This window comes from Lathyrus oleraceus, chromosome 5, assembly GCF_024323335.1.
Source record: "Lathyrus oleraceus cultivar Zhongwan6 chromosome 5, CAAS_Psat_ZW6_1.0, whole genome shotgun sequence".
Taxonomy (NCBI): domain Eukaryota; kingdom Viridiplantae; phylum Streptophyta; class Magnoliopsida; order Fabales; family Fabaceae; genus Lathyrus; species Lathyrus oleraceus.
Window position 1 is genome coordinate 59,633,952 of NC_066583.1, and position 72,089 is coordinate 59,706,040.

Consider the following 72,089-nt stretch of genomic DNA (forward strand, 5'->3'; position numbering starts at 1 on the left):
TTGGTCAACATTTATGGATTGGTACATTCCTTTTCATTAGATGCACTTTATTTTCTTTATTTCTATTATCCATATCCTTCATCTTCTTCTTCTTCTTTTCTTTTTTGATCAATGAGTTAAAGGTTGATAAGTTAGCATTAATTAGGGAGGTTTAATCTTCCTTGATTTAAATCTAATTCATCTTGATCAAATGATCAAGTGAATGGCTTTGCATTAAGGATATATTGCTTCTTAAATCATGCAAAGGACTTAAACCAATACAAGATCATTTCTCTTCCTATTTTTGGCATGGCAAGTTGTTGGAACTTGGTTCACTAATCAAGATTTCTAACTTGTGTTGTTGCCTACATTATTATTGACCGGCCTCAGATAGTTGTGACTTCTACATAAGTCCAATTATGATTGCTTAACATAACGCTAAATTTTCCTTATGGCACACTAATTACTAACATTAAGCATTAACAATTAACATTTACTTTTTGCCCTTTACTTTTATGCAATTTATTATTCTTGTACATATTATTCATTTGCTTTTTTCCTTTGCTCACTTGAGCACATGTTTATGTTAATGCAATTTGCCTTTTGCTCACTTGAGCACATATTTGTGTACAGATCATTATGCTTGTGTTTTGTTTTGATTGTTGTGGACCAAATGCAAAGAAATGGACAAAATGGACTTAGACTTTAGGACTTTCCCTATGCAAATATGGAGTCAAAGAGCAACTAGGCATTGAGCCTTTAGAGTGCTATAAAAGTCAAAGAGCAACTAGGCATTGGGCCTTTAGAATGCTATAAATGTTGAAGAGAACTTTGAAAGAACCAATCTCTAAAACCCCTTCTTGTTCATTCTTGATTGTTTGATGGAACTTTTTAATGTGTGTTCTTGTGCTAGGGATTCCAACATTGAGCCTACGTGAGGAACCATTGCCATGAGCTTCTAAGAGAGAGAGAGATCTAAGAGCCATTGAGGAACTTTCCCAGAGCTAAATTGATTGTTGATTGCTTGAACTTACTATTATTTTGCTTGCATATTCCAAAGGATGGGAGCTACTTGGATCATCAATATGATCTCAAGAGAGGAACTCCATTTGTGGTCTTGTTCTCTTATCCCTTATCTCTTGTATGTCTAGGACTTTAGCCATTCTTCTTCTTCCCTCAACTCTAACCCAAGCCAAAACTTTTGTGCAAACATTCAACATTTGTTTTCAAAAATTAGAAACCTAAACCTTATGCTTTTGATTTTCAAACTCCTTTCATAACACTTATTTTGAATTGAATCCTTAAATCAACTTTGACCATATTTTGTACATACTTTTCATTGGTAAATATAACCCATCCAAATGCCTTTTTGTGGTTTCAATGGCCACCTTATTAATAAAATTTTTTATAACCCTTAGCTATTAGGTTTGAGTTATCCTTGAGGTAGATGTAATACTCACCTATATCCTTAGTGATGGACAATGAGTCTTCCATGCCTATTATAGGGTTAACCCCTCACTAGCATGTTGAAGTTATCCTCACATGGTGGATTTGTGGTTTTAGGTTGAGTTTTCTCCCTTGGATAACAAAAGACCTTAAGGGTTTTTGACCAATCAACTCACCCACTCATTTTGAGATTTTTACCCCGAACTACGAGGTTTTGATCCTAATCTTTTTTTTAAGATGGTACGTAGGCAATGGGTTTATCCATCCAAATACAAAATGTAAATAACTTGTATATTCTCTTCTCATCTCTTCAATCATGTTTGCACAAGATAACTTTCACAAAATACCAACCTTACAACAAGTGTGAAAAGGGCTCCCTAGGAGTACCTAGGATGTTTTGGGTCCTTAAAACCTTCCCATTGCATAACCAACCCCCTTACCCAGATCTCTGACATTTTTACTAGTTTTTGATTTGATAAAACTTTTAGGTTTTTGTTCACTCTCTAACCATTCCTTTGGATAAATAGAAGTGCGGTGGCGACTCGACTTGTATGGTTTACCTTGAATTTAATTATATCTCTAATGGTAACGAATACCCTGGTACAGAAAAGTGGCGACTCTGCTGGGGAGGCTTTTCCATGTGGGTTTTGCCTACTTTTCATATTTGTTGTATTGTATTGTATATTGTTTTGTGATATATTTTTGTGCAATTTGGGATTACTGTATTGTATGTAATGATTGAATTACTTGAATATTAATTCTTTGTATGCTTGGTGATCTTTGTGAGATGAATTCTATACCCGAATTCGAGTGCACTTAGGATAGGAGAATGGCATAGTCTTGTTGACTTGTGTGGAGTTATTCCTTAGCAAGTTGACTTGCAAGTCCATTCACTTGGTGGACGTCATATTGGGATCAATAATGTCACACAAGTAGTTGTGGTTAGACATTACTCTTTCCAATATAGACCTTAGAAGCCAAGGACCTTAGTTTACCAAGCTCATCTTGGCCTATTCTTAGGATGTAGTGCGAAAGTCGTTCAAGTGTAAGATTTGATACGATTGTTACGCGATACTACACTCATAAGAGTCTCTCTTGAGAATATTTTTGGAATACGAGTAGCCGTTTATTCGATAATATCCGAAAGATGGGATAATGACTATGGGAACCTCTTGTAGAACATGTTTGGCAGGTTTAAACTCTAGTACACTCTCTTTGGGTGGTTCTTAACCGAGACTCCATGCTCGTGACTTGCAATAAACCCTTGATTCATGGTTGATCCGTTCATGCATCCATAATATCAATGGAACTTGGGTGTTGATAAGGTGTAAACCATAATCCACCAAAATGGATGATTGTTATTAAGGATGACATGATCCATCCCATGACCTTTGTTTGGTGCGCTTTGCTTGATCCTTGAGTGTGATTGTTGCATTCATGCATTCATGCACCCATTTGCATCCATAGCATCAATAATAAGAAAATTTTCAAGGAACTTAAGAGGTCTATTTGCAAATTTTCAGATATGGAAAGACAAAGAAGGAATACAAAGAAGTACAGTTTCAAACAACCCGACTTGAAAGAGCTAAGGAATTTGACATCCTATGTACTAGATCCTTGAGTGTGATTGTTGCATTCATGCATTCATGCACCCATTTGCATCCCGTAGCATCAATAATAAGAAAATTTTCAAGGAACTTAAGAGGTCTATTTGCAAATTTTCAGATATGGAAAGACAAAGAAGGAATACAAAGAAGTACAGTTTCAAACAACCCGACTTGAAAGAGCTAAGGAATTTGACATCCTATGTACTAGATCCCTTGGGTTTCAAGGCTCGTTTTGGGATGCTTCTTTCTCTTCTGACTACTCAAGTGGACGAAGGATTGATGAGTGTATTGGTGCAGTTTTATGATCCCTTGTACCATTGCTTCACTTTTCCGGACTTCCATCTTTTGCCTACACTTGAGGAGTATGCCTACCTTGTCGGTATACCTATTCTATACCAGTTGTCGTTCAGTGGCTTAGAGAGTATTCCTACTTCTCAAGAGATCGCTGATATGTTGCATATAGGTGAATCTCTGGTTGGTGCTCATATGACTACCAAAGGAGGAATTCAAGGTCTCCCTTCTGAGTTCCTCATTGCTCAAGCTACTATGTATGGGAAGACCATGAGTGAGGACGCCTTTGAGGCCATATTTGTACTTCTCATCTATGGGCTAGTGTTATTCCCCAACATCGACAAGTTTGTAGATGTGAATGCTATCAGGATTTTCTCTACTGTTAATATCGTTCCGACTCTGTTGGGTGACACTTACTTTTATTTGCATATGAGGAATGCGAAGGGTGGTGGTACCATTGTGTGTTGTTTGCCTCTGTTGTACAAGTGGTTTATTTCTCACTTGCCGCAGACGGTCGCCTTCAAGGAGAACAAAGGATGTCTACGGTGGTCCACGAGACTTATGTCTCTCACTAATGATGATATCTGCTGGTACAACCGTGTGTATGATGGTGTGCAGATTATTGACTCTTGTGGTGAATTCTCCAATGTGACTCTTCTTCGTACATGTGGTGGGATTAGCTACAACCCTATCTTGGCACGTTGTTAGCTTGGGTTCCCCCTAAAAGATAAACCCAATAACATTCTGTTAGAGGGTGTGTTCTTTCAGGAGGGTAAAGATCCCCAAGGCTTGAAAGGAAGGATGGCTCGCGCTTGGCACAAGATCCATAAGAAAGGAAGAAAGGAGCTAGGTCCGAAGAACTGTATCACCTTGGAGCCTTATACTTCTTGGGTTAGGAGGAGAGCTGCTGAATACCTCATGCCTTACGAGTATCCGAGACCCACGCCTTTGGTTGTGGTTGGGCCTTCAACCCTCCCAGACCAAGGAGTAGAGGAGTTGAGAGATGAAGACGGTTCACGTGCTTCGATACGTGAACGAGAAGAGTTGCTTCAGCAGATCAAGGAGAAGGATGCTTTGGTAGAGTTCCTCGAGCATCAAGTTATTGATGATCCTAATGATGCGTGGACTTCTCTACTTCCTCAGCCTTCCAGGTTTTGGAAGAGGAAGTACGATCGACTCGCCAAGGAGAAGGCAGATATGGAGGTAGCCTACGAGGAAGAGGTGAAGAGGCTTCGTGCATCTTATCTTCCAGTCTCTCGAGCTTTAGATGATTATTTCTAGGGATCCATAGGATGATCATTTGCCTTCTCTCTTGTATTATATTTGGTTACCAAAGCTGTACTTCTTTGATGTAAAAATATTTTCCAGATATTATGTTCCATATGAGATAAATGTTTAATATTTCCCAAAATTTGAAAATAAAACTCTAAGGTTCCTCTGATATAAAAATAAATCATATGCACAAGCATTGCATGCATCATGTGCATAAGCAGGTTTTGCTCCAGGCTTCGTGTCCTATGGTCTAACTCTGTGTTTTTCATTTATTTTGAAGACAAGCTGACTCACCGGTACTACACCAGAGCCAACTCTTCAAGACTGATGGTTCATTTGGAACAAGAAAACCGCGAGCTGAAGGAGGAAGTAGCCAGACTGACTGCCCTGATGGAGTCATTCAAGGCTGCCCAGAGCCAGTCTTCCCCAACACCTAAAACTCTTCCCCAGAAGACGCTCATTTCTGAGATCGTGACTTCTACTGTGCCTGCTGCAACAACCCATTTTGCGCCATCTATGCCGGCCGGGTTCCCGTGGGGAATGCCTGCCAATTTCATGCCAGAGGGTTTAGCTCCTACTCTTGCTTCTTTGCCGGCATCTAGCCTGGTCCTTTCAGTGCCACCTCCCGTTGTGCACACATTACCAAGAGTTGAAGACACCATCTACCATTCTGAACCATCTGAAGGTCCAGATGTTTATGAAAAGATGAATGACATGAAAGATCAATTCCTTGAGCTTCGCAAGGAACTGAAGACTCTGAGGGGGAAGGACCTCTTTGGTAAAAGTGTTGTTGAGTTGTGCCTTGTGCCCAACGTGAAAATCCCTATTAAATTCAAAGCACCTGACTTTGAGAAGTATAAGGGAAACACATTCCCTCTCATCCATCTTGTGATGTATGCTCGCAAGATGTCGACGCAAACTGACAATGACCAATTGCTCATCCACTATTTCCAGGACAGTCTGTCAGGTGCCGCTCTCCAGTGGTACATGGGACTAGAAAGTTCGAACATCCGCTCTTTCAGTGATCTTGGTGAGGCCTTCGTCAAGCAATATAAATATAATGTGGATATGGCTCCTGATAGGGACCAGTTGAGGGCAATGTCCCAGAAAGAGAAAGAATCCTTCAAAGAATACGCCCAGAGGTGGCACGAGTTGGAGCTCAAATAGTACCACCCCTTGAGGAGAAAGAGATGACCAAGATCTTTTTGAAGACCTTGAGTTCATTTTACTATGAGAAAATGATAGCCAGTGCTCCCTCAGACTTCACCGAGATGGTGAATATGTGAATGAGACTGGAAGAGGGGGTCCGTGAAGGACGTTTAACTAGAGATGAAGGCTCTTCAACAAAGAGATGTGAAAGCTTTACAAAGAAGAAGAAGGGAGAGGCACATGCCGTGTCTTCCCATATCAAGAGAAGACCCTCTATGAAGAGGAAGATTGCCCGCCCCAATAACAACCAGCATCAGGTGGCTCACATAGCACCTGTTTTCAGAGAAGCCCAACAATATCAACAACAACAATCTCAGCATTATCAGCAACAACAGGCCTACCAGCCTCAAAATAATAACAACAATACCAGCACCAGCTACGAGAGGAAGAGGGTCACCTTTGATCCAATTCCGATGACTTATGCTGAACTCTATCCATCTTTGATTGATAGAAAGTTAATCACTCTACAAGACCCTCCCGCAGTACTTGCTAACCCCTAGTGGTGGTACAAGCCTGAGCTTCACTACGTATATCATTCCGGTGCTCCCGGACATGACGTGGAAAATTGTTATCCCTTGAAGACCAAGGTGCAAGACCTTGTGAGAAGTGGAATTTTATTTTTCGAGGACGTAGGTCCGAATGTGAAGAAGAACCCATTTCCCGAGCATGGGAAATCTGTCAATATGGTCCAGGGCTGTCCTGGCAAGTACAAGGTCAAATATGTTAGTCATATCCGACAATCGCTGGTTGAGATGCACTGTTTGCTGTGTGACTATAGCCATTATGAGCACGACCACGATAGATGTCGAATCTGTTATGTCAATCAGAGAGGTTGTCGCCAGGTGCGCAAGGATGTTCAGGAAATGCTGGATGAAGGAGTCATTAAGATCCTTCAAAACAAAAATGTTGATGAAGATGATGTCGAAGTCAACGTAATTTCTCCGGTATTCCAGATACCTGAGCCTGTTGTCATCAAGTATGATGGTAGCAAGCAGAAGGTTTCCCCTGCTCTGACTATTAAGTCGGCCGGTCCTATACCATACTCTTCCGAGAAGGCAGTTCCCTATCGCTATAATGTTGTAGCATTGGAAAATGGGAAAGAGGTACCCTTGCCCTCTTCGTCTGTTGTTAATATTGCCGACGTCAGCGGCCTGACCCGCAGCGGTCGTGTTTTCTCGGCTCCGTTGAAGCCGCAAGCTGACGCTCGAAGGAATGACAATGCTGATTATGCTGAAAACCCGATTGGGAATGCTGTGAATGCTCCAAATCCGGCACTTGTTGCTAAATCTACCCCTGCGTTAAGAACTCCTGCTTCTGCTGGCCTGAGTGGCAACGTGAAAGAAGACTGTGATGAGATGCTAAGGCTCGTCAAGAGAAGTGAGTACAACGTAGTAGATCAGCTTCTACAAACGCCATCCAAAATATTTGTACTATCATTGCTAATGAATTCAGAACCACACCAAGAAGCTCTGCAGAAGGTGTTAGATGTGGCGTACGTGGACCACGACGTCACGATGGAGCAATTTGACAGTATTGTTGCAAACATTACCACTTGTAACAATTTGAGTTTTTGTGATGTTGATCTCCCCGATGAGGGAAGAGACCACAACTTGGCATTACACATATCCATGAGCTGCAAAGATGATGCCATGTCCAATGTGCTGATGGACACTGGGTCATGATTGAATGTATTCCCAAAGTCCACTCTTACGAAGTTGTCATATCAAGGGCCTCCCATGAGGCAGAGTGGGGTAGTTGTGAAGGCTTTCGATGGGTCTCGCAAAACTGTGATTGGTGAGGTTGATCTCCTAGTTAAAATCGGACCAAGTGATTTCCAAATTACCTTCCAGGTTATGGACATTCACCCATCATATAGTTGTCTCCTAGGCAGACCATGGATTCACGAGGCTGGCGCCGTGACATCCACCCTACACCAGAAATTGAAATTTGTAAAGAATAAGAAGCTGGTAGTGGTAGGGGGAGAAAAGGCTCTCCTGGTTAGCCATGTGTCTTCCTTCTCTCGTATAGATGCTGAGGATGAAGTTGGAACTCCCTTCCAAGCTTTATCTTTGCTGAACCTATTAAGAAGGGAACTCCTTCATTTGCTTCCTGTAAAGATGCAAAGTTGGCCATTGAGCATGGTGCAATTGCTGGTTTGGGGCAAATGATTAAGTTGGAAGACAATAAATCCCGGGCTGGCATATGCTACTCTTCTAGGGTCTTCAACAAGCAAGAGTGGAGGTTTCATCCATACTAGTCAAGATGAAGAGGCTACAACCATTCTGGAAGAAGACGAAGAGGATTCTGGCAATTTCATCATCCCTGAAGGGATCTGCAATAATTGGGTCGTTGTGGATATTCCGACAGTTATCCACAAGTCAAAGTAATGTTCATTGTGTTTAAAAACCCTTCTCCCATGGCAAAAGGAGAAGTGATGACATTGTTGGCGCATAAATACAATGATATTTCCATTCAATAAATTCATGTTAAATGTTTGTTTTTCCAAATTATTTTCCCTTTTTGCTTTTTGCATGAAAATGGTGATCACATAATACCCTAAAAATAAAAGTAAAATCAATATTTTCATCTGCATAATGATTGGCCTTGTTTGAATTCTAAAATCTTTTCATATCCAAAACCATTATGCAGGTTGATCAAACCCATTGAACATAATGATCCAACACCATCTCCCAACTTTGAATTCCCTGTATTTGAGGCGGAAGAAGATGATGTTAAAGAGATTCCTAACGAGATTACCCGTCTACTTGAGCATGAAGAGAAGATCATTCAGCCGCATCTTGAAAATCTGGAAACGGTCAACTTGGGGTCTGAAGATTGTGTGAGACAAGTGAAGATTGGGGCACTCCTGGAAGAATTTGTTAAGAGGGAGTTGATTGAGTTTTTACGAGAGTATGTTGACGTCTTTGTCTGGTCATATGAAGACATTCCTGGTCTAGATACAGATATTGTGCAACATTTCCTGCCTTTGAAGCCTGAGTGCGTGCCTGTAAAGCAGAAGCTGGGAAGAACTCATCCCGATATGGTAGTTAAAATCAAGGAGGAAGTTCAAAAGCAAATTGATGCGGGGTTTCTGGTGACTTCTACATATCCTCAATGGGTGGCCAATATTGTGCCTGTGCCTAAGAAAGATGGAAAAGTCTGAATGTGTGTGGACTATAGAGACTTGAATAAAGCTAGTCCGAAAGATTATTTCCCTCTACCACATATTGATATGTTGGTAGATAATACAGCTAAATTCAATGTCTTCTCATTTATGGACGGATTTTCCGGATATAACCAGATCAAGATGGCACCCGAGGATATGGAGTAGACAACATTCATCACACCTTGGGGAACATTCTGTTATCAAGTGGTACCCTTCGGTTTGAAGAACGTTGGAGCCACGTACTAACGAGCTATGACTACATTGTTTCATGATATGATGTATAAGGAGATCGAGGTATATGTTGATGATATGATTGCGAAGTCAAAGACGGAAGTTGAGCATGTAGAGCACTTATTGAAGCTTTTTCAGTGTTTAAGGAAGTATAAGCTTCTTCTGAATCCCAACAAGTGTATATTTGGAGTCCGTTCCGGCAAGCTATTAGGCTTCATCGTTAGTGAAAGAGGTATTGAGGTTGATCCTACAAAGGTCAAAGCAATACAAGAGATGCCCGCACCTAAAACTGAGAAGCAAGTCCGAGGTTTTCTTGGCCACTTGAATTATATTTCCAGGTTCATATCCCACATGACGGCCACATGCGCACCAATATTCAAGCTCCTCCGAAAAGATCAATCTCATGATTGGATCGAGGATTGCCAAAAGGCCTTTGATAGCATTAAAGAGTATTTGACTGAGCCTCCGATTTTGTCTCCACGTGTGGAAGGAAGACCATTGATTATGTATCTGACAGTTCTTGAAGACTCAATGGGTTGTGTCCTTGGTCAGCAAGATGAATCAGGGAAGAAAGAATATGCTATCTACTACTTGAACAAGAAGTTTACTGATTGTGAGTCTCGATACTCAATACTTGAGAAGACATGTTGTGCTTTGGCTTGGGATGCTAAGCGGTTACGCAAGTATATGTTGAATCATACGACTTGATTGATATCCAAAATGGATCCAATCAAGTATATCTTTGAGAAGCCTGCTTTAACTGGAAGGATTGCCCATTGGCAGATGTTGTTATCTGAGTACGATACTGAGTATCGAGCTCAGAAGGCGATAAAAGGTAGTATCTTGGCTGACCACTTGGCACATCAACCAATTGAGGATTATCAGTCGGTTCAGTATGACTTTTCAGATGAGGAGATTCTGTATTTGAAAATTAAAGATTGCGATGAGCCTATGCTCGATGAAGGGCCAGAACCTGGTTCCAGATGGAGTATGGTGTTTGATGGCGCTGTAAATCAATATGGAAATGGTATTGGGGCAGTGATTATTACTCCTCAGGGCACACATTTTCCATTCACAACAAGGCTAACTTTCAAATGCACGAATAATATGGCTGAATATGAGGCCTGTATCATGGGATTGGAAGAATGTATTGATCTTAGGATCAAACATCTTGATGTGTATGGTGATTCGACCCCCGTTGTTAATCAGATTAAGGGTGAGTGGGAAATGAATCAGCCTGGCCTCATTCCATACAAAGATTACGCGAGGAGGATTTCGACGTTCTTTACTGAGGTCGAATTCCATCATATTCCTCGAGAAGAGAATCGGATGGCAGACGCTCTCGCTACACTTGCTTCAATGATTGTGGTAAGACTTTGGAATGAAGTTCCCAATATCACTTTGATGCGCTTGGATAGACCAACTCATGTATTTGCAGTAGAGGAGGTGCAAGATGACAAGCCGTGGTATTATGATATCAAGTGTTTCCTACAGAGCCAGATTTACCCGCCTGGGGCATCTGTGAAAGATAGGAGGACTTTGAGGAGATTGTCAAGCAGTTTCTACCTCAATGGCGATGTGCTTTACAAGAGAAATTTTGATATGGTGCTGCTCAGATGTGTGGATAGACACGAAGCAGACCTGTTAATGACTGAGGTCCATGAGGGTTCATTTGGTACTCATTCCAATGGACATGCCATGGCTAGAAAGATGTTGAGAGCAGGCTACTATTGGCTGACAATGAGCACTCAGGATTAAAACAAATCAACTGGATCCTATGGTTGGGAGACGTAACAATGCACCGCCAGTGTTGTAACTCTGATCTTCTTCTCCGGTGGACCTCACCGGACTGGTGCACCCTCAACCATCACCAAAATAAAAAAGGAAGACATGATCTGAAAGAAAAAATTGCGTAGAGCACGAATCTGGCCTCAATTTCAACTAACTCCAAATATATAAAAAGATATGAGGAGTTGGATTTTGAGGTGTGTCAACTGAGTTGCTTCAATTTGACCTCTAAGCAACTCAATCTTCTTGCCTACATTGGTAGGACTTCAGACAACCAAAGATCCAAGAGAATTGAGTAGAATTTAGTAAGAATCAAAGAGATGAAGTTTTCTAAAACTTACCTTCAATGTTATGCAGAATTTGAGACTGCTTGCTTCAAACATGATCTGATCACACTTGAGAAGCTAATATGAAGTGATTGGATAGGTTGCAAGGCTGAGGATCCTGGAGTTCTTGAATCTCCAACAGTTGAGATTCAAACTCAAATCTCAAATTAAAATTTCTCAGGTTTTCCTTTAGAATGAGAGGGTTTGAATTGGGGAGAAAAGCTGACGCGGATGGTGTCATTCAAATGAGCTCATAAGGCTTCTATTTATAGCCAAAGGGAATGATATTTGCACACTTCAAAATCTGCCCAAAATTAGCAATGTGAATGGCACGAGTGCATGGGCATGTACATGCCCATGATACAATGCATTAAGGTCCAAAATGATTTATGTTGAAGTCTGAATGAAGCTTGAGTGGCAAGGCAATGTGAACTGAAGTTTGTAAGTTTGATTCTTTCCAATGATACAACCCTGTTAAAGCCATGCGCATACCTATCAATCTTTTTCCAAAATGCATGAACTTGGGTTCTTTGGAAAGCCTGGATCAAGGGGAACAAGTTTGATGTTCAACACTTTTTCATTTGGAGCTTGGAACATGGATAATTTTAAGGTGGAAGTTTGGAAATCTCAACATGTTGAAAAAATTTCTAAGTGTCAAGCCATATACTTCAATATTTCACCTTACTTAACTTTTTATGTGAGCTTCCAATAAGAAAAGTGTCTTCATAAAAGTTGTATCTCTCTCAAAGACCTTCAAAATGGTCACCAGTTTTATGTCCTTTGGATTTAGAATGATAGAGTTATGCATTTTTGAAGTTTGGAAAAATCACTTGTTCAATGGTATAGGTCAAAAATGACCTGTAATGTATCCTCATATCACATGCTCATAAAATTTGAATTAGCTCTCACTCCAAACATAAACATTGAAGTAGATATCTTGAATTTTATTGTGCAACTTGGAAATCTTTCATCACATAAAAATTGAGGAAGTTATGGCCTTGGGAAGTTGACTTTCAAATTAGGGTTTAGACAAAATGACCTAGAATGTTTCTACATAGAAAATGATTTTCCAAGGAAAACTAGATCTAGGTCTCAAAATGAAAGTTGTTTGGAATGTAATTTAGAGTAACTTTGGTCTTGGAATCATTTTCATATGGTGAAAATTGTAGGAGATAGGGTCTAGGGAGACCCAGTTTTGATTAGATGAATTCATCTGGCCAACCACCATCAACCAACTTGCTAACCTTCAATTCTCTTGACTTTCTTAGCTCATGGTAGATCATATATGCATAATATTATTAATTTTGAAGTGTCCCTTTGTAAGACCATAATTTTGACCCTAAGATCCCTCATGGCATCATGTTATTGCACAAGTGCATTGCCTCAAGGATCATAACATGTTTGGCTCCTTAACCCTAGGGATGAGACTTGTTTGGGTGTTTTGAGATCACCAAGCATGCTTGTATTGTATATTATTGCTTTTCTTATTTGATTATTAACCAAAAGCACAAAAATATGTCACTAATTCGTTTTGTTTTGAAGCTAAAGTGATCATATGCTCCACAATGCTCCTAGGAAGCTCCTAAGCCCAATGAAATGGTCAGATGAAGATGAGGAAAAGCATGAAAATGGTCCACAAAGTTCCTAATCATCATATAGGTCTCCCAAGTATCTCAATTTGCCAATTTGATCAAGAGAACCCAAGGGGCTTGAGGATTATTTCCCAAGGAAACCCTAATTCAACTATGCTTTGAGATTTCTACTTCAAATTTTATGTTGGACAAAATTTCATAGTCCTAAAAGAAATACATGTGATAATACAAAATATTATAGGTCATATTGGACCTAGTTCATTGAATTTGAAAAAGCACCCAACTTCAAATGCCCATAACTTTGTTATAGAAAATCCAAATGATGCAAATTTTGAGTCTAAATTGATAAACATGAAAAGATATATAACTTTGATGTTGAAGGTTTTTCCATTTGAATCTTGCATCATGAAATCAGAGGGGTTTGATTAAGCTTGCTTTTGGTGAAATTTTTCAAAGTGTTTTGAATATGTTTTGTACTTGGACTTTCACACCCAGTTTTCAACAATTTCCAAATGCCAAATGAATTTTTTCCCAACATGACTTTTATTCCTTATTTCAAGTGCTTTCCAACCATTACTCACATTACTCTTTTGGACTTACCATTGATGAGTTTCGAAGACCTTTCCATTTATGTGCATTTTGATATTTCATGATGAAACTTGAATGTGCAAGCTAGTTCCCTCCAAAATGCACGTCCAAATCCTTTCCATGTGAACTCAGCAAGCTTTTGCATCCATCATTGGGCCTTCCACGCGCCTGTACAGGCCCATGCACGTCATAGCTCAAATTTCATGCACACGAGAGAAGTGTGTGATCAGCCACATTTAGCTATAAATAGAGGTTCCCTCTCACTCATTCGGTAACCTTTTGGAGATCTGAATTGTTGTAGCACTGAAACCCTAGCCATACAAAGGAATTGTTCAAAAAAAAATCTCAGTTTCGAGCTTGAAATTCAGCATCATTAGCTGATCTTCAAAGCTTAATTCCTTAGCCTTTCACTTCCCCTACATCCATAGATTAAAGAGGAGCAAGGATCTTGAAGGATTCGTGGCCTGAAGTGCTTCAATTCAGAGGTATACACAAAAACTTTTTGGATCTAGAACTCTCAGTTCAATGTAGAATTCTTGTGTTTGTGTGGTTTTCTGAACTCCTCACACTTGAGGCAAGCCATTGGTTCTTTCAATTCACCATTTCATGAGCTTACAGTTGGAACACCATGATCTTCTTCCTCACGTTTCTCTCAATATAGGAAGAGTGAGGAAGATCCAATAGTACAGTGATGATCTCCATCACACGAGCTTCATTTTCATGTCCTTGTTTTCCATTTTTATTAAAACTTTTTTCTCTGCAATTGGTGGTCGGAAGTGGTTATCTCGCCGGAGAAGATGGTGGTTTTTAACACCATCACCATGTATGCACCTTCACAGCCTTTGGATCTGGTACTCAGGATCTAATCGTGTGCATCTATTATGTTTGCTTATTTTAATACAAGATTTTGCACGTTTGACTCAAGCACACAATGCGCCCTCACATCTAGACCGTTCTTGGGTGCCACGTCAATTAATGAGCTCTATCACGTGGCTGTGATTTTCAAAAATTGATTAAAAATTCATTTGAAGTCATAAAAATATGAGACCAAATCCAAAATCTTTCTTGAAAAATATAGTTTCATATTTTGATTTTTAATTATTTTTGTGACTTCATTTGATATTTTCCATGGATTATTCGATTTTTAATAGTTTTAATTCATTTTAAAATACTTTCTGACTTTTGAAAAATCCAAAAATGTTTTCCTAGCATTTATTAATCATGATAAGTCAATGAAAAATAGTCTCATCAATTTCTTATTTGATTTGAGATTATTTGAGATTTTAATTCATATTATGCTATTTTTAATTGTTTTTAATTGCTTTATGATTTCTAAAATTTCTGAGAAAATTAATCAAAGCTTGTTTGACTATGTTGAACCTATGAGAATTTAATTGGACTTGTTGAAGTTGATTTGAATTAAATTTGAGGTTTGACCTTATTTGTTTATTTTTTATTTGCATTTTATTTTAATTCAAAAAAATACCAAAAAACTATTGTTGACTTGTTGACTTGTTATCTTGATTTCTTTTCTGTTTGGTGCGGGTTGATGTTGATTTGATTCACATTTGACCAGTTGGAATTGATTGATGTATTCTTTTCCCCTCCCTTTCATCTTCATCCCTTTCTTTCCATCAATGGCCAATGAGTTAAAATCGTATGGTTGATCTTGACAAATGAGAGGTTTAACCTTCTTTGATCCAAACCAAACTCAGCTTGATCCATGATCAAGTGAGTTATTTTGTGTCCAAGATAGGTTGCTTCTTGGTCAAGCAAATAACCTAAAGTCAATACAAGGCCCTTCCCCTTTTGTTTTGGCATGGCAAATTTATGGAGCATGGCTTACTAGTCATGATCTCTAACTTGTGTTCTTTGCCCATATTTTTATTGACCGACCTCAAATAGGTGTGACTACTACATTAGTCCACTTACGATTGCTTAACATAGTGCTACATTGTCTTATGACAAACTAACATAACCTTACTAATTACTAACTTTAATTTGAACATTTAATTTCTTGTCATTTACTTTTAATGCCATTTATTTCTTGCTCATTATTCATACTGATTTTCACTTTGCTCACTTGAGCACATATTTTATGTTTATGTCATTTTTCCTTGCTCATTTGGGCTCATTATTGTATATAAATATATTGCTATCTTGTGTTTGCTTTGTGTTTGTTTTGTGTGAATCATATGCAAAAGGAGAAAGGACTTAGAATTAGGACTTACCTATGCTTAAAGGAGTTGAAGAGCAACTAGGCCTCATGCCTTTAGAATGCAAAACTTGTTGAAGAGAAACTAGGCCTCATGCCTTTAAAATGCTAAAATCAAAGTTGACATCAAAGGACTTCTCATCCAAACTTATTCTTTGTCCATTCCCCTTATTGTGTTGTGAACTTTTTGATGTTTGCTTTTGTGTGATAGGGATCCCACTTTGAGATTGTGAAAAGAGGACCATTGTCATGAGTAGCCAAGTTAAGAGACAAGCCAAATGGAGATCCTAGGAGCTTGAATTCAAATTGTTTGATTGCTTGTTTTGTGTGCTAAGTCCAAAGGAAAGGAGTATCTTGAGTCATCTCTATCTTTGTATGCCTTAGCACTAGCCTTTCTCTTTTGCTCCCCATTCTAACCAAGCCAAAAAATCATTTTCTAAACTTTGACTTTGTTTCAAATTAGAAACCTAGGCCTGAAGCCTTTGACTTTTCAAACTTTTTTTCATAAATACTCATTGGAATAAACTTTAATCCCACTTTGACTTCATTTTGTAAATATATCTAACTTGTAAATATAACTCACTTCAAGTTGTTTTTGTGGTTCCAATGGCCACTTGTTAAAACCTTTTCAAAAACATTAGTCATAGGTTTGAGTTATCATAGTGGTTGATGTAAATCTCACCTCATCCTTAATGGTTGGATTGTAAGTCTTCCATGCTTATTATAGGGTTAACCCCTCACTAGGTTGTTGGTTTAGGTTGAGTTTTCTCCCTTTGATAACAAAAGACCTTAAGGCTATTGATCAAATCAATTCACCAATCTTTGAGGTTTTTACCCCGAACTACGAGGTTTTGATCCTCCTTTGTGATGGTACGTAGGCAATGGGTTCATCCATTCAAACAACAAAATTTGTAAATATAATATATTCCTTTCTCATCCCCTTAATCTTTTGTACAAATATTTTCACAAATGCCAACCTACACCACATATTTGTAGAAAGGGTTCCCTTTGAGTACTAAGGATGTTTTGGGTGCATAAAACCTTCCCATTTCATAACCAACCCCCTTACCCAGATCTCTGACATTTTTATTAGTTTTTTATTTGAAAAACTTCTTACTTGGATTTTGTTCGCTTTTTAGCCTTTCCTTTGGACAAATAAAAGTGCGGTGGCAACTCGAATTGTATGTCGACTTTTGGTTTAGTCAATAAACCTAAAGGTAACAAAAACCCCGCTACAGAAAAGTGGCGACTCTGTTGGGGAGATCTTTCCTAGTGGGTTTAGCCTACTTTTTGCTTGCACGTGTTGTATGTTTATATTTATTTGTGGCATAATTTTGTGCAATTTTGGGATGAATGTATTGTTTGTAATGTATGAATTGCTTGATCTATTAATTGCTTGTATGCTTGGTGGTTTTTTGTGAGATGAGTTCTATACCCGAACTTGGGTGCACATATGATAGGAGAATGGCATAGTCTTGTTGACTTGTGTGGAGTTATTTCTTAACAAGTTAACTTGCAAGCCCATTCACTTGGTGGAGGTCTTATTGGGATCAATAATGTCACACGAGTAGTCGTGGTTAGGCATTACTCTTTCCAATATAAACCCTAGAAGCAAAGGACCTTAGATACCTAGCCCATCTTGGCCTATTTTAGGATGTAGTGCAAAGGTCGTTCAAGTGTAAGACTCGAGGCGATTGTTACGCGATACTACACTCATAAGAGTCTCTCTTGAGAATATTTTTGGAAGATGAGTAGTCGTTTCATCCAATAATATTCGAAAGATGGGATGATGACTATGGGAACCCTTTTAGAACATGATTGACAGGTTTAACCATAGTACACTCCTTTTGGGTGGTTCTTAACCAAGACTCCATGTTCATGACTTACAACAAACCCGTGATTCACGGTTGATCCTTTCTCGTGTATCCTCAATATCAATGGAACTTGGGTGTTGATAAGGTGTAAACCATAATCCACCAAAATGGATGATTGATATTGACGATGACTTGAGCCATCCCGTGACCTTTTTGTGGTGTGACTTGCTTGATCCTTGAGTGTGTTTGTTGCATCCATGCATTCATGCATTCATTCACATTCATGTCATCAACAATAGAGATTTTTCAAGGAACTTAAGAGGTCTATTTGCAAATTTTTGGACAACCCGACTTGAAAGTGTTAAGGAGTTTGGCATCTTATATATTAGAGCCCTTAGAGTTCAAAGCTCGCCATGGGAAGCTTCTGTCTATTATTTCTACCAAGGTGGATGAAGGACTGATGAGTGTGTTGGTGCAGTTCTACGATCCTCTATATCGGTGCTTCACTTTTTCGGATTTCCAGCTTTTTCCTACCCTAGAGGAGTATGCTTATCATATGGGTATACCTATTATGGACCAGTTGCCGTTAAGTGGCTTGGAGAAGATTTCGTCTTCTCAAGAGATTGCTGATATGCTTCATGTGGATGTATCTGACATTGTTGTTAATATGACTACCAAAGGTGGAATTCAAGGTCTCCCATCTGATTTTATGATTGCCAAAGCTACTTTGTTTGGGAAGGCCATGAGTAAGGAAGCTTTTGAAGCCATATTTATACTCCTTATCTATGGGCTAGTGTTATTTCCCAACATCGACAACTTTGTGGACGTGAACGCTATTAGGATTTTCTCTTCTCTTAATCCCGTTCCAACTTTGTTGGGTGACACTTATTTCTCTTTGCATATGAGGAATGCGAAGGGTGGTGGTTCCATTGTGTGTTGTTTTCCTCTGTTGTACAAGTGGTTTATTTCGCATTTGCCTCAGACGCTTGCCTTCAAGGAGAACAAGGGATGTCTACGGTGGTCCACGAGACTTATGTCTCTCACTAATGATGATATCTCTTGGTATAACCGTGTTTATGATGGCATTCAGATTATTGACTCTTGTGGTGAGTTCTCCAATATACCTCTTCTTTGTACATGTGGTGGAATTAACTACAACCCTTCTTTGGCTCACCGTCAGCTTGGGTTCCCCTTAAAGGATAAACCTAACAACATTTCGTTGGAAGGCCTATTCTTTAAAGAGGGTAAAGATACCCAAAACTTGAAGGATAGGATGGTCCGCGCCTGGCGCAAAGTTCATAGGAAAGGGAGGAATGAGCTTGGTCCGAAGAACTGTGTTGCTTTGGAACCTTACACCTCTTGGGTAAGGAAGAGAGCTCTTGAGTTTCGCATGCCTTACGAGTATTCGAGCCCTACCTCTATGGTTATGGTTGGGCCTTCAGCCCTCCCTAATCAAGGAGTAGAGGAGATGAGAGACGAAGACCATTCGCGTGCTTGGGTTCGTGAGCGTGAGGAGCTTCTTCAACAACTCAAAGATAAGGATGCAATGATAGAGTTTTTAGAGCATCAGGTTATTGATGAGCCTTCTGATGTGGTTACTTCTCTCCTTCCTCACTCGTCTAGGTTTTGGAAGAGGAAGTATGAGCGACTCGCCAAGGAGAAGGCCGACATGGAAGCAGCTTATGAGAGAGAGGTGAAGAGGCTTCATGCTACTTATCTTCCAATCTCGAAGGCTTTGGACGATTGTTTCTAGGGATCCATAGGATGTTTATTCTACTTTTCTCATGTATTGTATTTGGTTACCAAAACTATACTACTTATTTGGTGTAAAAAGTTTCCAAACATTATTGCTATGAGTATTCCATATGTGTCTTAAAAGGTTCAATATTTTCAAACATTTGCAAATAGATCTCTATAAAGTTCCTTCGATAAAAAACAAATCATATGCACAAGCATTGCATGCATCATATGCATAAGGAGATTTTGTTCCGAGCTCTTGATCAGTGGTCTAACTCTTTGCTCTTCATTTATTTTGAAGACAAGTTGACGCACTGGTATAACACCCAAGTAAATCATCAGAAGATCATGGAACACCTCGAGCAAGAGAACAGGGATTTGAAGGAAGAGATTGCTTGGCTGACTGCCATGATGGAGTCAGTCCTTGTTGCGCAAAGTCAAGCTCCACCAACTCCTGCAACTCCTCCTAGAAGGACGGTTATTTCTGAAGTAGTTACTTCAACAGTGCCTGCTGCTACCGCCCACTTCGCTCCTAGTATGCCTGCTGGATTCCCTTGGGGAATGCCATCTAATTCCATGCCAGAGGGTTTCGCTCCCACTCTTGCTTTTATGCTGACATCTAGCCCGGTCCTGTCTTTGCCACCTCTCGTTGTGCACACCTTACCTCGTGTAGAAGACACCATTTATCATTCCGATCCATCTGAGGGCCCGAACGTATACGAGAAAATGGATGAGATGAAAGATCAATTCCTTGAGTTGCGCAAGGAACTGAAGACTTTGAGAGGTAAAGACCTCTTTGGGAAGAGTCCTGCTGAGTTGTGCTTGGTGCCCAATGTTAAAATCCCAGTTAAACTCAAAGTGCATGACTTTGAAAAGTACAAGGGAAACACGTGTCCACTCAGCCATCTTGTGATGTATGCTCGCAAGATGTCGACCCAAACAGACAACGATCAACCGCTGATTCACTACTTTCTGGACAGCCTGACAGGTGTCGTGCTCCGGTGGTATATGGGGCTAGAGAGTGCAAGCATCCACACTTTCAATGATCTTGGAGAGGCGTTTGTGAAGAAATATAAATATAATGTGGATATGGCTCTAGACAGTGATCAACAGAGGGAAATGTCCCAGAAGGATAAGGAGACCTTCAAGGAACACGGCCAGAGGTGGCGAGAATTGGCAGCTCAGATAGTGCCACCCTTGAAGGAGAAGGAGATGACAAAGATCTTCTTGACGACTTTGAGCTCTTTCTACTATGAGCATGATTGTTAGTGCTCTCTCGGACTTCACCGAAATGGTGAATATGGGAATGAGGCTAAAAGAGGGAGTCCGTGAAGGACGACTGTCCCGTGATGATGGTAATTCGGGAAAGAAATATAGGGGATTTGCCAGGAAGAAGGAAGGGGAGACTCATGTTGTTTCTTCCCATGTCAAGAGAAGGCCCTCTGTGAGGAGGAAAGAGGTCCGACCAAATGTTAATCAACACCAGGTGGCTCATATAGCACCTGCTTTCAGAGAAGTTCAACAACAACAACAACAACATCGTCAACAACAACAGGCTTACCAGCCTCACAACAATAACAAAACCAGCACCAGCAACAATGAGAGGAAGAGGGTGATTTTTGACCCAATTCCTATTACCTATGCTGAACTTTATCCTTCCTTAATTGATAGGAAGCTGATAACTCTGTGAGATCCTCCTGCTGTGCCAGCAAATCCTCAATGGTGGTACAAGCCCGAACTTCACTGTGTGTATCATTCTGGTGCTCCCGGACATGACGTGGAGAATTGTTTTCCTTTGGAGACCAAGGTGCAAGACCTTGTGAGGAGTGGGATACTGTTCTTTGAGGACGTAGGCCTGTGAAGAAGAACCCATTGCCCGAGCATGGGAAAGCAGCTGTCAATATGGTTCAGGGGTGCCTTGGCAAATACAAAGTCCTTTATGTGAATGACATAAGGCAGTCCTTAGTAGAGATGCATAAGATGTTGTGTGAACACAGTCATTATGATCATGATCATGATAGGGGCCAGTTGTTCACTATCAATGAAAGAGGATGTCGTCAAGTGAGAAGGGACATCCAAGAGATGCTGGACCAGGGGATGATTGAGATACTTCAAAATCGTAATGAGGATGAAGTTGATGTTATTACTCTCATATTCAAAATTCTTGATCCTGTTGTTATCAAGTACGATGGCAGCAAGAAGAAGGTAAAACAACTCTTGTGATCAAGCCAGCGGGCCATGTCCCGTATGTATCAGATAAAGCGGTCCCGTACCGTTATAATGTTGTTATGCTGGAAGATGGGAAGGAGGTGTCGTTGCCCTCAACCTCTGTGGTAAGTATTTCTGACGTCAGTGGAGTAACCCGTAGTGGTCGTGTTTTCTCGGCTCAGCCGAAATCCCATGAAGACGTTGTGAAGAAGGTTGTTGTTAGTCCTGCCAGTCCCGTGGGGACTTCTTCTTCGAATCTGTCTGTTCCTGTTGTGAAGGGTGTTGACCGTATTGTTGAAAGACGATGGTGATGAGATGTTAAGGCTCATCAAGAGGAGTGAATACAATGTTGTAGATCAGTTGCTTCAAACTCCATCAAAGATATCTGTCCTATCTTTGCTGATGAATTCAGAGCCACACCGTGAAGCATTGCAAAGGGTGTTGGACGTAGCATACATGGATCACGATGTCACGATTGAGCAGTTTGATAGCATTGTTGCAAATATAACCGCCTACAGCAATTTGAGCTTTTGTGATGCTGATCTTCCAGAGGAGGGAAAGGACCACAATCTGGCTGTACATATCTCCATGAATTGTAAAGACGATGCCCTGTTCAATGTATTGGTGGACACATGGTCATCACTTAATGTATTTCCAAAGTCCACTCTTGCCAAACTTTCGTATCAGGGGCCTCCGATGAGGCAAAGTGGAGTGGTAGTGAAAGCTTTTGATGGATCGCGTAAAACTGTGATTGGTGAATTAGACCTCCCAATCAAGATTGGACCTAGTGATTTCCAGATCACTTTCCAGGTCATGGATATACATCCGTCATATAGTTGTTTTCTTGGTAAACCATGGATTCACGAGGCAGGCGTCGTGACATCCACCCTGCACAAAAAGTTGAAGTTCGTTAAGAACAAAAAGTTGGTGGTGATAGGGGGAGAGAAGGCTCTCTTGATCATCCATTTATCTTCCTTCTCCTATATTGATGATGAGGATGAGGTTGGGACTCCGTTCCAAGCCTTATCTATTGTTGAGCCTTCTAGGAAAGGACTTTCTTCATTTGTCTCCTATAATGACGCAAAGTTGGCCATCAAGCACGGTGCAACTGTTGGTTTGGGGAAAATGATCAAGTTGGAAGATAACAAGTCCCGGGCTGGTATAGGGTATTCTTCCGGTGTTTCCAATGATCTTGGGCTGTTTCAGAGTGGAGGTTAAATCCACGCTGTTGAAGATCAGGAAGCTGCTGCCATTGTTGAAGATGATCAAGAGGAGGACCTTGGCAACTTTGTCATACTTGGAGGAATATGCAATAATTGGGTCGCTGTTAATGTTCCAACAGTTATCCATAAATCAACGTAATGTGTTTGTTTTGTTTAAAAAAACCCTTCTCCCATGCCAAAAGGAGAAGTAAAGACATTGTTGGCATAATTGATTAATACAATGATATTCATTCAATAATCGCATGTTAACTGTTTGTTTTCTCTAATTATTTTTCCTTTATGCTTTTTTGCATGAAATTGGTGATCACCATAAAACCCTAAAAAGAGAATAAAATCAATTTTCCATCTGCATAATGATTTGCCTTGTTTGAATTCTGAAATCTCTTTTATACTCAAAATCATTATGCAGGTTAATCAAACCCATTGAACATAATGATCCAACACTATCTCCCAACATTGAGTTCCCTGTATTTGAGGCAGAAGAAGATGATATTGAAGAGATTCCTGATGATATTACCCGTCTGCTTGAGCATGAGGATAACATCATTCAGCCACATCTTGAGAATCTAGAAACAATCAACTTGGGGTCCGAGGACTACATTCATGAAGTGAAGATTAGGGCACTCCTGGAAGAGTCTGTTAAGAAGGGGTTGATTGAGTTGCTACGAGAATATGTCGACGTCTTTGGCTGGTCATATGAAGACATGCCTGGTCTAGATACTGATATCGTGCAACATTTCTTGTCGTTGAAGCCTAAGTGTGTGCCTGTGAAGCAAAAGCTCAGAAGAACTCATCCTGATATGGCAGTGAAGATTAAAGAAGAAGTTCAAAAGCAAATTGATACGGGGTTTCTGGTGACTTCTACATATACTGAATGGGTGGCCAATATTGTGCTTGTGCCTAAGAAAGATGGAAAAGTCCGAATGTGTGTGGATTACCGTGACTTAAATAAAGCTAGTCCAAAAGATGATTTCCCTCTACCACACATTGATATGTTGGTAGACAATATGGCTAAATTCAATGTCTTTTCATTTATGGACAGATTTTCCGATTATAATCAGATTAAAATGGCACCCGAGGATATAGAGAAGACAACATTCATCACACCTTGGGTAACATTCTGTTATCGAGTGATGCCCTTCGGTTTGAAGAACGCCAGAGCCATGTTCAACGTGCTATGACTACTTTATTTCATGATATGATTCACAAAGAGATTGAGGTGTAGGTCGATGATATGATTGCAAAGTCGAAAATGGAAGTTGAACATGTAGAGCACTTGTCGAAGCATTTCCAGCGTTTGAGGAAGTACAAGCTCCGCTTGAACCCGAACAAGTGTACATTTGGAGTCCTTTCTGGCAAGTTAGTGGGCTTTATTGTTAGCGAGAGAGGTATTAAAGTTGATCCTGCCAAGGTCAAAGCAATACAAGAGATGCCTGCGCCCAAAACTGAGAAGCAAGTCCGAGGTTTTCATGGCCGCTTGAATTACATTTCGAGATTTATATCCCACATGACTGCCACATGTACGCATATATTCAAGCTCCTCCAGAAAGATCAGCGTCATGATTGGACCGAGGATTTCCAAAAGGCCTTTGACAGTATCAAATAAGATCTCTCCGAGCCTCCATTTCTGTCTCCGCCTGTTGAAGGGAGACCGTTGATTATGTATTTGACTGTGCTTGATGATTCCATGGGTTGCGTCCTTGGTCAGCAAGATGAATCAGGAAAGAAAGAATATGCAATATACTACTTGAGTAAGAAGTTCACCGATGTGCCTTGGTACTCAATGCTTGAGAAGACATGATGTGCCTTGGCCTGGGCTGCTAAGCGCGTACGCTAGTATATGTTGAATCATTCAACTTGGTTGATATCCAAAAAGGATCCAATCAAGTATATCTTTGAGAAGCCTACTTTAACTGGGAGGATTTCCCGTTGGCAGATGTTGTTGTCTGAGTATGATATTGAGTATCGAGCTCAAAAAGTTATTAAAGGTAGTATCTTGGCCGACCATTTGGCGCATCAACCAATTGAAGATTCTTAGTCCGTGCAATACGACTTCCTTGATGAGGAGATTCTGTATTTGAAAAAAAATGAAAGTTTGTGATGAGCCTACGCTCGATGAAGGGCCAGAGCCTGGTTCCCGATGGGGTATGGTGTTCGATGGTGCTATCAATCCGTATGGAAATGGTATTGGGGCAGTGATTATTACTCCTCAAGGCATACATTTTCCTTTTACAGCAAGGCTAACTTTCAAATGCATGAATAATATAGCGGAGTACGAGGCTTGTATTATGGGTTTGGAAAAGTGTATTGATCTTAGGATCAAACATCTTGATGTTTATGGCGATTCAGCCCTTATTGTTAATCAGATTAAGGGTGAATGGGAGACGTATCAGCCCGGCCTCATCCCATATAGGGATTATGCGAGGAGGATTTCAACTTTCTTTACTAAAGTTGACTTTCATCATATTCCTCGAGATGAGAATTGGATGGCGGATGCTCTCGCCACACTTGCTTCAATGATTGTTGTCAAATATTGGAATGAAGTCCCAAATATTACTGTGATGCGCTTGGATAGACCGGCTCATCTGTTTGCAGTTGAGGAAGATGATAAGCCATGGTATTATGATATCAAGTGTTTTCTCCAAAGTCAGAGTTACCCTCCTGGGGCATTTGTTAAAGATAAGAAGACTTTGAGGAGATTATCTGGCAGTTTCTACCTAAATGGTGATGTGTTTTACAAGAGGAATTTTGAAATGGTTCTGCTCAGATGCGTGGATAGGCACGAAGCAGGCCTGTTGATGACTGAAGTCCACGAGGGTTCATTTGGTACTCATTCCAATGGACATGCCATGGCAAAGAAGATGTTGAGAGCAGGCTACTATTGGCTGACAATGGAGTCTGACTGCTGCAAGTATGTGAAGAAATGCCACAAGTGTCAGATTTATGCGGATAAGATTCATGTTCCCCGACACTTCTGAATGTTATTTCCTCACCATGGCCTTTCTCTATGTGGGGAACTAACATGATTGGCATGATTGAACCTAAGACGTCGAACGGTCACCATTTTATTCTTGTAGCCATTGATTACTTCACTAAGTGGGTTGAAGCGGCATCGTATGCAAATGTGACCAGGCAGGTGGTTGTGAAGTTTATTAAGAACCAACTCATATGCCGTTATGGTGTGCCAGACAAGAACATTACTAATAATGGATCTAACTTGAACAATAAGATGATGAAAGAGTTGTGTAGCGAATTCAAGATTGCACATCATAATTCTTCTCCTTATAGACCCAAGATGAATGGGGTTGTTGAAGCTGCTAATAAGAACATCAAGAAGATTATTCAGAAGATGGTTGTTACGTACAAAGATTGGCATGAGATGTTGCCATTTGCTTTGCATGGCTATCGTACGTTTGTCCGCACTTCAACAGGGGCAACCCCTTTCTCTCTTGTATTTGGCATGGAGGATGTGCTCCCTGTAGAGGTTGAGATCCCATCAATGAGAGTCTTGATGGAAGCCAAGTTGGCTGAGGCTGAATGGGTTCAGAGTCGTTATGACCAACTGAATTTGATTGAAGAGAAGAGATTAATTTCCATGTGCCATGGTCAGTTGTATCAACAGAGGATGAAGAAAGCCTTTGATAAGAAGGTCAAGCCTCGTGTGTTTCGAGAAGATGACCTCGTGCTCAAGAAAGTCTTGTCTTTGGCGCCCAATTCCAGGGGCAAGTGAACTCAAAACTATGAAGGTTCATACGTTGTTAAGATAGCCTTTTCAGGCGGTGCTTTGTTGCTCATAACTATGGATGGGGAAGGTTTCACTCGTCCTGTGAATTCAGATGCAGTCAAGAAATACTTCGCCTAAAAATAAAAACAAAATAGCTCGCTAAGTTGAAAACCCGAAAGGGCGGCTTAGGCAAAAATGAGCATCTCGGTGGATTGAAAACCCGAAAGGGCGGTCCAGGAAAAAGTTAGAGACATGAAAAAATGATGAATATATATATATATATATATATATATATATATATATATATATATATATATATATATATATATATATATATATATATATATATATATCCCGCTAGATTGAATACCACACCCTGGGTAAATCTAGGCAAAAATTAGGGATTTGGCAAGTAACCGCCTCCTGACAAGATTTTGTTCTACAACTGTTATCTGTCAAAGATTCTCGCTCAGTCATCATCAACCAAAGTTTCGAATACATTGGATTCAGAGTTGTTGGAGAAACGGTCATTATGTTCAGTGTAGCCCTTTTTCCATGTATATCACTAATTTCAAACTTGTAAAGATCCATGGAGTCTCGCCATTTGTGGACTACCATTCTCTTAAATAAATTTGAGCCTTTATCCAATTCTTCGCACTCTTATTTGTTTTTGTTTAACAAATGTTTGCATGTTCTTTTAATTGATGAATATCATTGTTTTAAACAAATAAAGTTTTTATAAACTATTTTAAACAAAATGAACATTCACAATGACTGAAAGGATGAATGAAATGTCCTTAGTGCTTTCCCAAGGATAGTATGATCCCCAAAGGGTAAGACATTTGTTCATATTCTGGCATTCTTATATCCTCTTCATCAGTTTTCAATTGTCTCCCCATCGAGCACATAAAGAATAGTACATCATCAGCTTCCCTGAGAGTCTGGAGTGAGAAGTTTTCTTTGATGGCAGTAGATTGATCTATTTGATTAGATTGTTTTTCTCCTAGCATAATTTTTGGATGTTCATCCAACGCATTCCCGGATGGTTTGTTTGTACGTACATGCTTATTTCCCCAGTGGAGTCTTAGCAATCCATGATTGGTTGTATGGTTGATATGTGGATGATCCTTTCTGTTCCGATTCTTGCCTTGATCTTTTAGAGACGTGTATCCCTCTATATTAGGTACTAGCATTTGTGTTTTATCAATTATATAGTTGTCATCCCTTGTGTGGACTGACCTAAAATCCCTTATGGATTGATAAAAGTTGATATGCTACCTACTCACGAGGAAGTTTGTCTTTCCCCAGCTTGAGTAGAGGTTCCCAGAGGAGTAAGCATGTGTTCCCTGCAGAGCTATCTTTCCAGATAATTATCTCCTCAACAGGGAGTTGCCTAGAGCAATTGGACGAAGGATTCATTTCCAGTCTCTCCAGCCAGGATGGTTCCTTCGAGAACATTTACAGCTTGTCCCCGGTAGGGTTTCCAGATCAGAGTTTGATGTTTGTATCTCCTCCGAGTCTGAAGTTTTCTTCTAGCATTAAGAGCTGATGTTGAAAATGTTTTATTTCCTTCCCCAGTGGAGCAACATGCTATTTTTTCCCCTTTGCAGACTATCTGCTCCAGCAGATAGAAGGGAGTGTTTTGATTGATGTGCATCTGGTTGGTGGTTGTTCCCCACGGAGTTTCATATCGTTCCTTGTTAAGATTCCCCAGTAGAGTTTCTTCTCTAGCGGATCTTACTGTTATTCAACCACCTATCCCCATCAGAGTTTGAGTTCTCTGTTTGATCGTCTTCTTCCGCTGCTCCTGAATACATCTTCTTGGTATCCTCAGCGAGTGTAGCTCTAGGATAGGGTTTAAATATCCTCGATGATTTATTTTCATCCTGCTCGGGTTTTTCCCAAGCTGAGTTCTCAAGTAGGCTTTGCCCTTCTTGTTGAGATGTTGTGCCGAGTGTCTGCTCTTGATTCTTGGACTTATTGGTGTTAAATATGTCTGTTTGTCAGCATCAATCATACACAAATCATGCATATGCATGCATAATCATAGCATTCAGATACTCATGATTGCATTCTTTGCCATATATCTTTGCTTGTTATCTCCTGCTATTAGTGAAATGTTCTTCCCCAAGCAGATGTTTGTGTCTGATCTCTTTATTTAGAGTCATCCCCATAGGCAGAAAGTGTCTATCTTTTTCTTCTTTCTTCCCCACTGAGTTATGTCCTCGTGGATGATTATTGTTTCAGTTTCCTCCCCAATTGTGTATCGGGATGGAATTACTCCCTTGAGTTATATACTCATCGGGTTGAGTCTTGTTTGATGGTGTCTTTCTAGTTTCTTCCTAGATTGATTTCCTTTTTTGTTTTCCCCTGCATTTCCCTGTGGTTTAGTTGATCAATTTCTCAGTAACCAGTAATTATTCATCCTTTCCTAAGCGGATTTTGGTGGGCTTCCACCTAACAACCGGTAGTTGTAAGTCCTGTTTCTGTGGTTTTCTACCCAGTAACCGGTAGATTTAATCCCCTCATTGTTGGTTATCTTTACCCAGTAACCGGTATTGATATTCCTTTGTTTTTTAGTATACCACCTAGTAACCGGTGATACATCTCTTGGATAATTGCTTTTGTCATGCAATTTATCCCTTGCGAGTCATCTTTCATTTACCCTTGCTTGGTAATGATTGTTTCTCCTTCTGATTGGTCATTATTTTATACCCGGTAACCGGTATCCCGATATCCTTTCTTTTCGGTCGATTTATCCTTCATTAACCCAGTAACCGGTTGTGGATAATCTTACATGCGAGTATATTATCTACGTTATGACGGTAATAGATAATATATCTCATGCACTCTTCAGTCGAAGTCTTTTCTCTTCCTCAGCCGAGTAAGGTTCGTATTTCCTTGTCGAATCGAATGTCCATCCTGTAAGTCGAGTTTGCTTTTTTAGCCCTCCTTTCGGATGATGAGTGTCTTGGATTTGTTCCTAATTCACGCCTGGTTGGTCACCTATTATATGCCCAGTAACTGGTATCCCTGGTGTTCCTTCCCTCTGCTCCCTATTATGACTTTTTGTCCCCTGTGAAGTCAGATTTCCTTGAGTTGAGATGCGCCTTTTGGGTCCTCCTCAGATGTTCAGATGATTGATATCTCTCACCCTTATACCGGTCTTAGATCGTCTTTCTCCCTGAGCGTGTTGTTCTCTAACCCAGTAACTGGTGTTTTAATAACATGTCTCAGTTTGAGTTTATTACCCAATAACCAGTAATATCTCGTCTTTTCTTCCTCAGTTGAGTCCTTTATGGACATCCCCATCTGAGTCTGGATTTTTTATCCGATGTATCCGTTGTTGATAGTTTTGCTGTATTGACATATGTAAGACCCCAATTTTTTCCCTAAGATCCCTCATGGCATCATAGCATTGCATTGCATGGCCTCAAGGATCATTGAGCATCTTGGCTCCCTTTCCCTTTGGATAGGGATATCTTGTGAGTGGTTTGAGATCACCAGGCATGCTTGAATTGTATATCATTGCTTTTCTTGTTTATTCACTAACCAAAAGCACAAAAATATGTCATTTACATCTTTTGTTGTAGCTCAGGCAATCACCAGGTCAAGAGCTTCAAGAAGATCCTTTGTGCAAGAGATGAGGTATTTTCTTAAGATGAGGTCCACATGATCATTATAAGGAGCTTACATGAGCTAGGGTTCCATTTTGGAGCAATTTCATCAGGTGATAAAGGCTCAAGTTCATCAAGACATTTCAAGGTCATCTAAGGACCAAAAAGTCAACTGTGCAGTCAACTGAGGGCTTTGAGGTGGGGAAATGAGTTGAGACACCTCAATCATGTTCGAAAGAGGCCTATTCATCATTCTAATCATCTATTTTGAAGATTCAAAGGTCAGGGCAAAAGTTACTAAAAATGGAAAATGACTTGTAATTCAAAGTTTCCAAATTTGGCAAGTTTTTGGTTCACATTTGTCGCATTACGCGAAAAACCGGCGGGAAAACAAACAACAGTGCCGCCACCGTGCGTTATTTATCCCATAAGAGGGAAAGGAAACGCTCGAAGTAAACCTGGAAAAGACATGGTCACGTGACCAGAGAGAGATGGGATCGGGAGTCGGTTATGCGAAGGGAAGGTATTAGCACCCCTACGCATCCGTCGTACTCGACGGGATCCACGCACAAAAGGAAGGATAAGGTTTCTAAAAACTGCTCAAACATCACACACATGGCTGAAAAGAGACACAGGAAAACAAGAGAAACTAACTCGGCAGGATATCGCATCCTCGGCCTACGTAGTCTGTCAGGCACAGAAATCAGAGTCGACGTAGTTCGGGACAGGGGGAAACGTGCTCGCTAGGATGTCGCATCCTATGCATACGTATCTTCTCTGACTGGAGAAGAATCAGAGCACTCGTAGCTCAGCTAACGCACGCCAAACAAAACCACACAGGAAACCGACTGCCAATCGCTGGACTTATGTCAGACTCCACACAAACAGGCAAACATGGAAACCGAATGCCAATCACTGGACTTACATCGGACTCCGAACCAACAAACACACACAGGAAACCAACTGCCAATCGCTGGACTTATGTCGAACTCCAACAAGAAAGCAAGACACAGGAAACCGACTTCCAATCGCTGGACTTACGTTAGACTCCAACTCACACAAAGGGGGTTGAAAACAAAAGGGCGCCCGGAGAGATCAGCTCATCTCCTGCCTACGTACCTCATCTGGTATGAGGATCAGGGCGACGTAGTTCCCCTACACAGGGGAAGAACTTCTAACCTAACCAGAGACTGGGAAATGACAAACTAGAAGGGAGACTAACTCGAGCCTAATAGTTATCATGTAAATTCACCATGGTCCTAGGTTGAAGTTTCTATCTAACTTGCACAGGGAGCAAGCTATCCTAAACAACACAAGCAAAGTGAACATACACACAATTAGCACACACTATATACAAACAAAGTGGGCTCACACAAGGCTAGGCTGTGAAACACAAGCCAACTGGAATCGAGTGTAATTAGCTCTTAACCCTAACATTGAGAGTTAGGGTAAAGTAGATGAAATGGGAAGTGAAGATAAGACTTCACAGCTCTTATCCCTGGCCTGGGAGAGCTTCAGATAAATGAAAGTGTGGGAGTTCAGAAAGTTGGAACTCTTCTCCACATATGACTGACACAACAATGATCTTGGGTTAATATCCACAATGCATCAACACAAGGTGTGTGAGCAAAGTGAATGACACACTGAATAGCAGGAGATGGATTGCGCATCTCTTTTATCTGCCCATTGCCTCATAGAGGTCTTTTCCTGCTTGGCACAAAAAATAAACAAACACAAGCATTGCCTCTTAAGGAGGGCTTCAGACAGGTGCCTGCCCAAGTAACAGGACAGGTCTTCCAGACTACATGCAGTCAGAAAGTTATACCTCAATGGTTAAGCAGCCAAGCAAAAGCAAAAGCAAGTTCAAAAGAACTTAAGCAACTTATGTTCCTGAAAAAAAATCTAACTCAATCAGTATACAAGTCAAAAAGTCAAACAGACAACCAATAGTCAACAGTCAACAGTACACAGTCAAACAAGTAATGCAACAAGGTGCAAGCCACAAGCTCAACTCAAATGAGCTAAAATCCACCTACAAAACAACTCAAGGTTAACCAATATAAACCAATTAATCAATCCAAATGAGTGAGCATCATCAACTATGGCAAATGTGCTTCTTAACCTGAAATCAAAGCTCAAACATAAGCAACAAACCACTAGGGCAAGGCCTAGGGTCAAAGAGGGAGAAAAAATTCAAAACAGAGCATGACATTCAACATGAATCAACCTCAATCAATTAAGAACACAATCCAAAAGGTCTCATGTCATTAGCATCAACCAAGTTCATTTCATAAACCAATCATGGCAAGGTATGCAAGTTGAAAGCACATTGAGACAACAGAATGAACAAATGCACATTAATTCAAAAATGATTCAATTAATCTCAAGAAAATTCATGGCTAAACAGAACATACGACGTGATCAAGACACCAAAAAATAGGGCAATTGGACAAGATTAAGCATGGTAATCAAATTGTATAAGGCAAGGTAAGCACAAACAAGCTCATGTGAGACACCTCTTGACAGATCAACTTAGCACAAGCCTAAAACAGAAATGAAACATGGTAAAAACCTCAAACCAAAGCCAAAACCAACTTCAACATGTCTAGAAACAATGTGTAAAATTCCACATCCATATGATTAAACACAAGCATTTCACAAATGATTGAAATTCAAGACCATTCAAAAGTGCACACATGACCATCCAGAATGAAAAATCTCAAAAATATCAGAAATGAATCCAAAAAATCCAAGACAATTCATGATTATCCATAACATCCATATCAAGCATCATACAAAAAATCAAGGCATTTGGCATTTATTTGGAATGGAAAAGAAATTAATCAAATTGAGCAAGCAAAGGTGTGACACACATTGTCACACATACATTCACATGATCATATCTCAGCAATGGCAATTGATAAAAATGCAAACTGAACACCAAAATGTCCAGCATGGTGTCTAGTTTAAGCATGTCAAATTTCATGAGCATTGGATAAACAACCATCATTTCACAAATGAAATAGTAAGGCAAGGTTCAAAATGGACATGCATACGCATACCCTAGGCAAAATAAAATTTCAGCCAAGCAAAATTTCTGGAAAAATAATCAGAAAAAACTAGACATAAAATGTGACCTAATGCAAAAATTTCCATATTTTTTGGACCATTATTCAATCATTTATGAATTTTGAAAGTGAAAGAAAAAATAAAAGAATGCATGTGAAGTATGTATGAACATGTGGATGGAAATGAGATAAAATGAAATGCCATTTGAATAAATGTCCTGGCCAGGAATCGAAGTAAGGCCGATTTCAAATGATGGCGCGCTAGTAGTGAAACTCAGCGTTTCACTTAATGCGCTGGCCTGGTCAAAGGTGATGTGTCCCAGTCAAAAGCGCGCTAACCAACCAAAAAGCCGGGCAGATGCATACGTGTGCCAATACATGAGCAGTATTCCATAAACACATGCAAAATTTCAGAAACACGCTCCAACGGATCAAAACGCATTCTGGAAACGAAACCCTATCATCTTCATCGTGTTCATGCATGCTCAAGAACAAATGTCTCAGATTCAAAAAATAAGCACATCAACGTGTTCATCTCTCATCACTCATCACTAATCCAGGCATGGTTTGTCCTAATTCAACACATATTCAGAGAATCGAGCAAAAGAAGAATCACACATCAAACTTTAAATCACTATAACTACTTCAATTCTACATGGAATTCAGTGAACTAAAGCTCAGATTAATCAGCAATGCAAGATCTACAAGAACCACATAATAATTTCAAGAATTAAGGAGGTAGATTTGAAACCTTGCTGAAGATGCAAAACTGGAATTGATGACTTGAGGCCTTGTAATGCTCAAACAGATCCTCTTCAGTGCTTGTATGTATGAATGGATGAAGGTTTGAAGCTTAGATGTGCACGATTCTTCCAGAATTTGCAACTGCCATGGATGACCTTCAAGCTTTAAGCTGCTTCCAACTGCACGATTTCTACTGGATCTTGGCTCAACCTTGCTCACAAATGCTACTGGATGATAAATCAATCAAGAAAAATGCAATGTGTTTTAAGAATTTGAAAGAAAAAAGTGAGAGAAAAATTGGAGAGTTTTTCTATATCTGAGAATTCTGAATGCTAATGCTGAAATCTGTTAGGGTTTGTGCTTTATACTCCCTCCTAATCATGTCTCTAATCAGGTTTAAGCAAATGGCCAATGGATTAGCAACATGAGAGTGTAAATGCAAAATTAGATAATGCACCTCTATGCATGAAATGAATGGAACAGTGCACGAGTTAGGGCCTGAATTCACTTGAAATTCTGTTTGGAAGCCAATGCAAGTGTTGGAATGTGAAAACAATGCACCAATTTTAAATTTGAAAATTCCCTCCAAAAATCAAGTGAAAAAATCAAATGATTATGTGATGAAAATGCATGGCATGTGATGCATGATTTGGATAGTATATGATAAGACATGAATGTACAAAAAAGAACCACTCCATTTGGCCTTTTGGTTAAGAAGTTATGCATGTTTGAAGTTCAATGTTCACTTGGCCATGATTGATCCATATCTTTTCAACCATACTTGAAAAATTCATGATCTTGGACTTTTTGGAAATGGGAGAGCAAGATCTTCAACTTTCATGTTGGACAAAATTTCATTTGAAGCTTTCTTGATGATGTAATCTTGAGGAGAAAAGCTTTCCATTTTTGGCAAATTCAAATTACAGGTCACTTACTATTTTTGGAAAGTTTTGATCTGACCTCAAATTCTTCAATGTTGATGTTTGAAATGTCAAATGAGACTTGTATGGACATGAATGAGGCATCTCTAACCATCTCCCACCTTCAAATCCATGGTTGAGTTGACAATTGACTTTTGTTGACTTTTTAGGGTTTCAGATGAATTGATCATGAACTGATGAGCTTTGAACATCCAATGCTTGGCCAATCCACTTCAAAATGATCCTGGGGTCACATGAACTCCTTGAACCAACCCTAGGGCTTTGATTCCATGGAAAATGCACTTGCTTGCTTGCACAACTGGATCTCCTGACCAGTCTTGACTGATGAACTGATGGACTATGCAATGACCTATGCAAATGTTAATGACCTAAAATGAAAATGTATATACAAATGGGAGGTGCAAATTTGAGGTGCTACAGCTGCCCCTATTCAATCAACTGGGAACCCGAATGGATGAAAGCAACGGCTGTCAGACTTTCAGGGTAAACAGGGATTGAATACCAAGAACCGTAGAAATTTGCACTCTGCGGGGGTCCAAGAAAGGATTGTCCACCAAGGACAACTTCAACTAGCATCTGATATTTGTCACTGAACAAAGAAACCACATCCAGACATCAAAGGACGATGAATGGGAATAGAAATCACCACTAGACGCCAACGGACGACTAGGAAAAACTCGACGTTTATCGAAACCAACGGAGAGGTAACCAGACATCAATGGATGAATGGAAAGAAAGGGATACAACCAGACGTCAACGGACGAATGGGAAAAACTCAATGTTTATCGAAATCAACGGAGAGGTGACCAGACATCAACAGATGAATGGGAAGGCTCGACCAGACGTCAACGGACGAAAGGGAGAAGCTCGACGTTTATCGACACCAACGGAGAAGGAGAAGCTCGACGTTTATCGACACCAACGGAGAAGGAGAAGCTCGACGTTTATCGACACCAACGGAGAAGGAGAAGCTCGATGTTTATCGACACCAACGGAGAGAGGTGAAGCTCGACGTTTATCGACACCAACGGAGAGAGGTGACCAGACATCAACGGATGAATGGGAAGGATCGACCAGACGTCAACGGACGAAAGGGAGAAGCTCGACGTTTATCAACACCGACGGAGAAGGTGAATACTGGAAAAAAGCTAGCACAAACGAACGTCAACGGACGATCGGGAAAAACTCATCGTTTATCGAAACCAACGGAGAGGTAAACAGACATCAACGGATGACCTGTGGGGATAATACAACTAGACGTCAACGGACGAATAGGAAAAACTCAACGTTTATCGAAACCAACGGAGAGGTGACTCTGGGGGAAAATCTAATCAACCAAACGTCAACGGACGATTGGGAAAGACTCATCGTTTATCGACACCAACGAAGAGGTGAACAAACATCAACGGATGACCTGGGGAACGAGATACAACCAGACGTCAACGGACGACTAGGAAAAACTCAACGTTTACTGACACCAACGGAGAGGTGACCCTACTAGGGAAGATACAACTAGACGTCAACGGACGACTAGAAAAAACTCAACGTTTATCGAAACCAATGGAGAGGTAGCCCTACTGGGGAAGAAATAAGGGTATTACGAACATCGAAAGATGATGTTTACCTACATCAAAAGAAGACCAGACACTAACCGATGACTGGGATAGGACTCGATGTTTACCGACACCGAAATAATGGTGTTTACCGACACCAAAGAAAAAACAAACGCGGGTGCTGACATGACACTCACTGGTATCACGGGGACGACATCTACATATGTCAGGGCAAGGCTAAACACTTGCTGGGGATCTCACTTGGGAGTCAAACTTTCCTTTCACTGGGAGCGAGGAAATAAACCTCTGGGGGGAATTATCAATCCTGAATGCTGTCAGGAGCAACTGTAGCAAATGTGTTGTACAGATGTTGAACGAAGATCCGCCTCTGCCGGGGATATGGTCTGATTGGTTTTCAACACATGAATGCATATGTTTGAATTTTTCTATGGCGTAATGCTCCATATTAAATGGGTTTTAACACATGAATGCATATGTTTGAATTTTTCTATGGCGTAATGCTCCATATTAAATGGAAATGCTACGCGATTTGAGGATGGAATGATCACTACATGCCAAATGCAAATGATGAACTCCTGTCGGGGATCAAACTGATCCAATAATCCAACTATGTGGGGAGACTCCGTCTGACGAATACTCTGCGGGGAGAGCACCGACTTCTCACTCATGCTGGAGAAAAGCACCGCTATTGGGGAAAGGATCCCAATCCACTCGAGGACTCCGCTTGGGGAATAAATAAAGCGACTTCACTGGGGAGAGCTGCCAATCAACAAGTAGGATAAACTCTGCTGAAGATAATTTTCACCGATCCTGATTCACTTGGGGAACCCACTGGGGAAAACCACCCACACAAACCTCTGCTCGGGAGATCTGCTAAGGAAAACTTCACAATCCTGACGGGGACAGGCGTTCACCACTCTGCTGAGGAAAAGCATAACTCTGGTGGGGAAAGAACATACCAGACCACGCTGTAGATAGGCATCCACAACCCTGCTGGGGATAAGCGCTCACGACCACGCTGGGGATAGCAGTACTTCAAACCAGACTGCTGGGAAATAAAACTATTTCACTGATACCTTCGCTGGGGATACAACATCCTTCCAACTCAGTGGGGATAATCCATCTTCCAACTCATCTGGGAACTCAACTGGGGAAATTCTGATCATGATCTCAACAAACGCTTGGAAAGACAAGTCTCAACCTTGCCTTATCTGCTGGGGAACATCCCCGTTCTCTCACACTGCTGAGGAATCAACCATGGCTTATCTGCTTCAGCCAGGAAACAAAAGGTAACAACCTGCAAAATAGCACGACAGGCCCCAGGGGGCTGCATGGACAAGATACGCTCAAGCGTCCTCAACATTCAAAATGATTTTCAAATGTTTTATCTTTCTGCACGTTATCGTTTAGCCTTCATGTTTTTATATGCAATGTTTATCAAAAATTCGGACATTTTTGCAAACAAACAGTAAAAATAAAAACAAGAGAGCTATTTATCTGAATAACGACTTTTATTGATTGAAAAATGGGCCTGAAAAGGCGAATACATAGGGAAGCAATTCCTAGAAAGAGGTAATTGCGCACAAAAGGAAAAAATCTATCCTAATGGCAATGGGAACACGACATCCACTATTTCCCAATTTTGTTATAACTCACAGATCATTAGTTTTCCTCCCAACTCCCTTGCTTTTTGAGAAGAATGACTGGACCGATCACATCTTTGGAGATGGCAGACGACGAAGCGTGATGAAGTACAAATAACTCAGACTGTAGTCTTCGCTTTAATCCCTCTTTTGCCTAGATCGCCCTTTCGGGTTTTTAATCCACCGGGATACCCATTTTTGCTTAAGCCGCCCTTGCGGGTTTTCGACTTACCGGGTGTACAAGTTCTTTTCAGTTTTTATCCCTAACTTTTGCCCGAACCTTTTCTTTCTGTTTTTTGGTTCGCTGGGATGCCCTTTTTTGCCTGGACTCTTTTATTCTTTTTGTCCAGCGGGTCAATTTACGCGAAGTATTTTTTGACTACATCTGAGTTAACGGGGGACGGGAAATCTTCACCATCCATAGTTGTAAGCAACAAGGCTCCACCGGAGAAAACCTTCTTCACAACATATGGACTTTCGTAATTAGGAGTCCACTTGCCCCTGTTATCCGTACCGGGAGGAAGGATCCTCTTCAAAACTAGATCGCCAGTTTGATAGTTCCAAGGACGCACTTTCTGATCAAAGGCTCTCTTCATCCTTCTCTGATACAACTGCCCATGGCATACAGCTGCTAGGCGTCTGTCTTCGATAAGGCTTAACTCATTAAACCTTGTTCGAATCCACTCGGCTTCGTCAAGCTTAACATCCAGCAAGACCCTCAAAGAAGGAATCTCCACCTCAACTGGTAGGACCGCTTCCATACCATACACAAGGGAGTACGGGGTTGCCCCGGTCGACGTACGTACTGAAGTACGGTACCCATGCAAAGCGAAAGGCAGCATCTCATGCCAATCCTTGTACGTTACGACCATCTTCTGCACAATCTTCTTGATATTCTTGTTTGCCGCCTCTACAGCACCATTCATCTTCGGTCTATAAGGAGAAGAATTGTGATGTTTCATCTTGAAGTCTTTGCATAGCTCTTTCATCATCTTGTTATTGAGATTCGAACCATTATCAGTGATGATTCTCTCAGGAACCCCAAAACGACAGATAATTTCCTTGATGAACCGGGCAACCACTTGTTTGGTAACATTAGCATAGGAAGCTGCTTCCACCCACTTGGTGAAGTAGTCAATCGCAACCAGGATGAAGCGATGTCCATTAGAAGAAGTAGGCTCAATCTTCCCAATCATATCAATGCCCCACATGGCAAACGGCCAAGGAGAATTCATGACATTCAGAGGGCTTGATGGTACATGCACCTTATCAGCATAGATTTGACACTTATGGCACTTCCGAGCGTACTTGAAACAATCGGATTCCATAGTCATCCAGTAATAACCGACTCTCAACAATTTATTCGACATTGCATGACCACCAGCATGGGTACCAGACGATCCTTCATGCACTTCTTGCATCAACATGTCTGCTTCGTGTCTATCCACGCATCTGAGCAAGACCATGTCAAAGTTTCTCTTATACAGCACATCATCCTGATTCAAATAAAAACTTCCAGCTAGCCTTCTCAGGGTTTTCTTGTCATTCTTTGACGCACCTTCAGGATACTCCTGGCTCTTGAGGAAGTTCTTGATGTCATAGTACCACGGTTTCTCATCAACAACAGACTCGGCTGCAAACACATATGCAGGCCTCTCGAGTCGAATCACCGCAACGTGTGGCACATGATTCCACCAATGAACTTTGATCATAGAAGATAAAGTAGCCAAGGCATCAGCCATCTGATTCTCGTCCCGGGGGACATGATACAACTTCACCTTTTTGAAGAACGTCAGTATTCTTCTGGTGTAATCCCTGTAAGGAATCAAATGTGGCTGATTCGTATTCCAATCTCCATTGACCTGATTGATCACTAGAGCGGAATCTCCATAAATGTCAAGCGTTTTGATCCTCAGATCAATGGCTTCTTCTATCCCCATGATACAAGCCTCATACTCAGCTTCGTTGTTGGTGACATTGAAAGTCAATCTGGCAGAAAAAGGTATATGCGCACCTTTTGGATTGATAAGCACTGCACCAACACCGTTACCATTCACATTCACAGCCCCATCAAACATCAATGTCCACTTGTCATCAGGATCCGGTCCTTCCTCGACAAGAGGCTCTTCACAGTCTTTCATCTTAAGATACATGATATCTTCATCAGGGAATTCAAACATCATCGGCTGATAGTCCTCGATCGGTTGCTCGGCGAGGTAGTCTGACAAGATACTACCTTTGATGGCCTTCTGCGACGTGTACTGGATATCATATTCTGTTAAGATCATCTGCCAACGGGCAACACGTCGGGTGAGAGCCAGCTTCTCAAAGATGTACTTCACTGGATCCATCTTAGAAATCAACAAGGTAGTATGGTTCAACATATACTGCCTCAGTCGGCGAGCAGCCCAGGCCAAAGCACAACAAGTTTTCTCAAGCTGTGAATATTTGATTTCACAGTCGGTAAACTTTTTGCTAAGGTAGTATATGGCATGCTCTTTTCGACCAGACTCGACATGCTGTCCCAATACACACCCCATCGAGTTCTCAGTCACCGATAGGTACATTATCAGCGGTCTCCCAGGAACGGGAGGGATAAGGATTGAAGGTTTCTGTAAATACTCTTTTATCTTGTCAAAAGCTTTCTGATAGTCATCATTCCACCTGATTGCTTGATTCTTTCTTAGCAATTTGAACATCGGTTCACACGGGGCAGTTAGGTGAGATACAAACCTTGCAATGTAGTTCAATCTCCCTAAAAACCCACGAACCTGCTTTTCCGTTTTCGGCTCAAGCATTTCTTGAATAGCTTTGACTTTCGCTGGATCAACCTCAATCCCTTTCTCACTGACAATGAAGCCTAACAGCTTCCCAGATCTCACGTCAAACGTACACTTGTTCGAATTCAGCCTCAGTTTGAACTTTCTCAGTCTGTCAAACAACTTCTGCAAATTGACCAGGTGCTCCTCTTCTGTCTGCGACTTCGCAATCATATCATCCACGTACACTTCAATCTCTTTGTGCATCATGTCATGAAAGAGAGTCGTCATAGCCCTCTGATAGGTAGCACCGACACTCTTCAGCCCAAATGGCATCACCTTATAGCAGAACGTGCCCCAAGGTGTAATGAATGTCGTCTTTTCCATGTCTTCTAGCGCCATCTTAATCTGATTATAACCTGAAAAACCATTCATGAAAGAGAAAACCGAGGATTGAGCCGTATTATCAACCAATACATCAATGTGAGGTAATGGGAAATCATCTTTCAGACTCGCTCTATTCAGATCCTGGTAATCGACACATATTCTGACTTTGCCATCCTTCTTCGGCACGGGAACGATGTTGGCCACCCACGGGGGATAAGTTGTCACTGACAAGAAACCAGCATCGAACTGCTTCTGAACCTCTTCCTTGATCTTAACAGACATATCAGGACTCGTTCTCCGAAGCTTCTGCTTGACTGAAGGACAATCTTCTTTGAGAGGTAGGCGATGCACCACAATATCAGTATCCAACACAGGCATATCTTGATAAGACCAGGCGAATATCTCCACATACTCTCTCAGCATCTCAATCAACCTTCTCTTGACATCTTCTTTCAAAACAGCCCCGATCTTAATATCTCTTCTGGCGTCCTCAGTACCAAGATTAACAATCTCCAACTCCTCCTGATGAGGTTGGATGACCCTTTCCTCCTGCTTCAACAATCTGACCAATTCTTTAGGGAGTTCACAGTCTTCCTCACTCTCCTCTTCAGCTTGGTAGATGGGATTATTGAAATCATACTGAGCCATAACAGAACTGTTCATAGTGGATTCCGTGAGATCACTTCTGCATGTTTAATGCCTTATTTTAGAAAAAGAGTTCAAAAAAAGTCACAAAAAACAAAAACATTGCCATTTTTATTTTTTGAAAAATGAAAACAAAAATAGAAAGACAAGGATCACAAAATTGTTTGCAAAACGTCCTTTATTAATGATATCATTGAAAAACATGATGAGGCCCTACAATGAACCACTACGCCTTGGGCAGAACGTAGGGTTTTGTGCAAAATGAAAAACAAAAGAAAATTACTTTGTTTGAAGAGTAACTTGGACCACATCTTCTGCTGTCCAGTTGTTGATCGACTCCCCTGGTGCACACGGGCGAACCCAGTTGTCGAGATCACAATCACTTTCACCATTTTCACTACCGACCGCAAAGACGTCACCGTGATTCATCAGCCCAGCGCTGGTAAAGGTACTCAGACCTGCCTGCACACCTTGCTCCGCTTGCAAGGGTCGATAGCCAATTCCAAACTTGTCCTCCTTGATAGTCAAATCCACCATCTTGCCCCAACCTTCAGCTTTACCGGAGTCAACAACCTCCTTGGCCTGCTTGTACGATGCAATTGAGGCACTTTGCTTCTTCTGCTCAGCAAAAGCCACCCTCTCAAGAGCAACAGTCTCAAATGCCTGGCATAAGGTATCATGGATCTCGCCATCCACCTCTACATACTTGAAAGAGGATAAGTAACTCACCAGAATATCTTCTTCACCACACACGGTCACAATCTGACCATTCCAGACATATTTCAACTTCTGGTGGAGAGTTGACGAAATTGCCCCAGTTGCATGAATCCACGGACGTCCCAACAAGCAACTATATGCTGGATGGATGTCCATCACATAAAAGACAATGTCAAAGACCTCCGGACCTATCTTCACGGGCAAGGTGACTTCACCAAAAATGGAACGCTTGGATCCGTCAAATGCACACACAATCAGGTCACTTGGAGTGAGCACAACCCCTTCAACATCAATCTTTTTCAGTATTTTCTTGGGCAGCACGTTCAGAGACGAACCCGTGTCTACCAGCACATGAGACAACACTGCACCCTTGCACTCCATGGTAATATGCAAGGCCTTATTGTGATTACGTCCCTCCGGCGTCAAGTCCAAATCAGTGAACCCCAAACCATGCCTGGTGCTCACATTGGCAATCACTCCCTCCAGTTGGTTGACAGAGATTTCTTGAGGCACGTAAGCCAGATTCAGCATCTTCAACAGGGCATTACGATGTGCCTCAGAGCACAGAAGCAATGAGAGGATAGAAATCTTAGACGGAGTCTGATTCAGCTGATCTACAATCTTGTAGTCACTCTTCTTGATTATTTTCATGAACTCCTCCACATCTTTCTCGAAAGATCCCTCAGGCGCCTCCTTCTGAGCTGGCTCTTCATCAACCACAGCCTGTTTGCCTTTAGCCTTGGCAAGAGCCTCGGCATTATTGTCCCTTAATGGTTGCGGAGCAAACAGACGTCCACTTCTGGTACAACCTCCTGGTCCACCAACATTGTCCACAACTGGACTAACAACCGCAGGAGTTCTACTAGGCACACCAATAGTCACAGGCGCTTGATTCAATGGCCTGACCTGATTCTCAGCCCTCCGATTGCTGCGATACGCGTTGTCATATCTCCATGGCACAACCCTACTGTCAACAACCCTTCTGCCCGGAGCAACAATAGTGGTCGGAGTACTAACGGTTATAGGAGCGGAGATGGTAACAGGATCACCACTAGTTGTAGGCGCATTACCAACTCTCTGCCCACGTTCCTCGGACGGTTTGAAGTAGATAGTGACGGTTGACACCATCCCACGATCTTTAACAGCCCGACTGAACTGCAAACTGCCTTCATCCATCAAACCCTGGATACCAGCCCTCAACTAATTACAACCGTTCTCGGATTCTGAGCAGCCTACACAGCCCTGATTACAGCCCGAGAATACTCCTCCATTCAACAGACGGCCTTTTACAATCAACAAAGAGGTCTGAACATCATCCACACTGACCACCAGGTCCTCAACTTCTACCCCTTCAATATTGTTCACTCTGTGTGCACCATGCGGCGGCATACAGTTGTTTACAACATTCGGCACAGGAGCAAAATTGATAGTTTTAGCGTCAATTAGGTCCTGGACTTTATGATGAAAAGCCCTGCAGTTCTCAATGTGGTACCCCGGTGCACCAGAGTGGAAATCACAACGCACGTTGGCATCATACCCAGGTGGTATTTTTGTCAACGGTGCCATGGTTCTCAACTCAATGAACCCTAGTCTGAGCAGCTCAGGTAGCAACTTAGCATAGGTCATCGGTAAAGGATCAAAACGTCGATCAGGCATCCCCTGCCTAGGCTGATACGGACGTTGCTGTTGTTGTTGTTGTTGTTGTGGCGGTTGTTGAACCCTCTGTTGTTGATGTTGACGTTGTTGAGGTGCCGGAATGGTCACGGCAGCAACCTGACGGTACTGATTTCTATTCACAACCCTCCTACCGTGTTGCACAGCACTGGTTTCACCCTCTCTTCGACGAGGTGCCCCAGCAAACGGTTTCTTAGAAGATGAGGAACCCACATCCTGAATCTTACCAGCTTTAATCAGGCTCTCTGTCCTCTCTCCGCAGATCACCACATCTGAAAAACTACCGAATGGGCAGCTTCCCATTCGGTCCATGAAAACACCCTGCAGTGTGCCAATGAACATATCAGTTAACTCCCTCTCCAGCATAGGGGGTTGTACTCTAGCAGGCAATTCACGCCACCTCTGGGCGTACTCCTTGAAGCTCTCTCTAGACTTTTAACAAAGACTCTGCAACTGAGTCCGGCTCGGCGCCATGTCCATATTGTGTTTGTACTGCCTCAAGAAGGCCTCACCCAGATCCCTCCAACAGTGGATAGAATCTCTCTTAAGCTCCATATACCAATCCAAGGAAGCCCCAGATAAGCTATCCTGGAAAAAGTACATCCATATTTTCTCATCATCGGTGTAAGCAGAGATTTTCCGATAATAAGCCTGCACATGGGTGCGAGGGCAAGAAGTACCATTGTATTTGTTGAACGAGGGTGATTTGAATTTGTAGGGAATCCTCAAACCTTCCACCAGACCCATGTTGGTCACATCAAAACCCAGGGAATTCTGACATTCCATAGCTCTTATTTTCTCAGCAAGGGCATCCACTTTACGGTCCCTCTCTTCAACTCTTCCAACAACCTCATCGTCTTCACTAAGCAAAGTGAACATGTCCTCTTGTCTATCAACAATCGGAGCAGGATGACGAACAGGAGCCCGGGTAGCTCTAGCATTAGCAGTCTCTGCAGCAAGAGGTTGTCCGTTGATTCTGATTCCCCTTAACTCATCACCCACAGTGTAGTCGTTGGCGGGAGCAGCATCATTAACATTCTCATGAACAGGTACACCCACTGGAGACGCACGGTTGGACTGCGGAATCACGGTTTTCTGTCTCTGGGCTAAGGCACGCAACTCCTATTGCCATTGAACAACCCCTTGCATCATTGTCATAAATTGGGCCATGTTTGCCCTCATCTCAGCCAATTCTGCCTGAACCTGGTCCATATTCCTTTGATGATTCAATCTGGTTGAGTAGCGATGCGGTCGCTGATCAGCTATCCTGCCTGACACAGGAACCAGAGTGAGAAGTCTCGAACAAGAACATCTGTTATGCAAAATGATATGTGTATGATGCGTATGCAGGATAACTCTTTTTTTTCTATGCATTATTTTTTTTCTTTCGAAAATAAACATGCTATGATGCAAATGATGGAGCCATGACTGGTCGGCTGAGTATCACGCGGCACAGGATCAAAGCTTCGGCCTGAATTCGGAACCACAAATCATCTGAAACCCAAAGTCATCTGAACCCATACTGTTGAACCAAGTCACCATCTGAGCAGGTACCCTCAAATTCAGCCCAGGGATCCGAAATAAAGGGAACCCTCTGATCAATACCTGGGTCAAACCTCCGGCGTCCAGAAATAAAGATCCATAAATCCGGCTTAAAGTCACCAACACATCATCACTGGCAGAAACCTGTACTTGCAAGAATCAAACCCTCCCCTCACAGGTGAATTCTAACAAGGTCGTCCTAAGGCGGACAATGGTCTCGACAATCGGGTAAAGATACTCAACAGGTTTTCCCTTTCGGGTGTGCCGTTGTAGCTCTCTTAAGATCGTCTAAACCAAAGATCCGGGAAAGATCGGTCACCGAAGTCAATAGCTCAGATGAGATAACCCAACTTGAGTGGAATAACTCCAAACAAAAGGACTCTCTCAAATGAACCTTGTCCGACTGTGGTATGTCACGTCGCAACAACATGCTGATACAGCAAGTGAGGAGACGTGAGACCACACTAATCCTAGGTATATACTCGGGCCTGGGTTTTAGCCCCACTCAGAACACCCACCCCAAACAGAGGAACCACCTGTACAGAAGACAGCACAATGATAGTATGATGCATGCAAGCATTTATGCAAATATATACACAACATAGTAATCATAAATGCAATAAATAGAGCAACATAAGCAACCTAAACCCTATCCTAGAGAGCGCTAGGAGAGACTCGCTTAGGGAAGATGGATCAGCAAGAGGTCAACTTCTCTTGTCCCCAGCAGAGTCGCCAGCTGTCGCATTACGCGAAAAACCGGCGGGAAAACAAAACAACAGAGTCGCCACCGTGCGTTATTTATCCCATAAGAGGGAAAGGAAACGCTCGAAGTAAACCTGGAAAAGACATGGTCACGCGAGCAGAGAGAGATGGGATCGGGAGTCGGTTATGCGAAAGGGAAGGTATTAGCACCCCTACGCATCCGTCGTACTCGACGGGATCCACGCACAAAAGGAAGGATAAGGTTGCTAAAAACTGCTCAAACATCACACACATGGCTGAAAAGAGACACGGGAAAACAAGAGAAACTAACTCGGCAGGATATCGCATCCTGGGCCTACGTAGTCTGTCAGGCACAGACATTAGAGTCAACGTAGTTCGGGACAGGGGGAAACGTGCTCGCTAGGATGTCACATCCTATGCATACGTATCTTCTCTGACTGGAGAAGAATCAGAGCACTCGTAGCTCGGCTAACGCACGCCAAACAAAACCACACAGGAAACCGACTGCCAATCGCTGGACTTATGTCAGACTCCACACAAACAGGCAAACATGGAAACCGAATGCCAATCACTGGACTTACATCGGACTCCGAACCAACAAACACACACAGGAAACCAACTGCCAATCGCTGGACTTATGTCGAACTCCAACAAGCAAGCAAGACATAGGAAACCGACTGCCAATCGCTGGACTTACGTCAGACTCCAACTCACACAAAGGGGGTTGAAAACAAAAGGGCGCCCGAAGAGATCAACTCATCTCCTACACAGGGAAAGAACTTCTAACCTAACCAAAGACTGGGAAATGACAAACTAGAAGGGAGACTAACTCGAGCCTAATAGTTATCATGTAAATTCACCATGGTCCTAGGTTGAAGTTTCTATCTAACTTGCACAGGGAGCAAGCTATCCTAAACAGCACAAGAAAAGTGAACATACACACAATTAGCACACACTATATACAAACAAAGTGGGCTCACACAAGGCTAGGCTGTGAAACAAAAGCCAACTGGAATCAGGTGTAATTAGCTCTTAACCCTAACATTGAGAGTTAGGGTGAAGCAGATGAAATGGGAAGTGAAGATAAGACTTCACAGCTCTTATCCCTGGCCTGGGAGAGCTTCAGATAAATGAAAGTGTGGGAGTTCAGAAAGTTGGAACTCTTCTCCACATATGACTGACACAACAATGATCTTGGGTTAATATCCACAATGCATCAACACAAGGTGTGTGAGCAAAGTGAATGACACACTGAATAGCAGGAGATGGATTGCGCATCTCTTTTATCTGCCCATTGCCTCATAGAGGTCTTTTCCTGCTTGGCACAAAAAATAAACAAACACAAGCATTGCCTCTTAAGGAGGGCTTCAGACAGGTGCCTGCCCAAGTAACAAGACAGGTCTTCCAGACTACATGCAGTCAGAAAGTTATACCTCAATGGTTAAGCAGCCAAGCAAAAGAAAAAGCAAGTTCAAAAGAACTTAAGCAACTTATGTTCCTGAAAAAAAATCTAACTCAATCAGTATACAAGTCAAAAAGTCAAACAGACAACCAATAGTCAACAGTCAACAGTACACAGTCAAACAAGCAATGCAACAAGGTGCAAGCCACAAGCTCAACTCAAATGAGCTAAAATCCACCTACAAAACAACTCAAGGTTAACAAATATAAACCAATTAATCAATCCAAATGAGTGAGCATCATCAACTATGGCAAATGTGCTTCTTAACCTGAAATCAAAGCTCAAATATAAGCAACAAACCACTAGGGCAAGGCCTAAGGTCAAAGAGGGAGAAAAAATTCAAAACAGAGCATGAAATTCAGCATGAATCAACCTCAATCAATTAAGAACAAAATCCAAAAGGTCTCATGTCAATAGCATCAACCAAGTTCATTTCATAAACCAATCATGGCAAGGTATGCAAGTTGAAAGCACATTGAGACAACAGAATGAACAAATGCACATTAATTCAAAAATGATTCAATTAATCTCAAGAAAATTCATGGCTAAACAGATCATAAGACACGATCAACACACCAAAAATTAGGGCAATTGGAAAAGATTAAGCATGGTAATTAAATTGTATAAGGCAATGTAAGCACAAACAAGCTCATGTGAGACACCTCTTGACACATCAACTTAGCACAAGCCTAAAACAAAAATGAAACATGGTAAAAACCTGAAACCAAAGTCAAAACAAACTTCAACATGTCTAGAAACAATGTGCAAAATTCCACATCCATATGATTAAACACAAGCATTTCACAAATGATTGAAATTCAAGACCATTCAAAAGTGCACACATGACCATCCAGAATGAAAAATCTCAAACAAATCAGAAATAAATCCAAAAAATCCAAGAAACTTTATGATCATCCACAACATCCATATTAAGCATCATACAAAAAATCAAGGCATTTGGCATTTATTTGGCATGGAAAAGAAATTAATCAAATTGAGCAAGCAAAGGTGTGACACACATTGTCACACCTAAATTCACATGATCATATCTCAGCAATGGCAATTGATAAAAATGCAAACTCAACACCAAAATGTCCAGCATGAAGTCTAGTTTAAGCATGTCAAATTTCATGAGCATTGGATAAACAACCATCACTTCACAAATGAAATAGTAAGGCAAGGTTCAAAATGGACATGCAAACACAAACCCAAGGCAAAATAAAATTTCAGCCAAGCACAATTTTTGGAAAAAAAAAAAAAAAAAACTAGACACAAAATGTGACCTAATACAAAAATTTCCATATTTTTTGGACCATTATTCAATCATTTATGAATTTTGAAAGTGAAAGAAAAAATAAAAAAATGCATGTGAAGTATGTATGAACATGTGGATGGAAATGAGATAAAATGAAACGCCATTTGAATAAATGTCCTGGCCAGGAATCGAAGTAAGTCCGATTTCAAATGATGGCGCGCTAGTAGTGAAACTCAGCGTTTCACTTAATGCGCTGGCCTGGTCAAAGGTGATGTGTCCCAGTCAAAAGCGCGCTAACCAATCAAAAAGCGGGGCAAATGCATACGTGTGCCAATACATGAGCAGTATTCCATAAACACAAGCAAAATTTCAGAAACACGCTCCAACAGATCAAAACGCATTCTGGAAACGAAACCCTATCATCTTCATCGTGTTCATGCATGCTCAAGAACAAATGTCTCAGATTCAGAAAATAAGCACACATCAAACTTTAAATCACTATAACTACTTCAATTCTACATGGAATTCAGTGATCTAAAGCTCAGATTAATCAGCAATGCAAGATCTACAACAACCACATAATAATTTCAAGAATTAAGGAGGTCGATTTGAAACCTTGCTGAAGATGCAGAACTGGAATTGATTACTTGAGGCCTTGTAATGCTCAAACAGATCCTCTTCAGTGCTTGTATGTATGAATGGATGAAGGTTTGAAGCTTAGATGTGCACGATTCTTCCAGAATTTGCAACTGCCATGGATGACCTTCAAGCTTTAAGCTGCTTCCAACTGCACGATTTCTACTGGATCTTGGCTCAACCTTGCTCACAAATGCTACTGGATGATAAATCAATCAAGAAAAATGCAATGTGTTTTAAGAATTTGAAAGAAAAAAGTGAGAGAAAAATTGGAGAGTTTTTCTAGATCTGAGAATTCTGAATGCTAATGCTGAAATCTGTTAGGGTTTGTGCTTTATACTCCCTCCTAATCATGTCTCTAATTAGGTTTAAGCAAATGGCCAATGGATTAGCAACATGAGAGTGTAAATGAAAAATTAGATAATGCACCTCTATGCATGAAATGAATGGAACAGTGCACGAGTTAGGGCCTGAATTCACTTGAAATTCTGTTTGGAAGCCAATGCAAGTGTTGGAATGTGAAAACAATGCACCAATTTTAAATTTGAAAATTCCCTCCAAAAATCAAGTGAAAAAATCAAATGATTATGTGATGAAAATGCATGGCATGTGATGCATGATTTGGATAGTATATGTCAAGACATGAATGTACAAAAAAGAACCACTCCATTTGGCCTTTTGGTTAAGAAGTTATGCATGTTTGAAGTTCAATGTTCACTTGGCCATGATTCATCCATATCTTTTCAACAATACATGAGAAATTCATGATCTTGGACTTTTTGGAAATGGGAGAGCAAGATATTCAACTTTCATGTTGGACAAAATTTCATTTGAAGCTTTCTTGATGATGTAATCTTGAGGAGAAAACCTTTCCATTTTTGGCAAATTCAAATTACAGGTCCCTTACTATTTTTGGAAAGTTTTGATCTGACCTCAAATTCTTCAATGTTGATGTTTGAAATGTCAAATGAGACTTGTATGGACATGAATGAGGCATCTCTAACCATCTCCCTCCTTCAAATCCATGGTTGAGTTGACAGTTGACTTTTGTTGACTTTTTAGGGTTTCAGATGAATTGATCATGAACTGATGAGCTTTGAACATCCAATGCTTGGCCAATCCACTTCAAAATGATCCTGGGGTCACATGAACTCCTTGAACCAACCCTAGGGCTTTGATTCCATGGAAAATGCACTTGCTTGCTTGCACAACTGGATCTCCTGACCAGTCTTGACTGATGAACTGATGGACTAGGCAATGACCTATGCAAATGTTAATGACCTAAAATGAAAATGTATATACAAATGGGAGGTGCAAATTTGAGGTGCTACAACATTCAACTTGACTTGTCAATGACAAAGAAGTTTCAAATGGATTTTTGGTGAATATCAAAGTTGCAGATCTTTGTATCCCCTTTCCAAAAAGTCCTAATTCATGTCCATATGATGAATGGTTGAGAAGTTATGGTCATTTGATCACAAGGTGTGCATGGAAATTCAAAATGACATAACTTTTGATACAAAGCTCCAATTTGGTTCATTCTTTTTGCAAAATGTTTCTCTTGATCAAGACATCTCAAAATAGCCTTTGCCATGCATGGGAAAAGTGTGTATGCTCATCAATTCTCATGTGATCATTTTGGAGGGAATTTCCACAATTCAAATTTGGCTTATGATACAAGCAAAACAACAATTCCATGATGATCCTTGGTTGATTTTAAGTGGATTCAGACCCTTGCATAAGGAAGAGCACATGGATTATGGCCATGCTAGCTCAATGTGCAATTTTGCAAATGGCTTCAAATCTCCTTAATCATGATTAGTGAATGGCTTAAGTGATTAGCAGCATCATTAGCAGGGGATATAAAAGCCAAACCCTAATCGTAACAACCAACACAGAACCAATTCAGATCTGAAATTTCAAAAACTCCCTCCAAATTCTCTCTCTTCGAATTTCACTTTTCTTCACACAAACACCAAATATTTTTGTAGATTCTTGATTATCATGCAATTCTGAGCAAGAATCAACCATTGTTTTGATCAATTGAGCCAGAAAATCATGCAGATCAAGAGCTTTCTCATGTGGATCGGATTTTGAAATTGAAGAGAATTCAAGTGGTTTCAACCTTTGTTTCTTGCACAAAGCTTCAACAGAAGTATAGTGGAGTAGATCTGGAGCTTTTGAGCACTTGAGAGCACGGATTCAGCAAGCTTCACTTCAAGGTCATTCGATTTTCATCATCTCTTTTTGCTGTTTTCATGATATAGATGTGTAGATCTTGACTAGTGGAGCATGTAGATATGTTTAGATTTGAATTTGGTTGAGAATTGAGGTTGTATGTTGAACTGAAAGTTTTGATTTCATAAATGTTTTGCTTCGATCTGGAAAGTACATGAGGAATTAGGTGAAATTGAATTGATATTTGGATTGTACATTGCAAGAGGATTCGATTGATGTATGCATTGTTCATTTCTGGAAAATTTTGTTGTTGAGGTTGCCGGAGTTGGCCGGGGAAGACGACCGAAGACTGTAGCTCCGGCGTCTGGTTATTCTTAGGGTTTATGCTGGCTGCCTGCCATGTGTGCGCCTTCGTGTCCATTTGATTGGTTGTGTTTGCTTTGACCTGATCCACGCGTTATTTGACTGCTGAGTGTGTTGATGATGTGTTTTAATGAAACGCATCATTTCATTTAGTTGAGCTGGATGCAATGTGGCTGCTTGCGTGTGTGTATGATTGGATACCATTTGTTTGACCATGCCATGCGTACCGTTGAATGCTGATGTGTGTAGTGACTGAGCACGCTGTCTGTTTAATGAAATTGTGCGTTTTGATTGTTTGAATGTGGACCTTAGATCTTGATTGCGCGCCTTATCCAGCGGTTGTGTGTTTTTCTGGATTATTTCAAATATTTGAATTTCCCTCCTTATTTCCATGTATTTCCATTTATTTTAGTCACTTTGAAAAAATCATAAAAAATAGAAAAATGATCCAAATTAACTCCAATTTATTTTCCTGGTTTTGTATGAATGTCTATTATTTTTTGGTATTACTTTCATGAATTGTTGATATTTGGTTTGTGATGTGTAAATTTTTGAATCCATGTGGTGCCAAATTGATCATGTGCATTCTATGCTTTGTGAAATCCTCATCTTTGAGCCAATTGATCTGATTTTTTGCATGCTTGATATTCATACATGATGTGAATTTTTTACCACTGGTTTGGATTTTTTCTCATATGCTATCATTATTTTTGACACATAGAGAATAATGTGACAATTTGTGTCATATTTTTGGCATTGAATTGTTGCATTTTTGTTCATACATCATTTGAACCTTTCTGGATTTGATCTTTTGCATATTGCTTGTTCATGACATGAGAAACTTGCATACAACATTTCAAGGTCATTGCATGCATTTCTGATTTGATGTGGATTTTCTAAATTGGAAGTTCACTTTGTGCACATTTTGTGATCATTGCATAGCATAGGACATTTTAGATATTTGATTTTTGAATTGATGTTGGTCCTTTTGAGGACATTTTGTGACATGTTTGAATGTGCATTGTGTGAAAGATTGGGTTCTGTTTTGATCATTTGGTTTGGTTTTGAACTTAGTCTTTGTACTAGTGTTTTGTGCATAAACTAACTGTGCTTTGTGTTTCAGGTTTGGACATTTAGCATTGATGGTTGGTTTTTTCTCACTTTGTGAGATGCAAATGATTTGAATTCTAACTTGTGTTTGTTTTGTATGATCTTAAGTGATGTGCTTGAGCTCATGAGTTCATTTGAGTGCTTGAGCATTGGTCATTGAGTTGTGTAACTGTGAATGGTTTCACTGTTTGTCTGTTGGTTTTCTGACTGAAATATTAACTTTTTAGCTTTTGTACAGGTACATTAGTTGCTTGCTTTTTGCTCTTGCTTGAGCTTTGGATTGTGGTTGATACACCACTTAGGTAGTTATCTTCTTACTTCATGTAGTTTGGAAGTCCTGTCACCTTTTTGGCAGGCATTTTACTGGCAAGTCCTCCTTCAGAGGCCCTGTTTGTGTTTGTTTACCATTGTGCCAAAGACCTCCAAGATGAGGCATGTGTTACTTGATAAGACCTCAAAGAGTAAAGGCAATTGACGGAAAAAAGGGATTAGTAGCTAATCCCCCGTTATTCAGTGTGTCGTTCTTTAGGTTCGCACTACGTGCTAATGCTTCTGAACATGTACCCAAGATCTCTGTCCAGTGTCTGTCAAGTAGAATAGGATCTCACTTTCTAGATCCCCACGCTTTCTTTGTCATGAGCTCACCCCGGCCAGGGTTAAGAGCATGAGGTCTCATCCTCATTTCCATTTTGATCAACTTCACCCTAACTCTCAATGTTAGTGGTTAAGAGCTACAGATTACCCTTGTACAGTTTGGCTTGTTTGTCGAGGTTGACATGACCCCTCTTGACTAAAGCCCACCCATGGTTTGAAGCCTCTTGTATGTATATAGTGTGTGATGATTGTTTGCTTGTGAACTTTTGATGTGTGTGCTCTTGAACCATGAGTTTCCTTTTTGAGCTTAATTTGAAGATCATTATCATGTTCATCCATGTGGAAGTTACAAGATACATTAAGGATCTCTTATAAGACATGTTGATTGCTCATGCCTTGTGCTTTTCTTATTCCAAAGGATGGGAACTTACTTGGATCATCTATATGATCTCAAGAGAGGAACTCCTAGTGTGGTTTCATTTCATAACCTTCACCTTTTTGTTCTCTTTAGAACTTACTTTTCTTCTCCACCCTAACCCAAGCCAAAAACTTTTTGTGCAAACATTTGACTTTGTTTTCAACATTAGAAACCTAAGCCTTATGCTTTTGATTTTCAAACTTTCTTTTCATAACACTCATTTTGAATTGAATCTTTAAGTCAACTTTGACCATTTTTGTACATACTTCTAATTGGTAAATATAACCCATTCAAATGTTTCTTTTGGGTTTCAATGATCACTTCTTAACCAAATTCTTTCATAACCTTTAGCTATTAGGTTTGAGTTATCTATGTGGTAGATGTAATACTCACCTATGTCCTTAGTGATGGACAATGAGCCTTCCATGCTTATTATAGGGTTAACCCCTCACTAGCATGTTCAAGCTATCCTCACATGGTGGATTTGTGGTTTTAGGTTGAGTTTTCTCCCTTTGATAACAAAAGACCTTAAGGCTTTTGGATCAATCAATCCACTCATTTGTTTTGAGATTTTTTACCCGAACTACGAGGTTTTGATCCTAATCTTTTATAAGAGGGTACGTAGGCAATGGTTTTATCCATCCAAAGACAAAATGTAAATAACTTGTATATTCTTTTCTCATCTCTTTAATCATGTTTGCACAAATAAATTTTCACAAAAACAATAACCTTTGCAACAAGTGTGAAAAGGGCTCCCTAGGAGTACCTAGGATGTTTTGGGTGCCTAACACCTTCCCATTGCATAACCAACCCCCTTACCCAGATCTCTGTTTCTTTTACTAGTTTTGTTTGTAAAACTTTTAGGTTTTTGTTCGCTTTCTAACCATTCCTCTGGATAAATAGAAGTGCGGTGGCGACTCGACTTTGTCTGATTTACCTTGAATTTAGTCAATATTTCTAATGGTAACGAATACACCGCTACAGAAAAGTGGCGACTCTGCTGGGGATAAAATATTCCCTAGTGGGTTTTGCCAACTTTTCACCTTTGTTCTATTATATTGTTGTGACATATTTTTGTGCAATTTGGGATTACTGTATTGTTTGTAATGTATGAATTGCTTGATATATCAATTGCTTGTGTGCTTGGTGATCTTTGTGAGATGAGTTTTATACCCGAACTCGAGTGCACTTAGGATAGGAGAATGGCGTAGTCTCGTCGACTTGTGTGGAGTTATTCCTTAGCAAGTTGACTTGCGAGTCCATTCACTTGGTGGAGGTCATGTTGGGATCAATAATGTCACACAAGTAAGTTGTGGTTAAACATTACTCTTTCCAATATAGACCTTAGAAGCCAAGGACCTTAGTTTACCAAACCCATCTTGGCCTATTTTTAGGATGTAGTGCGGAAGTCGTTCAAATGTAAGATTTCATGCGATTGTTACGCGATACTACACTCATAAGAGTCTCTCTTGAGAATATTTTTGGAATATGAGTAGTCGTTTCTCCGATAATATTCGAAAGATGGGATGATGATTATGGGAACCTCTTATAGAACATCTTTGGCAGGTTTAAACCCTAGTACATTCCCTTTGGGTGGTTCTTAATCGAGACTCCATGCTCGTGACTCGCAAAAAACCCTTGATTCATGGTTGATCCGTTCATGTATCCTTAATATCAATGGAACTTGGGTGTTGATAAGGTGTAAACCATAATCCACCAAAATGCATGATTGATATTAAGGATAATATGATCCATCCCATGACCTTTGTTTGGTGTGTTTTGCTTGATCCTTGAGAGTGATTGTTGCATCCATGCATTCATGCATTCATTTGCATCCATATCATCAATAATAAAAGAAATTTTCAAGAAACTTAAGGGGTTTATTTGCAAAAAAATTCAGACATGGAAAGATAAAGAAGGAATATAAAGAAGTACAACTTCAGACAGCCAGATTTGAAAGAGTTAAGCAATCTGACTTCCTATGTATTAGATCCCTTGGGTTTCAAAGCTGGTTTTGGGAAGCTTCTTCCTCTTCTGACTACTCAGGTGGATGAAGGGATGATGAGTGTATTGGTGCAGTTTTATGATCCTCTGTACCGTTGCTTCACGTTTCCGGACTTCCAGCTTTTGCCTACCCTTGAGGAATATGCTTATCTCGTGGGTATACATATCCTGGATCAGGTGCCGTTCAGTGGCTTGGAGAGTATTCCTACTTCTCGAGAGACAGCTGACATGTTGCACATAGATGAATCTCTGATTGGTGCTCATATGACTACCAAAGGTGGAATTCAAGGTCTCCCTTCTGAGTTCCTCATTGCTCAAGCTACTGTTTATGGGAAGGCCATGAGTGAGGATGCCTTTGAAGCCATATTTGTACTTGTCATCTATGGACTGGTATTGTTCCCCAACATCGACAAGTTTGTGGATGTGAACGCCATTAGAATCTTCTCCGCTCTTAATCACGTTCCGACTCTGTTGGGTGATACCTATTTCTCTTTGCATATGAGGAATGCAAAGGGTGGTGGTGCCATTGTGTGTTGTTTGCCTCTGTTGCATAAGTGGTTTATTTCTCACTTACCTCAGACGATCGCCTTCAAGGAGAACAAGGGATGTCTACGGTGGTCCACAAGACTTATGTCTCTCACTAGTGATGATATCTCTTGGTATAACCGTGTATATGATGGTGTGCAGATTATCGACCCTTGTGGTGAATTCTCCAATGTGCCTCTTCTTGGTACATATGGTGGGATTAGCTACAACCCTGTTTTAGCACGTCGTCAGCCATGGTTCCTCCTAAAGGATAAACCTAATAACATTCTGTTAGAGGGTGTGTTCTTTCAGGAGGGTAAAGATCCCCAAGGCTTGAAGGGAAAAATGGTTCGCGCTTGGCGCAAGGTTCATAAGAAAGGAAGGAAGGAGTTGGGTCCTACGAATTGCATTGCTATGGAGCCTTACACTGCTTGGGTAAGGAAGAGAGCATCCGAGTATCTCATGCCTTACGAATATCCGAGATCTACACCTTTGGTTGTGGCTGGGCCTTCAACCCTCCCTAACCACGGAGTAGAGGAGTTGAGAGACGAGGACCTATCACGTGCCTGGATCCGTGAAAGGGAAGAGTTGCTTCAGCAGATTAAAGAGAAAGATGCTTTGATAGAGTTCCTCGAGCATCAGGTTATTGATGATCCTAATGATACATGGACTTCTCTACTTCCTCAGTCTTCCAAGTTCTGGAAAAGGAGGTATGACCGACTCTCCAAGGAAAAGGCAGATATGGAGGCAGCTTACGAGAGAGAGGTGAAGAGGCTTCGTGCAGCTTATCTTCCTGTGTCCCGAGCATCAGATGTTGTTTCTAGGGATCCATAGGATGATTATTTTCCTTTTCTCTTGTATATGATTGACAATGTTGTACTTCTTTTCCCTGATGCTATTTGATGAGATATTTCCATATGCGATAAAATGCTTAATATTTCCAAAATTTGCAAATAAAACCTTAGAGTTCCTTTGAAATAAAAACAAATCATATGCACAAGCATTGCATCCTTCATATGCATAAGCAGGTTTTGTTCCCGGCTTCTGGTCTTGTGGTCTAACTCTGTGCTCTTCATTTATTTTGAAGACAAGCTGACTCACCGGTACTACACTAGACCCAACTCTTCCAGACTGATGGATCATCTAGAGCAAGAGAACCGTGAACTCACGGAAGAAGTCGCCAGACTGAGTGCTTTGATGGAATCTTTCCTGGCTGCCCAGAGCCAGTCTTCTCCAACACCTTCAACTCCTCCCCAGAGGACAGTCATCTCTGAGATTGTTTCCTCAACTGTGCCTGCAGCCAGTGCACATTTTGTTCCGACAGCTATGCCAGTCGGGTTTCCGTGGGGGATGCCTCCCAATTCATGCCTGAGGGCCCTGCTCCAGCTTTTGCTTCTATGTCGGCATCTAGCTCGGTCCTTGATGTTCCTCCTCCTGTCGTGCATGCCGTGCCTAGCGTAGACGACACCATCTATCATTCTGAGCCGTCTGAGGGCCCAGATGTTCATGAGAAGATGGATGCTATGAATGACCAATTTCTTGAGATGCGCAAGGAATTAAAAACTCTTAGAGGAGAGGATCTGTTTGGCAAGTCTGCTGCCGAATTTTGCTTGGTTCCCAATGTAAAGATTCCGGTGAAATTCAAGGTCCCTGACTTTGAAAAATACAAAGGGAATACTTGTCCTCTCAGCCACCTGGTCATGTATGCCAGAAAGATGTCAAGTCAGACTGATAATGACCAGTTGCTCATCCACTATTTTCAGGATAGTTTTTCCGGTGCAGCTCTGCGTTGGTACATGGGGCTGGACAGTGCGAACATCCGATCCTTCAACGACCTTGGCGAGGCCTTCGTCAAGCAGTATAAGTATAATGTGGATATGGCTCCCGATAGGGATCAGCTAAGGGCCATGTCCCAGAAGGACAAGGAAACATTCAAAGAGTATGCCCAGAGGTGGCGAGAGTTGGCAGCGCAGATCGTGCCTCCGCTATAAGATAAGGAAATGACCAAGATCTTTCTAAAGACCTTGAGTTCATTCTATTATGAGCGGGTGATTGCTAACGCTCCTTCGGACTTCACCGAGATGGTGAACATGGGGATGCGTCTAGAAGAAGGGGTTAGAGAAGGACATCTGACCAAGGAAGAAGGCTCTTCTGCCAAATGATATGGGGCGTTTGCAAAGAAGAAAGATGGAGAGGCAGATGCTGTGACCTCCCATGTGAAATCTAGAAGACCCTCTGTGAGGAGGAAGACCGTGCGTCCCGCCAATAACCATCACCAGGTGGCTCATATAGCACCTGTTTTCAGAGATAATCAACAGTATCAGCAACATAACAATAATCAACAATCACCTCAGCAATATCCGCAACAACATTGTCTGCAACAACAGGCTTACCAGCCTCGCAACAGTAATCAAACCAGCACGAGTTTTGAGAGGAAAAAGATCACTTTTGATCCGATTCCGATGACATACGTAGAACTATATCCCTCTTTGATAGAAAGGAAGTTGATTACTCCGAGAGACCCGCCAGCTATACCTGTTAATCCTCAGTGGTGGTATAAGCCTGAATTGCATTGTGTATACCATTCCGGTGCTCCCGGCCATGACGTGGAGAATTGTTTTCCGTTGAAGACCAAGGTTCAGGACCTTGTGAGGTGTGGCATTCTGTGCTTTGAAGAAGTAGGTCCTAATGTGAAGAAGAACCCATTGCCCGAGCATGGGAAATTTGTTAACATGGTCCAGGGCTGCCCTGGCATTGGCTTTTCTTCTGGGGTCTTCAATGAGAAAGGGTTGTTCAAGAGTGGAGGTTTCATCCATACCGGTCAGGAGGAAGAAGCTGCTCCTGTCTTGGAAGAGGATGTAGAGGATTCTAACAATTTCATCATCCCTGGAGGGATCTGCAACAATTGGGTCGCTGTGGATGTTCCTACAGTTGTTCACAAGTCAAAGTAATGATCACTTTGTTTAAAAAACCCTTCTCCCATGCCAAAAGGAGAAGTGATGACATTGTTGGCAACATAAATACAATGATATTTTCATTCAATAAATTCATGCTAAATGTTTGTTTTTCCAATTATTTTCCATTTTCTCTTTTTTGCATGAAATTGGTGATCACATAAAACCCTAAAAAAAAGAATAAAATCAATCTTTTCATCTGCATAATGATTTGCCTTGTTTGATTTCTAAAAGCTTTTCATATCCAAAATCATTATGCAAGTTGATTTCTAAACCCATTGAACATAATGATCCAACGCCATCTCCCAATTTTGAGTTCCCTGTATTCGAGGCAGAGGAAGATGATGTTGAAGAGATTCCTGATGAGATTACCCGTCTACTTGAGCATGAAAAGAAGATCATTCAGCCGCATCTTGAGAATCTGGAAACAGTCAACTTGGGGTCTGAGGATTGTGTGTGAGAAGTGAAGATTGGGGCACTCCTGGAAGAATCTGTTAAGAAGGGGTTGATCGAATTGCTACGAGAATATGTTGATATCTTCGCTTGGTCGTATGAAGACATGTCGGGTCTAGATACAGATATTGTGCAACATTTCCAGCCCTTGAAGCCTGAGTGCGTGCCTGTGAAGCAGAAGCTCAGAAGAACTCATCCTGATATGGCAGTGAAGATTAAAGAGGAAACTCATAAGCAAATTGATGCGGGGTTTCTGGTGACTTCTACATATCCTCAATGGGTGGCCAATATTGTGCCCGTGCCTAAGAAAGACGGAAAAGTCCGTATGTGTGTGGATTATAGAGATTTGAATAAAGCTAGTCCAAAAGATGATTTTCCTCTACCACATATTGATATGTTGGTAGATAATACAGCTAAATTCAATGTATTCTCATTTATGGATGGATTTTCCGGATATAATCAGATTAAGATGGCACCCGAGGATATGGAGAAAACAACATTCATCACACCTTGGGGAACATTCTGTTATCGAGTGATGCCCTTCGGTTTGAAGAACGTCGGGGCCACGTATCAATGAGCTATGACTACCTTGTTCTATGATATGATGCACAAGGAGATTGAGGTCTATGTTGATGATATGATTGCTAAGTCAAGAACGGAAGTGGAACATGTAGAGCACCTGTTGAAGCTTTTTCAGCGTCTGAGGAAGTACAAGCTTCGTCTGAATCCTAACAAGTGTACATTTGGAGTCCGTTCCGGCAAGTTATTGGGCTTTATTGTCAGCGAAAGAGGTATTGAGGTCGATCTTGCAAAGGTCAAAGCAATACAAGAGATGCCTGCGCCCAAAACTGAGAAGCAAGTCCGAGGGTTTCTTGGTCGCTTGAATTATATTTCCAGATTCATATCCCACATGACTGCCACATGTGCGCCGATATTCAAGCTCCTCCGGAAAGATCAGTCCCTTGATTGAACCGAGGATTTCCAGAAAGCTTTCGATAGTATCAAAGAGTATCTGTCTGAACCTCCAATCCTGTCTCTGCCTGTAGTAGGAAGACCTTTGATCATGTATCTGACAGTTCTTGAAGACTCGATGGGTTGTGTCCTTCGTCAGCAAGACGAATCAGGAAAGAAAGAGTATGCTATTTACTACCTGAGTAAGAAGTTCAGCGATTGTGAGTCTCGATACTCAATGCTTGAGAAGACATGCTGTGCTTTGGCTTGGGCAGCTAAACGTTTACGCCAGTACATGATAAATCATACAACTTGGTTGATATCCAGAATGGATCCAATCAAGTATATATTTGAGAAGCCTGCTTTAACCGGGAGGATTTCCCGTTGGCAGATGTTGTTATCTGAGTATGATATTCAGTATCGAGCTCAGAAGGCTATCAAAGGTAGTATCTTGGCTGACCACTTGGCACACCAGCCTATCGAAGATCATCAGTCAGTTCAGTATGACTTCCCAGATGAGGAGATTCTGTATTTGAAAATGAAAGATTGTGATGAGCCTACACTCGATGAAGGGTCAGAGCCTGGTTCCAGATGGAGTATAGTGTTTGATGGCGCTGTAAATCAGTACGGAAATGGTATTGGGGCAGTGATTATTACTCCTCAAGGCACACATATTCCTTTTACAGCAAGGCTAACTTTCAAATGCACGAATAATATGGTTGAGTATGAGGCCTGTATTATGGGATTGGAAGAATGCATTAATCTATGGATCAAGCATCTTGATGTGTATGGTGATTTGGCCCTCGTTGTCAATCAGATCAAGGGTGAATGGGAGACGAATCAGCCTGGTCTTATTCCATATAGAGATTATGCGAGGAGGATTTCAACGTTCTTTACTGAGGTTGACTTCCACCATATTCCTCGAGATGATAATCGGATGGAAGATGCTCTTGCTACTCTTGCTTCGATGATTGTGGTTAAATATTGGAATGAAGTTCCCAATATCACTGTGATGCGCTTGGATAGACCAGCTCATGTGTTTGCAGTTGAAGAAGTAAAAGATGATAAGCCATGGTAATACGACATCAAGTGTTTCCTCTAGAACCAGGTTTATCCGCCTGGGGCATCTGTGAAAGATAGGAAAACTTTGAGAAGATTATCAGGCAGTTTCTACCTCAATGGCGAAGTGCTTTATAAGAGAAATTTTGACATGGTTCTTCTCAGATGCGTGGATAGACACGAAGCAAACCTGTTAATGACTGAGGTCCATGAGGGTTCATTTGGTACTCATTCCAATGGACATGCCATGGCTAGAAAGATGTTGAGAGCAGGCTACTATTGGCAAACAATGGAGTCTGACTGCTTCAAATATGTGAAGAAATGCCATAAGTGTCAGATTTATGCGAATAAGATTCATATTTCTCCAACACTTCTGAATGTGATTTCATCACCATGGCCTTTCTCTATGTGGGGAATTGACATGATTGGCATGATTGAGCCGAAAGCGTCCAACGGACACAGGTTTATTCTCGTAGCAATTGATTACTTCACCAAATGGGTTGAAGCTGCGTCATATGCAAATGTGACCAGGCAGGTGGTTGTGAAGTTTATCAAGAATCAACTCATATGCCGTTATGGTGTTCCAAATAAGATCATTACTGATAATGGATCTAATCTGAATAACAAGATGATGAAAGAGCTGTGTAGCGAGTTCAAGATTGCACACCATAATTTTTCTCCTTACAGACCCAAGATGAATGAGGTTGTTGAAGCTGCTAACAAGAATATCAAGAAGATTATCCAAAAGATGGTTGTTACGTACAAATATTGGCATGAGATGCTGCTATTTGCTTTGCATGGATATCGTACATCTGCCCGCACTTCAACAGGGGCAACCCCTTTCTCTCTTGTTTATGGCATGGAGGCCGTACTCCCAGTAGAGGTGGAGATCCCATCAATGAGAGTCTTGATGGAGGCCAAGTTGACTGATGCTGAATGGGTTCAGAGTCGCTTTGACCAGCTGAATTTGATTGAAGAGAAAAGATTGACTGCCATGTGTCATGGTCAGTTATATCAGCAGAGAATGAAGAAAGCTTTTGATAAGAAGGTCAAGCCTCGTGTGTTCCGAGAAGGTGACCTTGTGCTCAAGAAAGTCTTGTCTTTCGCGCCCGATTCCAGGGGCAAGTGGACTCCAAACTATGAAGGTTCATATGTTGTTAAGAGAGCCTTTTCAGGCGGTGCTTTGATACTTAAAACTATGGATGGGGAGGATTTCACTCGTCCAGTGAATTCAGATGCAGTCAAGAAATACTTCGCCTAAAGTAAAAACAGAATAGCTCACTAAGTTGAAAACCCGAAAGGGCGACTTAGGCAAAAATGAGCGTTTCAGTGGATTGAAAACCCGAAAGGGCGATCGAGGCAAAAGTTAGAGACATGAAAAATGAATATATGCATCCCGCTAGATTGAGTACCTCATCCTGGGGCCATCTAGGCAAAAATTAGGGATTTGGCAAGTAACTGCATCCTGACAAGACTGTGTTCTACAAATGTCATCCGTCAGAGATTCTTGTTCATTTGTCGTCAAACAAAGCTTCGAATACATCGAATCCAGGATTGGTGGAGAAATGGTCATTATGTTCAATGTAGCCCTTTTCCAATATATATCACCAATTTCAAACTTGTAAAGATCTATGGAGTCTTGCCATTTGCAGACTACCATTCCATCAAATGAATTCGAGCTTTTATCGAATTATTTGCACTCTTATTTGTTTCTATTCAACAAATGTTTTGCATGTTTTAATTGAGAAAATGTCATTGTTTTAAATAAATGAATTTTTCACAAATATTGTTTTTTAAACAAAGTGAACATTCACAATGATGAAAGGATACTTAAGGGATTCTCAGTGCTCTCCCAAGGGTGGCATGATTTCCAACAGGGTAAGACATTTGTTCATATCCCTGGCATGACTGTATCCTCTTCTCCCAGAATTTTGTTGTGATTTATCTCCTGAGCAAAGTGCTTGTCGAGGTTATTTACCTCCCCTCCCTTCAGCAGAGCAGTGGTCTTCCCTCCTCAACAGAAGTGACCTCTTTGGAAGGTTCGGTATTTGGTGGTTGATCCCCAGAATTCCTTCATTCCTTCAGATAGATCCCCAGCGGAGTTGTTGGTGTGTTGGATCTTATCTATGATGATGTTATATTCCTCAGATAGATCCCCAACGGAGTTGTTGGTGTGTTGGATCTTATCCATGATGATTTTATTTTCCTCAGATAGATCCCCAGCAGAGTTGCTGGTGTGTTGGATCTTATTTGTGATGATGTTATCCCCTGCAGAGATATTGTTGTTTCCTGGTATCTCTGATCCCCCGAGTTGTTAGTGTGGTGGATTTTATTTGTGATGGTTCATCCCCTAGTGGTATGCTTGTGATGTTGTTCACCACTCTCCCCTTCAGCGGAAGAGCGATCTTTTATCCTCAGCAGGTGTGATTTCCTTGGTGAGTTTGGTACTTGGTGTCGGATCACTAGTTTCCCTTTATCTCCCTCAGATGGATTCCCCAGTAGAGTTGCTTTTGTGGCAGTTTCTGCCTGTGCACTGAACTCCTTTTCCCAGCTGAGACTGATGATTCATCCCTACAGAGGTGTTGTTGTCTCTGATCCCCGGCAGATTGGATATTCTCTGGTGATCCTGGCTTTCTCTCTGGAGATGTAGTACCGGGTGGTTGATTCCTAGACCTGTGTGTGTTAGATATGTCTATTTGTCAGCATTCATCAAACATAAATCATACATATACATGCATAATTATAACATTCAGATATTCATGTTGCATTCTTTGCCATATATCATTGTTTGTTGTCTCCTGCTATTTGGTGATATATATTTCCCCAAGCAGATTGTGTGTCTGATCTCTCAATATAGAGTCAGCCCCATAACCAGAAAGTGTTTATCTTTCCTGCCATTCCCCACTGAGTTATATCCTCGTGGACAACGGTTGTTTCTGCTTCCTCCCAGCATATATATTGGGATGAGTTCCCCTATTGAGTTATATCCTCATTGGGACGAGTCTTGATTCAGTTTGCCATTTTGGTTTGATCCTAAAGTGGCCTCCTGTGACTATCTCTGATGTTTCCCTGTGGTAAATGAATAATTGTTCAGTAATCAGTAATTATTCACCTTATCCTCAATGGAGTTTGTGGTTTGCTACCCTTATATCGGCAGTTGTAAATCCCATTTTTCACTCCCCAACGGAGTCTGTGGTTTTCTACCCTTATACCGGTAGTTGTAAATCCTACTTTCTTCCCCTAGTGGAGTTTGTGGTTTTCTACCCTTATACCGGTAGTTGTAAATCCTATTTTGCTCCCTTCGCAGAGTTAACCATTCTTGTTCATCCTAGTTAATGACGGTTACTCTTCCGTGGTTTCCTACCCAGTATCCGGTAGGTGTAATCCCATCCTTGATGGTTATCTTCCTCCAGTATTCGGTGTTGATATTCCCTCTTTTGCCTGGATAATTTCCTTGCGCTCTCAATTTATCCCCGGCGAGTCATCTTTCGTCTACCCTGTTGTTGTTGGTAACGATTGTTTCTCTCCTGAATTGGTCATCATTATATACCTAGTTTTGGTATCCCAATGCCTTTTCTCTTTCGGTTGATTTATCCTTTATTAACCCAGTAACCGGTTATGGATAATCTTCCATGCGAGTATACTATCTACATTCTGACAGTAATAGATAGTATATCTCGTGCACTCTCTGGTCGAAGCCTTTTGTCCTTCCCCAGTTGAGTAAGATTCTTTCCCCTTTGCACAGTTAACCCTTGTTGTTCATCCTAGTTGATGACGGTTACTCTTCCGTGGTTTTGTACCCAGTATCCGGTAGATGTAATCCCCTCTTTGACGGTTATCATTATCCAGTATTCAGTAGTGATATTCCCTCCTTCTTTCAGATAATTACTCTGATTAAGCAATTTTATCCCCAGCGGGTCCTCTTTCATTTACCGTTTGCCGGTGATGTTTGTTACTCCCCTTTTTTTGAGCATATCTCCCAGTAACCGGTGATATGTCTCCTGGATCGTTGCCTTTGTCAATGTATCCCTAGTGAGTCAGCTCTCATTTATCCTTTGTTGATAATGATTGTTTCTCCCTTTGATTGGTCATCATTATATACCTAGTTTTGGTATCCCGATGCCTTTCTCTTTCGGTCGATTTATCCTTTATTAACCCAGTAATCGGTTGTGGATAATCTTCCATGCGAGTATATTATCTATGTTCTGACGGTAATAGATAATATATCTCATGCACTCTTTGGTCAAAGCCTTTTGTCCTTCCCCATTCGAGTAAGATTCATATTCCTTTTTGGAATCGAATGTCCATCCCATAATCGAGTTTGCTTTTTAGCCCTCTTTTTGGATGATGAGTGTTTTGGAAATATTCCCCAATTCACGCCTGGTTGGTCACCTATTATATGCCCAGTAACCGGTATCCCTGGTGTTCCTTTCCTTCTGCTCCCTATTATGACCTTGGTCCCCTGTGGAGTCAGATTTTCCTGACTTGAGATATACCTCTTTAGGTCATCCTCAGATGATTTGGTTGATTGATATCTCTCACCCTTTTACCGGTCTTAGATATTCATTATTCCCGAGCTTGTTGTTCTCTCACCCTTATACCGGTGATCAGATCACATGTGTCATTGAGCTTGTTACCCAGTAACCTATAACACCTCATCCCGTTGTTTCCCCAAGAGAGTCTTTTTTAAGACATCCTCAGCGAAGTCCCTTAATGGATTGTTTTTGTCTGGATTTTTATCCGAAGTATCCATTGCGGATAGTTTTGCTGTGTTGGCATATTCCCTAATACATGCATCTTTGAGTCAGCTCGTGTCCTTCCATTGGGTTTATTCCCTTTGGAAACTCTTTTTCCCCAGCTTTGAGTCGTGACTTGCTCACGCGGTTTCAGTCCTTTACTCCCCAAGTTTTGAGTCGTGCCCCGCTCACGCATTTCTTTTCTTATCCCCATAAGAGTCCCCGGTAGAGTCTCTATCCCATGGAGTGGATAACTCCTATGGATTGTCAATTTCTCTGGATGTCTTTTCTTCTTTGTGGACACATATCCCACAGAGTTTTGTTTGTTTTGCATACATACATTTGCATTATAAGGTCTCTTATGGACCAAAATTTGTCTCTTTGTTATTATTTAAGTCCACTCTACCTCGTCGAGACGAAGATTTTAACCTTCACTTCTCCAGCTAGAATGACCTTAAATAGGGGCATCTGTAAGACCCCAATTTTGTCCCTAAGATCCCTCATGGCATCATAGCATTGCATTGCATGGCCTCAAGGATCATTGAGCATCTTGGCTTCCTTTCCCTTTGGGTAGGGATCTCTTGTGAGTGGTTTGAGATCACCAGGCATGCTTGAATTATATATCATTGCTTTTCTTGTTTATTCACTAACCAAAAGCACAAAATATGTCATTTACATCTTTTGTTGTAGCTCAAGCAATCACCAGGTCAAGAGCTTCAAGAAGATCCTTTGTGCAATAGATGAGGTATTTTCTTGGGATGAGGTCCACATGATCATTATAAGGAGCTTACATGAGCTAGGGTTCCATTTTGGAGCAATTTCATCAGGTGATAAAGGCTCAAGTTCATCAAGACATTTCAAGGTCATCTAAGGACCAAAAAGTCAACTGTGCAGTCAACTGAGAGCTTTGAGGTGGGGAAATGAGTTGAGACACCTCAATCATGTTCGAAAGAGGCCTATTCATCATTCTAATCATCTATTTTGAAGATTCAAAGGTCAGGGCAAAAGTTACTAAAAATGGAAAATGACTTGTAATTCAAAGTTTCCAAATTTGGCAAGTTTTTGGTTCACCTTCAACTTGACTTGTCAATGACAAAGAAGTTTCAAATGGATTTTTGGCTAACATCAAAGTTGTAGACCTTTGTCTCCCCTTTCCAAAAAGTCCTAATTCATGTCCATATGATGAATGGTTGAGAGGTTATGGTCATTTGATCACAAGGTGTGCATGGAAATTCAAAATGACCTAACTTTTGATACAAAGCTCCAATTTGGTCCATTCTTTTTGCAAAATGTTTCTCTTGATCAATACATCTCAAAATAGCCTTTGCCATGCATGGGAAAAGTGTGTATGCTCATCATTTCTCATGTGATAATTTTGGAGGGAATTTCCACAATTCAAATTTGGCTTATGATACAAGCAAAACAACAATTCCATGATGATCCTTGGTTGATTTTAAGTGGATTCAGACCCTTGCATGAGGAAGAGTACGTGGATTATGGCCATGCTAGCTCAATGTGCAATTTTGCAAATGGCTTCAAATCTCCTTAATCATGATTAGGGAATGGCTTAAGTTATTAGCAGATTCATTAGCAGGGGATATAAAAGCCAAACCCTAATCCTAACAACCAAAACAGAACCAATTCAGATCTGAAATTTCAAAAACTCCCTCCAAATTCTCTCTCTTCGAATTTCACTTTTCTTCACACAAACACCAAATATTTTTGTAGATTCTTGATTATCATGCAATTCTGAGCAAGAATCAACCATTGTTTTGATCAGTTGAACAAGAAATCATGCAGATCAAGAGCTTCCTCATGTGGATCGGATTTTGAAATTGAAGAGAATTCAAGTGGTTTCAACCTTTGTTTCTTGCACAAAGCTTCAACAGAAGTATAGTGGAGTAGATCTGGAGCTTTTGAGCACTTGAGAGCACGAATTCAGCAAGCTTCACTTCAAGGTGATTCGATTTTCATCATCTCTTTTTGCTGTTTTCATGATATAGATGTGTAGATCTTGACTAGTGGAGCATGTAGATATGTTTAGATTTGAATTTGGTTGAGAATTGAGGTTGTATGATGAACTGAATGTTTTGATTTCATAAATGTTTTGCTTCGATCTGGAAAGTACATGAGGAATTAGGTGAAATTGAATTGATATTTGGATTGTACATTGCAAGAGGATTCGACTGATGTATGCATTGTTCATTTCTGGAAAATTTTGTCGTTGAGGTCGTCGGAGTTGGCCGGGGAAGACGACCAGAGACTGTAGCTCCGACGTCTGGTTATTCTAAGGGTTTATGCTTGTTGGCTGCCATGTGTGCGCCTTCGTGTCCATTTGATTGGTTGTGTTTGCTTTGACCTGATCCACGCGTTATTTGACTGCTGAGTGTGCTGATGATGTGTTTTAATGAAACACATCGTTTCATTTAGTTGAGCTGGATGCAATGTGGTTGCTTGCGTGTGTGTATGATTGGATACCATTTCTTTGGCCATGCCATGCGTACCGTTGAATGCTGATGTGTGTTGTGACTGAGCACGCTAACTGTTTAATGAAACTGTGCGTTTTGATTGTTTGAATGTGGACCTTAGATCTGGATTGCGCGCCTTATCCAGCGGTTGTGTGTTTTTCTGGATTATTTCAAATATTTGAATTTCCCTCCTTATTTCCATGTATTTCCATTTATTTTAGTCACTTTGAAAAAATCATAAAAAATAGAAAAATGATCCAAATTAACTCCAATTTTTTTCCTGGTTTTGTATGAATATCTATTATTTTTTGGTATTACTTTCATGAATTGTTGATATCTGGTTTGTGATGTGTAAATTTTTGAATCCATGTGGTGCCAAATTGATCATGTGCATTCTATGCTTTGTGAAATCCTCATCTTTGAGCCAATTGATCTGATTTTTTGCATGCTTGATATTCATACATGATGTGACAATTTGTGTCACATCTTTGACCACTGGTTTGGAATTTTTCTCATATGCTATCATTATTTTTGACACATTGAGAATAATGTGACAATTTGTGTCACATTTTTGGCATTGAATTGTTTCATTTTTGTTCATACGTCATTTGAACCTTTCTGGATTTGATCTATTGCATATTGCTTGTTCATGACATGAGAAACTTGCATAAAAAATTTCAAGGTCATTGCATGCATTTCTGATTTAATGTGGATTTTCTAAATTGGAAGTTCACTTTGTGCAAATTTTGTGATCATTGCAGAGCATAGGACATTTAAGATATTTTCTTTTTGAATTGATGCTGGTCCTTTTGAGGACATTTTGTGACATGTTTGACTGTGCATTGTGTGAAAGATTGGGTTCTATTTTGATCATTTGGTTTGGTATTGAACTTAGTCTTTGTACTAGTGTTTTGTGCATAAACTAACTGTGCTTTGTGTTTCAGGTTTGGACATTTAGCATTGATGGTTGGTTTGTTCTCACTTTGTGAGATGTAAATGATTTGAATTCTAACTTGTGTTTGTTTTGTAGGATCTAAAGTGATGTGCTTGAGCTCATGAGTTCATTTGAGTGCTTGAGCATTGTTCATTGAGTTGTGTAACTGTGAATGGTTTCACTGTTTGTCTGTTGGTTTTCTGACTGAAATATTAACTGTTTAGCTTTTGTACAGGTACATTAGTTGCTTTCTTTTTGATCTTGTATGAGCTTTGGATTGTAGTTGATACACCACTTAGGTAGTTATCTTCTTACTTCATGTAGTCTGGAAGTCCTGTCACCTTTTTGGCAGGCATTTTGCTGGCAAGTCCTCCTTCAGAGGCTCTGTTTGTGTTTGTTTACCATTGTGCCAAAGACCTCCAAGATTAGGCATGTGTTACTTGATAAGACCTCCAAGAGTATAGGCAATTGACGGATAAATGGGATTAGTAGCCAATCCCCCGTTATTCAGTGTGTCGTTCTTTATGCTCGCACTACATGCTGATGCTTCTGAACATGTACCCAAGATCTTTGTCCAGTGTCTGTCAAGTGGAATAGGATCTCACTTTCTAGATCCCCAAGCTTTCTTTGTCATGAGCTCACCCCGGCCAGGGTTAAGAGCATGAGGTCTCATCCTCATTTCCATTTTGATCAACTTCACCCTAACTCTCAATGTTAGTGGTTAAGAGCTACAGATTACCCTTGTACAGTTTGGCTTGTTTGTCGAGGTTGACATGACCCCTCTTGACCAAAGCCCACCCATGGTTTGAAGCCTCTTGTATGTATATAGTGTGTGATGATTGTTTGCTTGTGAACTTTTGATGTGTGTGCTCTTGAACCATGAGTTTCCTTTTTGAGCTTAATTTGAAGATCATTATCATGTTCATCCATGTGGAAGTTAAAAGATACATTGAGGATCTCTTATGAGACTTGTTGATTGCTCATGCTTTGTGCTTTGATTATTCCAAAGGATGGGAACTTACTTGGATCATCTATATGATCTCAAGAGAGGAACTCCTAGTGTGGTTTCATTTTATAACCCTCACCTTTTTGTTCTCTTTAGAACTTACCTTTCTTCTCCACCCTAACCCAAGCCAAAAACTTTTTGTGCAAACATTTGACTTTGTTTTCAACATTAGAAACTTAAGCCTTATGCTTTTGATTTTCACACTTTCTTTTCATAACACTCATTTTGAATTGAATCTTTAAGTCAACTTTGACCATTTTTGTACATACTTCTAATTGGTAAATATAACCCATTCAAATGTCTCTTTTGTGGTTTCAATGATCACTTCTTAATCAAAAATTTTCATAACCTTTAGCTATTAGGTTTGAGTTATCTTTGTGGTAGATGTAATACTCACCTATGTCCTTAGTGATGGACAATGAGCCTTCCATGCTTATTATAGGGTTAACCCCTCACTAGCATGTTCAAGCTATCCTCACATGGTGGATTTGTGGTTTTAGGTTGAGTTTTCTCCCTTTGATAACAAAAGACCT